The following is a 68,554-nucleotide window of genomic DNA, read 5'->3' as shown; positions in this document are numbered from 1 at the left end:
CAGAAAATGGTGTAGAAAATTCTTAGCTGGCGGTTACTTTCCTCTGAGCACTTTGAAGACACTTACTTCACAGTCTGGGCATCCATTTCTGCTGTCAGTTTACCTGCTGTTTCTTTAGTGCTGATATCGCTTTCCTTTAGGTTATTTTATTAAAATTTTTTTTAATGTTTATTTATTTTTGAAAGACAGAGAGCGCGGGCAGGGGAGGGGCAGAGAGAGAGGGAGACACAGAATCAGAAGCAGGCTCCGGGCTCCGAGCTGTCAGCGCGGAGCCCGACGTGGGGCTCGAACTCAGCAACTGTGAGATCACGACCTGAGCTGAAGTCAGATGCTTAACCAACTGAGCCACCCAGGTGCCCCATCTTTTGGCTGTTTTAAAGATCTCTTGCCGTTGGTGGTCTGTGATTTCACTCTGCTGTACCTAGGTGTGAATTTTCTTTTTGTTTATTCCATTTAGCATACATCGCGCTTCTCTGTAAATGCTTGCCTGTCACCAGTTCTGAGGCGTAATCTCTTCGAATACTGGCTGTCTTTCCTTTGGGACTTTGGCCACACGTCTCTCGGCTCTCAGCACGGTGTATGCTGTGTGTCTCAACCTCTCTTTTCTAGTTTCTGTCCCCTTATCCCTTGCACCGCAGTCTCGATAATTTCTATAGATTTAAATTCCAGTTTGCAAATTCCTTCTTCAGTTGTATCTAATGTGCTGCCTAATGCATTTGCTGTTTTTTTTTGCAACAGCTTTGTTGAAATATGACTCACACACTATAAAGTTCACCCTTTTAAGGTTTTTAATCCAGTGGTTTTTAGTCCACTCACAGTGTTATGCCAGGATAGTCTCTATTTTTAGAATGTTTTCATCGCTTGAAAGAACTCCTTGACCACTAGCAAGAAGTCCTCATTCCTTCTTCCTCCCAGCTGGAGGCGACCACGGATCGACTCTCTCTTTTTTGGATTTCGCTATTTCGGACATCTCATGTAAATGAAGCCATATCATACGTGTTTTTAAACGACTTTGTTTTCATTTAGCCTAAATCTTTCAAAGTTTCTGATGACCTGCTAATTTCAGTGAGTGCTTTTCATTTCTAGAGGTTCCCCTCTCCAACAAAGCACAGTTCTGGCACTGCCTTGTTCTTTCCTACAATCTAACTTCAACCTACCACACAAACTAATCTTGTATTCTGTATCGCACACTTTGAGTTTAGAAGGTTTGTGGAGATTTACATCCGTATCTCCTCATCGCTTCTTCCGTGTCTTTGGAGGCCCATTTTCTTTGGATGTTTGCTGATTTTTTGACTTTGAACTCACATATATTTAATGTTTATTTTTATTTTGGAGAGACAGATAGTGCAAGTGGGAGAGGGGCAGAGAGGGGGGAGGCACAGAACCCAAAGCAGGCTCCAGGCTCCCAGCTGTCAGCGCAGAGCCCGAACTCACAAACCATGAGATCATGACCTGAGCTGGAGTCGGATGGTTAACGGACTGAGCCATCCAGGCGCCCCTGAACTCATATTTGAATTGAAGGTGTGGGAGCCCCAGTCCCCAAGTTGGAGTTGCCTGTCTATCTCCTTCCCCTTCACTCCTCCAGCCCGGGGCGGGGTTAAGGTGTACAGGCTCTAGGGTTCCAACACTCGCTCTGTCACCTGTCACTGTGTGACCTTGGGCGGGGAGCTCAACCTGTCTGTGCTTCCGTTTGCTCATTGTAAGGTGGGGACGCCAACAGCACTCGCAGGGAGGGTGTGAAGCTGTCACGACAGAACACACGGGTTTACACAGAGCACATACTATGTGCTGGGTCCATGTGATCAGCGGCACAGCTCACAAGGGGATATTAGTGATAATCGTTTGTCTGAGGTAAGATCGGGCGGGGGTGGGGGGTGGGGAGGGCGGAGCTCTTCTCACAGTGCTCAGCACTAGGCCAACCGTGGGAACTCCACAAATATTTTCCCGGCCAAACGAAGGCAGACTGAAAGAAACAACCCCCAACATGTGCACAGGAGCTGGGGCTCGCTCGGCGCTCAGCAGCGATGATTCCAGGCACAGGGGGCAGCGGGTGCGAAGACACAGCACTCAAAAGCTTTGTGCGGCGGGAAGGCGAGGGACAAAGCTGAGAAACGGGCCAAGCAGGCGGCGGAGGGCATTGAATGCCGAGAGCAGCATTTGGGACTGGCGCCTCGGATGTGGATGTGGCGGCGGGTGGGGGTGGTCACGGCTGCTCCCGGTCCGGGCGGGGCGGGGGTGCGCACCCTCAAACCATCGAAGCTTGGACGGCTGGCCTGGGGAAGGCCCCTTCGCTGGGAGTCTGCGAACGAGGGCCTGAGCGAATCACCTCCGCTGTTACCCGCCTCCGTCCCTGCGTCTTTGTGCGTTTCGCTCGCTTCCTTTCGCAGTAAACGTTCTTCCGAGAAATTTCGAGGGGATCTCCGCCAAGCGGAGGGGGAAGGGCTCTCGCCCGCGCCGAGGGAGGGGCGCGCGGGACAGCCGCGGAGGGAGCCGGCACCGGAGGGGGCGGACGCGCGGGCCGGGCGCTGGCTGTCGAGGGGCGCGGACGGCCCGGGACGGAGACCCGCCGGGGCCCAGAGCCCCGGGCGCCCAGCCCGCCCTTCTCCCGCCGCCCCCGCCCCCCGCGCGCCCCCGCCCCGGCTCCGCTCCGCCCCTCGCGCGGGGTCCGCGTCTGCGGCTGCGTTCCCCGAAAGACAAGGCTGCGCCCGGGTTCCGGTCCGCAGGGAGACCGAAGGGCACCGCTCCCCGCGCCTCCCGGAGCCCCGGAGCCGCGACCCCCCCCCAGGGATGTGAGTGCGCCCGCGACCCGAAGCCCGCGCTCCACGCCTCGACCTGCGGTGAGCGCCCGGGCGCGCGCTGGAGGCGAGGGGCGGGGGCTCGGCCCGGGGCTCCCGGGCCCCCAGCCCAGGGGTGGGGGTGGGGACGTGGCGCGCGCCCCTCCCCCATGGGCAGGTACGGCCTGCTCGCACCTTGTCTTGCCCTTTTCTCTCCGGACGCACCTGCCGCTCCCCGGGGAGAAGACGCGCTGCCCCCGACCCTCCCCCCGCCCCCCACAGGTGCCCGGCGCGGGTTGGGGGCATTTCGAGCTGTCACCCTGCGCGAGACGGCGGACCTGTTCTCCCCGGAGGGGATGCTGTGATGGTGGACGCTCTGGGGGATGGGCTGGGGGTAGGGCTTCGCGAGCTAGCGGACCTTCCTCCCCTCCCGGGATTTCGAGGCGGAGGTTGCGCTCCGGGGCCGCAAAAGGAGGGTGGGGGGGGGGGGGCTTGGGTCCGGCGGGCGGCGGGGACCCCTGACCGAGGCGTCTCCTTGCCAGGCCTGCGCCCCGGAGGACCTCCGCCCACAACCCCCGCGCCTTCCCGAGGCCGCCTGGAGCATGCCGCCTGCAGCCATGAACGGCCTGGGCCTGGTGCTGCTGGCCGCCCTGCTGTGCTCTGCGCCCGGTGAGTCTGGGGGCGGCCCGCGGGGCTGGGCCGGGTCTCCGTGAGAGCCGGGCTGTGGGGCCGCCATCCTCCGACGGTGCCCGTCACGTCCACACCCGCTCCCGACCCCGGCGACCCCAGCCGGGCCCTCGCGCCCGTCGCTTTGACTCACGGTTCTCCGGCCCCAGCCCCAGCCGCACGGGGCCCTCCTGGCTCCTGCCCGCCCTTGTACCGTGGGCTAGTCCCGCACGGACGCCCCCTCGTGCGCCCCATCGCTTCTCAGAGCCCCCACCTGGCCTCCCAGCAAGTCCTTCCTGGCTTGGAACCGACCGAACTGTGCGGGGAGGTGTGGGAGCGTGCAGGAGCCTGCGGGAAAGCCCCATAAGTGTGAGGTGTGTGTGGCTGGTGTGTGCGTGCATGTGTGCACACGTGTGTGTGTGTGGGGGGGGGCCTCGGAGGGTGCCCAGGGGCTTCCGGAGTTCCGGAGGCTGGGAGCCTCCCCGCAGATTGCCCAGAAGGCACCGCGGTTCTCCCAGGGCCTGACCTCCGGGGGCCAGTCTGGCCTGGTCACCGCTGGCCGGCGAGGGGGGTGTGGTGCTTGGCCTCCTGGAGCTGCGCGGTCCTCCCGGGAGCAGCCTCGGTGGCCAGGGGAGTGGGGCACACACGGGCCAGCTTGGGCCTCAGCTCCTCTGCTCATCCGCGTCCTCGTGCCCTGCGCAGCTCACGGCCTGTGGTGCCAGGACTGCACCCTGACCACCAACTCGAGCCACTGCACCCCGAAGCAGTGCCAGCCGTCAGACACGGTGTGCGCCAGCGTCCGGATCACCGACCCCAGCAGCAGTGAGTCGGGACCTGGGCCCGGCAGGGGGCGGTTGGGGGCGTCCTCTGAGCCCCTCCGGCCGTGGATAAGAGTGTGGGTCTGTGGGTAGGACACTTGCTACACTTGCCTTGCTGTGTGACCGTGAGCAGCATCGCTCCTGCCCAGGCCCCCTCCGTGGCCCTCTCCGTGGCCCTCTGCGTGAAGTTGAGGCGGCGTGGGTGGGTCCCGTGCGGGGCAGGAGGAAGAGGGCGCAGGTGCGGCTCCCGCCCCAGGCTCTCCCCGCTCTGCCCCAGGCAGGAAGGACCATTCCGTGAACAAGATGTGCGCCTCGTCCTGCGACTTCGTTAAGCGGCACTTCTTCTCGGACTATCTGATGGGCTTCATTAACTCTGGGATCTTACAAGTCGATGTGGACTGCTGCGGGACAGATCTGTGCAACGGGGGGCCGAGGGCGGGGGGTGGCCCCTGGGCCCTGGCCGGGGGGCTGCTGCTCAGCCTGGGGCCGGCCCTCCTCTGGGCTGGGCCCTGAGACCCTCGCCCTCCCACAGGGCTTCCAGCTGACCCCCCTCCCTGAGACTCGAGGCCTCTCTCTCTCTCCACCAGCTCCGAGTCCCAGCCGGCAGGACGTCTCCGGCCCCGGGGGTGCAGGCTGGGGGCTGGGACCCCCAGGTCTCCGAGGGAAAGGCAGGCAGAGCCAGGCCCAGCCCCACAGCCTGGCTGTGAGGGCATCTTCCGCCGGAGAAATAAAGTCGCTTCTGGTCCAGACACGTGGGTCTGAGCCTGGGGGTGGGGGTGGGGCTGGCCGAGGGGTGGGGACAAGTCCCGACGGAGGACGCGGGGGCAGAGGGCGTGAGGCACCGGGACTGGGGGCTCGTGCGTGCGTGCGTGTGCTGGGCTGCCTGGGGGGGGCCTCGGGCCTCGGAAGCAGCTGTGGGGAGGCTGGAGCGGACAGAGTCACGGCCGGGACACGAGGGTGAGGCCTTAGAACCATGCGCGTGTGCACGCGGATACCAGACGTGGGAACACGCACACCAACACACACCCGTGTCTGGAGGGCTGTGCTCTGCTCCCGCACCCGCGCGCACGTAGCCACACGCTCCCGAAGCGTCCGCAGGTGCGCACTGAAACGTTTACGTCACGCCAGCTTGGGGTGCCCCAGCCCATGGGCACTCACGTCTGGGTGCACACCACTCGGCCCTCCGTGTCCAGCGGACACACGCCCCTGTGTCTCCTCCTGCTCTTTCGCATGGCCTTGGGGTGATCAGACTGGGGGCGCCGGCTCCCCTCTGAGCTGTTGGGAGCAGTGTCGTGCCCAGAATTGCCTCTTAGCAGACACCCCCTGCCCCCAATCTGAGCGGGGCGCCACCTTGGGCAGAGTCCTGGAGGCCAGCCCGCCCACCAGGGGCCGAGGAAGCCCCGTGTGGGATGCCCCAGACCGACTGGGTGCTGCGGGTGGGAGGCGGCAGGGGAGGACGTGTAGGTGAATCTTCGGGAACCACGCGCTTCCTGCTCCCGCGGTGGGTCTGCGGTTTTGCCCCTGCACCCTGAGTCCAACCCAACCTCCCACACCTGCCGGGCTGCGGGGGTCGTCGTATGGCCCAGGCACACCGCGTGATGCTTGGCGGCCACTCCGGGCTTTCTCAGGGCTCCGACCTCTGCCCAGTTCTTTCTCCTCCCCCGGTTGGCTGACCCAGGCCGTGGTCGCTCCCGGGTCCTGGACTCCCAGGCAAGAACCGTGCTTTCACGGAGGGCTGGCAGCGGAATTCCTCCTGGGGCTCCCCGGCGTGAGCGAGGGAGAGGGATCTGGGAGCCCAGGGTGAGCCAGAGAGGAGAGGGGTCGCTGGAGACCGGGGCCAACTTCCTGCTGGTGCAGACAGCCGGTGACTTGTCTCCTGCTCCGTTTGAAGTTTGCTCTGCAATGTACCTGTCCCCGCCCCTCCCCAAACTCAGTAAAGTGTGCTACCCACCGCGTGGGTCTGGTGCTTTGGGGAGCGTGGGGACTGGGCCCCGTGGGCGGGTGACCCGCAAGACGGCAGCTTGAGGATTCAGATGCCGGACGCTGGTGCCGGCGAGGACACTGAGTAGTGGAGGCCGCGGACACATCGGGAGGACGAGGCCCCCCCCCCTCCTCCCCCGGACACGGGGTTCCTACCAACTTTTCGGGCCATCTTTGCGTGGGGAGTGTGCAAAACACAAGTGGGGAGCCCCTCCCAGCGCTCTCAGCGTGCTGTGTGATTCGAGGTGGACGGTGGGGGGGGGGGCTCCGGGGGCAGCATGGCCTGGAGCCCCTGCTCCGTCGTCTCCCCTCTGCTTCCAAGCTGCCGCCTCGAAGTCTGGGCCCGCGCGTCCGAGGGCCTGCGAGCGGTCTCCACCTTGACGGGCTGTCCTCGTGGGGCTGAGCCCCACCGGTTGCGGGGCGCGCTTGGTCCGGCTGGGCACGTGGACAGCGCTGGTGAACCCGTGCGCCCTTGGGGTGTTTTTCTGAAGAACTGGCCAAGGACACCCTTCCGGATCTACACAGAGCTTTTGCTTTCGGGGTGTGCATAGTACTCCCCCGAACCGCCTCTTACCCGAAGGCGAGGGGTCCGTTCTTTCACCAGCACCCTGTGTGACCAGCGCGACCGCCCTCGTCCTCGTGTCCTCATGCAGTCGAGTGACTCTCTAGGGGCCTCAGGAAGTGGGTGGCTGAGCCAGGAGAGCATCCGCGTGGAAGGAGATGGCCCCCAAAGAAGGGAAGGAAGCCATGTCCCCTCCCCACTCCTCCCACCCCTCACCGTGGGCCCCTCCTCTTCGAGGAGCTTCCGTCAGTCTGGGAGACCGAACGGACCCTTGCCCTGATTTCCACTGGAAAACGCATTTGCGAGGTTGAACGTCTCACTAGTTTGTCACGACTTGTGGCCCTTGTGTTGTGGCCCTTGTGTTTTCTTACAGATTTAGGGACCCTTTCGTGTGTTAGGTGCCGTCCTTCCCACGGTCCTGTGTCCTGGTGTCCTCGCCGTCCTCGCGTGCACGTCCTCATGTTCTGTGTGGTCCAAGCTAATTGTTGTGCTTTCTGGATCTTAGGAGGGCCTCCTGTGCCCTGACCTTGGGAAGACAGTCCTCATATTCTGGTGCTGTTATCGCGATGGCCGCTACCTGCAGACATCCAGGCCCCCCGGGGCTCGTCCACGATGTGGCAGGACTTCTTCGAAATAAATGGCCGTTGTGTCTCATTGCCACCCGTCGAAGAGCCCGTCTTTCCCCCGTTGACGTGAAGTGCCACCTTGGTAACAGCGCGCGGCACCCGCGTCCGTGCGGTCCGACCCGCCTGGCGTCGGGGCCCCGCCGGGCGCTTTGCTTCTGGCGGCTTCACAGCGAGTTCCAGAGCTGCTGAGGCAGCGCCTCTTTTCAGAAGGTCGCTGCTCCTCACCGTTTATTCTTCCAGGTGAATGTTAGGATCCACTTGTCCACTTCCAGAAGGGCCTCGGAGGGGCGACTGGAATTTCGCCTGTTTGGGGGTGACGCGGGGTCGTGGTCCCGGTTTGAGGTCTCACCGCGCAGCCGACTGCCCCATATGCCCCTTGGCGATTTCGTTTTCTTCCTCTGCGACTTGTATCTTCTTTGGCGTATTTACTGCTCGGCAACTTGTAGCTTTGGGGGGCGTTGTAAGTGGGATTTCCCCCTTTGCTGTAAACCAAACTGCTCATTTTTGGTGTGGTGACCTGATGTTTTTCATTTTCTTCGTGCCGTTCTTTCCAGAAGTGCCCACCCCCTACCTGGCCTTCATTGAAGCAGGACGGCTGCGGGGCTCCTGGGAGGCTCAGTCGGTTGAGCAGGCGACTTCGGCTCGGGTCGTGATCTCGTGGTGTGTGGGTTCAAGCCCCGTGTTGGGCTCTGTGCTGACAGCTCGGAGCCTGGAGCCGCTTCGGATTCTGTGTCTTCCCCTCTCTCTGCCCCTCCCCCACTCACGTTGTGTCTCTCCTTCAAAAATAAATAAACTTAAAAGAATTAAAATAAAAAGCAGGATGGCTGGGGGCTTCAGGTGTCAGGAGGGCAGATGCCTGAAGCAGCCCCTGGATCACCGGCCTCCATGTTTCTGGGAGCCACCACCCACGGGGCCACCGGTGTCTCTGAGACAGGACAAGACACAGAGAAGGAGTCTGCAGAGAAGCCCCTTTGAAGTCGGGGAGGGAGAGAGGAATCTTCCTCAGACGAGACAGAGATGCCCCTGGGCTGAGAAGGCAGAGGGGCTGGAAGGAGCCAGGGTAGGGGGGTGGACCCCAGAGACAGTTTCCCGAGGGGCAGGACCTCTGAGTGGTCCCGGCTGGAGCTGGCCCGGGTCGCCTGGAGACAGCCTCAGGCCACCAAGATGTGATGTGGCCTGGGGATGACGGTCAGGGTGCGCCCGCGCCGACAGGAGTGACGGCCGTCCGGGTACAGCCTGGGCGCCCTGGTCGCTGTGCGAAGACCAGATCGGCCAGCCTGCCCCCCACGGGACGCAGCCCCGGGGGGAAAGAGGAGAGGCGGTGTTCCACGTTGGCCAAGACGTCAGGATTTTCCCCCCGGTAAGATGGGTCTAGAGGGAAAAATTGTGGCAGAAGGATTAAAGTTCCGCGCCTCGTTCACCTGGGTTGGGGGCTGAGTGCCCACGCTGCGGTGTGGCAGGGCCGGGGCGCTGCTCCGGGCGGCGAGCTGGCCGGCTTCCCGCTGCCTCTTGGCCCTCCTCCGCGGTCTCTGGCGGTGTCGTCTCCCTGGCAGAACCAGACGCGGCGGGCCACCCTGGGGGCTGGGAGGCTGCAGAATGCAGCTCCCAAATTGCAGAGAAGCGGGGCTCGGGCTCAGGGACTGCCAGCAAGGTGCGGGCGGGGTGGGGTGACCTGGGGGCCGCCGCAAACAGCACGGCCACAAGACTAAGGAGAGGCTGATTTTCCAACACTTGACCTTCGTCAACTCCACTCCTGGCACTTTCAGGTGCACGACCAGGCCGCTGCCGAACGGAGATAATTTCGACTCTGCTTTCTCAGTGTGTTTACTGCTTATTCAATTTTTGTTGCTGTTGCCTTAGCCGGGACCCGCAGAGCGGCTGAGTAATGACACTGCCGTGGGGCGCGTCTGTGTTAATGGCAGGCCTTTCCTGCGGCACCTCGAATCGAAGTTTGCTTTTGGACTTGAAAACCAGTCCTTATTCAGCTGAGGCTCTTTATTTATTCATATCTCAATTAGATTCTTTTCCGTGAGGAATGGCTGATGAGTTTTAAAGAAACAGCCTTTCACCATTTGTTGCTAAAACTCCCTATCTGCTCATTTAATGAGTAGTCGAGACAGCGGGTTCTGTCGCCGGACCTCCGGATGGTTAGGCACCCTGGCTTTTGTGACAAACGAGCTGTGGTGGGTGTCATGGTGCAGGATTCTTCCAGACCGTCGCCTGACACCCCCCCCCCCCCGCCCCCGCCATACTTGGTCAGGAGAGCTGCGTCAGATTCATGGCTGGGATCTGTCTGTAGTCCTTTGGACGTCATCCCTGGAGGTGAGCTCAGGATTTTGGCAGCCTCACAGAGGTCACAGGCACAGCCCACGCTCTGGAGCAGTCTGGCTGGGGAGGGCGTTTGTGGAGTTCACCTTCCCCAGGGCCTCCTGGGGGGGGGTCTGGGGGAGTCTGGTGTGGGCCCAGGGCATCGGCAGGGTCAGTGGGTGCCCTGTGCCCCCCCCCCCGCCCCCCCACGTCCTCACCCGGTGGGTGTGGGACCTGTCCACCTCCTCGTTTGCACTGGTCTCAGCCCGGTCAGACCCCCAGGAAGCAGACCTGGAAGAGGTAGGTAAGACACGGACATTTGGAAACCGTCAGTGCGTTTGCAGGGAAGGCTGGGGCTCAGATGCCTCTTGCCGTTTGATCCGGACCAAGTCCTGCACCCGCTCTGAGCCTCGTTTGTGATGTGGGGACACCCAGCTCATGAGGGAGGGGCGGTGTTTGCAAGCAGAGGAACCCTGTTCCAGCTGGCAGAGTGCTGGTCCGGCAGCAGGGCTGGAAGAGCCGGGGGTGGGGGGTGGGGGGTGGACTTGAGGCTTGCCCTTGACCCCTCCCCTATTCCGCCAAGCCCCCCTCCCCCGGACCTGAGGGCTTCTCTGAAGCGCAACCTCTCCGGGTGGTCTCTCTCCCACCCTTCCCCCTGGCCTGTGCCCCCAGCCCCCTGAGGACGCCGGTGCCTCGTCCGGTCCGTCCGGTCTGTATCTCGTGTCCCTCGGCCCCCACCTCGGGTGCTTCCGTCTCCTGGGGCCCCAGGGCACTGCTGGCTCAGCCCTGCACACGGCCAGTGCTGCTAACCGTTGGTGGAGAGGGCCGAGCTGGCCGAAGCCCCCAGGCACCCCTGCTTCTTCCTGTTCCACTGGAGGGACATTTACGTGGGACGTCGCCGGGTATCTGCCACCTCCACCCAGCATCTGCACACTGGGGACCCACAGGTCCTTGAGTTTGGCATTGCAGAGAAGCAGACCTTTCCCCGAGGCGGGGGAGGAAGTCACGCCTCCCCGTGGCCGTGGGAACCTGTCAGCGGAGGGCTTTGGTCACAGGCGCCCAGGCCCTGCACCGAGATCCCGACTGAAGTGCCCGGTTCCGGCTCCAGGAATCTGCAGCACCCGCGCCCACAGCACACGGCGGGGGGCCGCTGGGACAGGTGGCAGCAGCAGGCCCCCGGTGTCACGTGTTTCCAGATTCGTTTTCCACTTTTGGGAGCTAAGCGCTAGGCTCTAGGCCCCGGGAGCGAGCAGCGGGCAGACGGCCCTGGCCCTGGTCCCGTGCCGGTACCCAGAGGGGCCCGCTCTCCTTCCCCGGGGGCCTCCTTACCCTTCCTTGAGGGGGCTGCTGGGACGGGGCGGTCCCGGGGCAGGGGGCACAGGGACCCTGGGCCTGGGAATTAGGCCAGGGGCTTCTCCGTTTTCTTTTAACTTAAGTTTTTGAGCAGGTGCTGCGTTCTCGCCATAAGCAGGTGGGAGGCGTGGCCCCCGCATCTCCTGCCCTGTCCCCCCTGTGCCTCCAGGTGTCTGTGTGAGGACGGGGCGATGTGGCCATAGTTCCGCCCTCCGCGTCCTTTGTACACACGAGTCGTGGGCGGTTGACTTGTTGTCCCGAGAGGCCTCGCGGGCGCGGCGTGTCCACACCGGCGCAGACGGGCTCCCCCAGCCCTCGCTTTCCAGCTCCCGTTCTGTCTCTGCTTCCTGTCCGCCGGGCCTGCTTCACGTACCCTTGTGTTCAGACACTGTCAGGTGTCCATCCCACCACCCCCCCAGCTGGCCTCGCTGAGCCAGAGGGTCACTCTGGCGGGAATGGCGGTCGCGCTGCCCCAGGGGCGGTGACAGCAGAGGGTTGTCCCCTCAGTGGGGCTCTGCCGTCGGGGGGACGCAGTTGTGTTACACGTTTCAGGAGTCGCTCCCCCGTCTTGCTCCCTGCCAGCGGCTGACGCATTTGTCTGTGCTGGCCGAGGCCGAAGTCTGAGGAACGTTTATGAAAAGTGACCCCGACTGACGAGGGGGCGGGCGTGGGCCTCACCACTTGGGCAAGGGGCCTGGCTCCTCCCGGGGAGACCATGCGCTGCCAGCCTTGAGCTTCTGGAGGGCTCGACAGGTGGGCCTTGCGGCCAGCACGCTTGTCAGGGGCAAGGGAGACAATGATTGACCGAGTTCAAGCCTGAGGAACCCAAATTTCAGGAACCCGGGCCTGGACACCTTTGAACTGCAACCTGTGGGCAGCCAAGAGCTGACCGTGTATCCGAGTCACGGGCTCAGATCCACGTTCCCAGAAGGGCCAGCGGGCCACCGTGTGGAGCTGGGGGAAGGCCTGGAGGTCCGGGGTCTGGGCCGTGTGACAGGGGTTGGTGCCTGTCCAGGGCAGTAGGACTCAGAGATGAGGGATGTGGGGAGAGTGAGGGCTCAGGGAAGGGATGGCCCGTGCCGGGCCCGGGGGAGGGTCGCCAGGTCAGGGCACAGGCGAGGAGGAGGTTGGGACAGGTGGAACCGGTGACAAGCTCACGGCTGTCCAGGCTGACGTCACCCAGGGGGACGTCCTGGAGGTTGGGAGATGCGGGGCGGGGCCCTCGTGTGCGGGACGGGAACGAGGACGAGAGTCTGTGGGCGAGAGTCTGAAGTTCCAGAATTCCTAGGTTAAAGGCAAGTGTCGCCTGTCCCCCACTGTGCCCAAGTCCCCCTGATCCCACGCTGGTCTTGGCGCTGGCCGGGTGAAGGCCGGGGAGAGGTTTGGGGAAACGCACGAGTGTCTGTCCAGCCAGGTGACTCCGTGGCTGTGTGGGAGGGTCCGGAGGCAGAAGTGAGGCTGGGGGCTTGGTCTGCACCGGCCGCTTTGCCCAGGGAGCACCCAGCCGTTTGCCTGGCTTGTGTGGGGAGGGCATCAGCGTTAGGGGGGCTGCTCCCCATCCTCCCAGGTGGGCTGCTTGCTGGGAGGTCACGCACTTGGAGCAAGAACCCCGACCCTTCCCTGGGCAGAGACCCCTACTCACCTCCCAGGCCAGACCCCTTCAGGCCATCGGCAGTGTCGCTGAATGAATGAATAAAACACAAGATGGAAAATGACTTACCTGAGGGACAAGTCATGAGTCGTGGGTCACTGAGAAAAGGCGGCTGACAGGGCAGCTGTGAGGTGTGCAGGTGTCGGGGGACCCTGCTATGGACTGGATCCCTCAGTGTCAACACTGCCCCTCGGCCCCGGTTCTCCCCAACTGCCCTTCTCCCCAGGTCTCCCTGTTCTGAAGGGAATATCCGGGCCCCTGCTCCAGTCCCTCCAGAGCACCGGGCCCTCGTCCCCTAACTTGGGGACCTAGCAACCCATGGCTCCAGGTGGGCAAGGAGACGCACGGATGATCAGAAAGACAGTCACCTTCCCGAAGCAACGAGGTCGGGGCTCTCCATCCAGAAGAGACCTCGGAGGGGAGCGCTGGTCTACCCGAGCAAGCACGGCTGGGAAGGCTTGAAGATTAGCTGATCTGAAAGGAAGTCGTTCTTTGGTGAGCTTCCCCGGTGTCCCATGCGGTGATCACCTGGTTACCGTGCCTTCAAATCCGCTGGGTTTCCTCACGGAGCCCTCCTGCCGAAGCCAAGCTCTCGTCTCTAGTCTGCGGAGGTCGGGCGGAGCCAAGGAGAGCCCCGGGTGACCCGCGGAGGACACGCACACGACAGAGAGATGTCCAGCTGTACTAGTCGCTGGGGAAATGCCAACCACAAACGAGGGTCCTGCCCCCAGGTTAGCAAACGTTCACAAGCCTGATCGGGCCACATGATGGAGGCCACGTGCACGGCCAGATTCTCCTGCACGCCGCGCGTCCGAGATCCTGGGGCACAGCCCGCCCGGGGACACAGCGTGGCGCATTCTCTGGATGGTCTGTTCCCAGAACCAAGCAATCGCTTCACATCGCCCAGTGAAACATCTCACGCGGGCGAGAATGTGTATGGTCGCTCTGTGTGCGAGAGCAGCCGTCTGAAAGCCCAAATGACCATCGCGGGGTTTGGGTTGATGAGCTGTGATACAGTCACGTGATGGAGCGCTCTGTGGCAGTTGTGGGGAGTGAGTTAGCCAAAACACGATTCGGAAGGAGGCTAGCAGCGCGAGTCCAGACACGGTACATAAAGCTGACGCTCGTATGTAAAGTACACCGTTGTTCTGTAGAAGTGTGATGGGGCAAGCATAGCTTCACAGACAATAACGCTGTAGGTCATCTATCTATGTGTCTGTCATCTACCTAACATCCATCCGTCGGTCCTTCCATCCTTTTGTCCATCTGTCCCCATCCATCCATCCATCTGTCCACCCATCCGTCCATCCATCATCCATCCGTCTGTCCATCCATCTGTCCACCCATCCGTCCATCCATCCACCCATCCATCCATCTGTCCATCCATCCACCCATCCATCCACCTGTCCATCCATCCATCCTTCCGTCTATCCGTCCATCCATCCATCCATTCATCTGTCCGTCCGTCCATCCATCCATCCGTCCGTCCGTCCATCCGTCTGTCCATCCATCCATCCTTTCGTCCATCCATCCATCCATCCACCTCTATCAATCATCTATCTGAGGAGAATGAGAACAATCAGGGGAAGATTCCAGAGCATGGTGTCACTCCCCCAGGACAGGGAGGCAGGGGCGTGCAGGGGCGCAGAGGGGACTGAGAAGGGTCTCACAGGAAGCAGCGAGTTAGTGTCAAAGTATTAGTCTTCCTGCTGGTTGGTGAGCTCACAGAAGGTTGTCACATTATTAAAAAGAAAGAAAGAAATGAGGACCGCATAGGGACCAATGAGGAGTGGGTGTCGTAGACCATGAGTGAAAGTCCACTTTATGCCCCTCAAGTATCAGAAATACCCTCACGTGAAACAAACCAGAGCAGACCCCTCACCACACGCGTCTGAGCCGTGAGTCCCCCATTATGAACACGTGACTTGTCTGTTCCCAGACGCCTTTCTATCAGGAGGGCTCCTTCCTGAGGCCCCCCCTTCCTGTGGACGGGAGGCATGTTTGTGCTGAAAATGTCATCCCCAGGGCAGGGAGGCCCCTGTCCTGTCCCAGTGAATGGAATGGCAAGCCTGACTCTCACTTTGGGGGGGGTGTGGTAGGGTTTGAATGTGAGGAGAAAGGAGGTTTCCTGGGGACAGAGAACAGGGTTTTGAGGGGCCCTGGACCCCAGAGACCACGGGCTGAGCTGGAGGCAGAGAAGGATGTTGGGGACAACTGGCCCCCACTGGGCCCTGGGGACTGCGATACACGAGAAGCCACGGAGATGCTGTCAGCACCCTGGTCTGTGACAAAGCCCCACAGATGACAAAAGTCTACCCTCCCCGGGCTGGAGCCAGACACTGAACTCTGGGTGTGGAGGGCCATGCTCCCTCCGAGCCTCTGGGGGAGGGTGCTTCCTGCCTCTTCCGGCTGCTGGGGCTCCTGGTGTCCTTGGCTTGTGGCCTGTCCCTCCAACTCTGGCCTGTCTCCACGTGGTCTCCCCGGGTCTCTGTGAGTCCTTCCCTGTCTCTTACAAGGACACTCCCATTGGATGGAGGGCCCGCCAAGTCCAGGACGGCCTTACTTCAGTCCTCTGTGACACGACCGCACCTGCAAAGACCCGATTTCCTAACAAGGTCACAGGCTGAGGCTTCCGGTGGGCATGTGCTTTTGGGGGCACTTCACCCAGGACGCCGGTTCTGGGCCTGCTCCCCGTCACCCTGGGGCTGACCCCGGTCGGTCCTCGGCAGGATCATTCACCCTCACACTTAGAATCAGGCTCCGGGGATCTTTCTGTAGTTCGTAAGCGTGATGATTGGGCTTTCACGCCATCGTGGGACCCGTGGCTCCCTCAAACCTTGTTACAACCTCAGCATGTGACCCGTTGGCGTGGGAAAACAAAACACAAGAAAGGATCAGGGGCGCCTGGGTGGCTCAGTCGGTCAAGCATCTGACTTTGGCTCAGGTCATGGTCTCTCTGTTTGTGGGTTCGAGCCCCACATCGGACTCTATGCTGACAGCTTGGAGCTTGGAGCCTGCTTCGGATTCTGTGTCTCCCTCTCTCTCTGCCCCTCCCCTGCTCGCACTGTCTCTCTCTCTCTCTCTCAAAAATAAACATGAAAGAAAGGAAGAGAGAAGAAAGAAAGAAAAAAAGAAAGAAAGAAAGAAAGAAACAGGCCCCAGGGGACCAGGCGGCGGGGACATTGGGGACAAGGCGGTGCAGACTGGAGCACGTGGTGGCCTGAAGGGCAGGTGGCTGTGGGGGAGAAGGGGGGCTCCGGGATGGGGGTGGGGGACTCCACCCCGCTCAGCCTTCAGTGGCCGTGAAGGATGGGTCCAAGATAGGCACTAGGTGGTGGAGGGCGGTGCTTGGGGACTGTAGCCCGGGGCACACCTGCGGTGAGCTGCTGCCAGCCTCCTGCGGTCCAGGCGTCTTCACGGCCCCTCTGGGAGGCGGGGAGGCCACAGACTTAGCTCTGGAGTTGCTGGTGATAAGCTGCCCCTCCCCCCGCCCCCCCCCCCCCCCCAGTTCTGTCGCTAGAGAAAGCAAAGGGACTTTCCCTCCGGCAGTAAGGACTTTTTAAAATTTCTAGGCCACCTCCATTACCCCAGTAACCCGAGCCGGAGCCCGGAGTGCCCCCATGCCTCTCTTTCTCAGACCTTCTTTCATCCGTTCCCCCCCGCCCCCATCCCAGTCCCACCTCTGAATGTCTCCAGAAGCTTCCCAGGCCTTTCTTCCTGCTGCTATGACCCCAGACCAGGACTTCACTACTTAAAAACAAAAAAAAGACAAACAATTTATTTAAACTAAAAAATCTGACAAAAACAGCTCAGACATTTCTTCCCTGCCTCTGGCAACCACCAGTCTGTTCTCTGTGTCTATCGACTTCGTTTTTTTTTTTAATGTTTATTTATTTTTGAGAGAGAGACAGAGTGTGAAGAGGGGGAGGGGTAGAGAGAGAGGGAGACAGAGGCTCTGAAGCAGGCTCCAGGCTCTGAGCTGTCAGCACAGAGCCTGAGGCAAGGCTCGAACCTATGAACCTAGAGGCCATGACCTGAGCCGAAATTGGGCGCTCAACTAACTGAGCCACTGCCCCTTAAATTGTTTTTTACAAAAACATATTTTTTAAGTTTATTTGATTATCTTGAGAGACAGAAAGTGCACACCAGTGGGGGAGGGACAGAGAGGGAGAGAGAGGACCCCAAGCTCTGCCAGCACAGAGCCCGACGTGGGGCTCGAACTCACAACCGTGAGATCATGACCTGAGCCGAAATCAAGAGTCGGACACTTAACCGACTGAGCCACCCAGGTGCCCCTCAACTTAGTTTTTTGAAAAATTATTTTTAGGGGCGCCTGGGTGGCTCAGTCAGTTAAGCTTCCAATTTCAGCTCAGGTCATGATTTCACATTTGTGGGTTCGAGCCCCGCGTCGGGCTCTGTGCTGACAGCTCGGAGCCTGGAGCCGGCTTCGGATTCTGTGTCTCCCTCTCTCTCTGCCCCTCCCCTACTCATGCTCTGTCTCTCTTTCCTTCACAAATAAACACTGAAAAAAAAAAACAAAACCAAGCACTGCGATGGAGCGTTGGGAGTTAGTGTGTGTGGCCCCCATTGCCTGCCCCTTGGTCGGGACGTCCAGCCGCTTTCTTCCTTGGCCAGGACGGGCACGAATCATTGGATTTCTCAGTTTGGTAACAGTTGTCCCAAGGCGGCCCAAACTTCCAGTGAGAAGAGGAGGACTTCTAGCCACCGTCACGCGGTGCGGCGTGCCATCACTCTGCTCCAGCCCTGCTTCCGTGAGCAGCCAGCTGGGCGCAGAGGGACCGTGGCGCAGGCACAGGGACGGCGTGGGGCCGGGGCTCAGGCCAGGTCTGTCCCCAGCTCCACCACACTTTCTCCTCAGCCTCGACGGTCGTTGCAGGATTTTACGTGTGTCCGCGTAGGCACTGAATCGTGGGGGGATTTTTCAGAGGCCAGATGCTCTTTGCTGATCTGTCTTCAAAGGCACCGCATTGACACAAGGCTCCAAACAGCCTCCCCACACATTTTCTCCTGAGGTCATTGCTGGCCCCAGCGGGTTTTTTGTCTTAATTAATTTTATCAGAAAATGGACAAGCCCTTTCTCCCTCCCTACAGCAGGGACGGAGAGATTAAAATGACGTCTGCGGCGTGAGACCTGAAACTACAGTGTCACTTCCCGTTCCGTGGGGGCGGAAATGACCTTTACTCACGTCCCAGGGCACGGGGCACCGCGGAGCAGGGGCTGGTCCCTCCTGGCCCCCGGGATGCAGCACCGGTGTGTGTGGATGCCGGCTCCCACTGTCCTCAGGTGACACCGGACAAGGACACCTGGGGGGAGGCGCTCGGCCCAGCTGGATGGTCCCAGAGTCGCGCTTCCTCTTACACAGTGGTTCTCGGGTTCCTGGAGGCCACGTCGACCAGCGATGTCCTTCCACGACTCAGTCTCCTGTAGCTCCTCCCGCCCTGCCCCTGCCTGGCCACTGACCTTTAGAGGCACCGGGTACCTCGGTGGCTAGAAGCCGGGCATACGCTCCTGCGCACAGAAGGAGGCAAGCCCTGTCCCCCATGTTGCTGACGGGGTGACCGTTTGCTAATGGCTTCTACAGCCTCCTGAGCGAATGACCTTCTAGGAACACTTCTGCCCGACTCGGGACCCCAGCTCCAAATCCTAAACTCCCACGAGCTTCGGGCAGGGTGGGGCGGCCGTATCTGGGCCAGTGCACGAGTTTCCACCATCCCATATGGTAGTTTGTCCAGCTTGGGAAGACGGCGTACTTCCAAAACCGTGCTTGTGCGTCAGGGTGACCCCAGCTGGGTGAGCTCTGTCCCCGACCTCAGCCCCTCGGCCGCGTCGGAGGCTCCCATCCCCCGCCCAGCTGTGCCTGCAGCGGGCAGCTGTCCACGTCATCAGGACGCTGAAGCCACACGCCCTCCGAGCTCATTCGCGCCCGTGGCCGTCCGTCTGGAGGCGCAGACCTAGCTCTGACGCTGAGGGGGAGACGGCAGCCCCCTGCCCCCCGCAGCTGCCCGGGCAGACTCGGGGCCACACCGAGCCCCCCGGAGGCCTCAGTGGTGTCGTCTCTCTCAGGTCATCCGGAAAACGCCCGTATCGTGTGCGGACAGCCCGGGCTGGTTGGCAGCCAGCGGGGGCACCGGCTCATTTATGCTGGCGGATCACCCCGGGGGTGCAGGGCCCCGTCCCACGCTGGGGACGTTTCTCCATCACCCGCCTTCAGTGGGCACACCTGTGGGGGAGGGAGCAAGGGTGTTATTGATTCTCGTGCTCCGAGGGCTCCTGTGGAAGTAGGGGGGCCGTGTGCCTCCAGGGACCGTGGCCGTGGGCGCCCCTGCCCCACCTGGGGCCGTGTCCTCCCTGCAGGCGGTGGGCTCCACGTCTCCTCGGCCAGGCAGTGTTGCCAGGTGCGGGCCGAGGGTGCGGGTCCGCACGCGGGGGGCGCTTGGTCTCCACACCCACATGCCAGCTCGTCCTGGGACCCGCGGGTCTCGCCCTGGGGGTCTGACCAAGGTGCCGGCCGGGCCTCGGTCCCCTCTGGGGTGGCAGTGGGAGTTTTGTCCGGTGTCTGTGCCAGGCACTCGGGTCTTCCTCGACGTTCCCACGGGGACTCACATGGCTGGTGCCCTGGATGGGTCTCACTGTCCCATCACTGGAGACTCAACTGCCTGGAGACCCTGTGGTACTAAGGGCTACGGCCAGAGTCTGGAAAGACCCAAACATCCAAACGTTCCCCGAGTGTATGGACCTCCCTCCTTTTTCACCGAAAAAACCCCCAGTTCTGAGAGTCAACCTCAGGAGGCTCATCGTCTCCGGGGTCCCCACAGAGCTCACCGCAGGCCTGGTGCACGGACGCTGATCTCCTAGCAGCAAAATGGCCTTGCCTGGGACCCGCCTTGGTGGGGATCCAGCCAGGATCCGGCCGGGCAGTCCCGGCTAGGGCCCTCGGAGGCCTCTGCCATCAGGCAGCCGTGTCGGGGCCCAGACCGTCACCTGCCGGGCCGCTTCCTCTCTGGTCACAGGCTTCTTCCCGCTGCCCATGACACGGGGCAGCGTTTCTGGTCTCAGAATGATCTGATGCCTTCCACGGTCAGGGTGGTGGTGTGCAGAATTCAAATGCCCCCAAGATTCTTTTTTTTTAAGATTTTATTTTTAGGGGCGCCTGAGTGGCTCAGTCAGTTAAGCAGTTAAGTGATTAGGCGTCTGGCTCTTGGTTTGAGCTCAAATCACGATCTCACAGCTTGTGAGTTGGAGCCCCGTGTCGGGCTCTGCACTGACAGTGTGGAACCCGCTTGGGATTTTCTCTCTCTCTCTACTCCTCTCCCCCCCTCTGTCTTTTAACGTAAATAAATAGGGGCGCCTGGGTGGCTCAGTCGTTAAGCGTCCGACTTTAGCTCACAGTCTGTGAGTTCCAGCCCCGCGTCGGGCTCTGTGCTGACAGCTGGGAGCCTGGAGCCTGCTTTGGATTCTGGGTCTCCCTCTCTCTCTCTGCCCCTCCCCTGCTTACACGCTCTCTCTCTCTGTCTCAAAAATAAATAAAAACATTTTTAAAAATTAAAAAAAATAAACATTAAAAAAATTTTATTTTTAAGGAATCTCCACACCCAACACGGGGCTCGAACTCACAACCCCGAGATCAAGAGTCCCTCGCTCCACTGACTGAGCCGGCCAGGCACCCCAAACCCCTTCGGACTCTGGTCCTGGTTACTCGGTCGGCACCCTTGCCCGGCGCTGCTGAGCGGGGATGTGCAGGTGAGGGGACGGCCGAGTCTCCGGCACTGTGATTCCTAGGTGTGGGGGAGCCCGCAGAGGAGGGGGACTCAGGGGAAGGAATGGGGCGGCCTCTAGGGGCAGAGAGGGGTCCCAGCTGACCTCAGCAAGGACAAAGGGCGCTTGGTCCTACAAGAGGAGCTCTGCCAGCTGTCGGATGAGCCCCTGGGCCCCGGAGGGGGGCGCAGCCTGGCTGCACGTTGGCTGCAGGGAGCCCAAGAGTCCTCCCAGACTTCCTGTGGGCAAACTGTGAGACAGCACCAGGGGCTGAGCAGGTGGCGGCGGGTGACACGGTGGCCGCCTCGTGGGTCTAGGGTCCCCCAGGGTGCTGGTCCCACCCCGGTTTTGATTTCTGCCAGCGGCTCCTGCCTCTCGTGTCCTAGCTGCCAGACCCTCTGGTATCGGGGGTCTGTCCTCTGCGCAAGGGGACTGCTGGGCCACCCCGGGAATGCTCACTCTCCCTTCTGCCTAGGCCCCCCCCACCCCCGCACCCCCCCGCGGTCTCAGATCTCCTCCTGGCGACTCTGAACAGAAGTCACAGGGTTCCTGGAGGAGGACTGTGATTTCCCCCAAACGGGACAGCTCTGGAGTGTTCCAGGGAGTGGCAAAGCTGTGAAAGTGGGGCACAGAGATCACTGGGGCCTCTGGGCCTCGGGGGGGGACAGTCAGTGTAAAAAGGCTTCAACAAGTAGAAGGTGGTTAACCACTCAGGCGTCCGAGTGGGCACTGCAGGGCAAGGGGATAGTGGGGGGGAGGGGGGCCTGGGGACACTGGGGGAGGGGGAGTTCCAGGGAGGAGACACTGGGGACCCAGGGAGAGTGGGAGGGGGGTTCCGGGGAGGGGATGCTGGGGGGCCTGGGGAGAGTGAGGGGAGGGGGGCTCGGGGAGAGTGGGGGAAGGGGAGTTCCAGGGAGGGGGCGCTGGGGGGCCTGGGGGGAGGGGGGGAAGGGGGGCCCCGAGCAGTGGGCGCTGGGGGGCCGCGGGGAGAGTCGGGTCGGGGAGGGGGGGCCCCCCCCACCAGGCGGCGGAGTTGCACTGGGGCAGCTGGAGGGCCTCGTCCTCAGGATTTCTCTTCTCACTCCCACTCGTGGTGATGGGATGTGAACTGCTCCAGAGTGGGGAAAAGGGGACAGATGGGGGACCCTAAGAGGGATGATGGGTGAGCAGCTCCCAGTGCCCGCCTGGCCATGTCCCCGTTCTCCGTCCCATTCCTAACAGCGGACACTTCCAGCAGTGTTTACTCCCCGCCCCCAGGAGGCCTTCTCCTCCTCTTGGAGCGGACCTCCCCCCTCCCCCCCCCAGCCTGAGGCCCCAAGCGGGGGTCGTACAGATACCCAGCTTGGGAGACCCCTGGGCACAGCACCTGCCACATCCAGCCAGGAGGCCACGGGCACTTGGAACTTTCCTGCTGCTTTGGAAGGAGTATGTCATTTTGGGGGGGGGCGGTTACTTCTCTGGGGAGAAGCCCCCCCCCCCCCATCACCCCCGCTGCAGCCAGTCAGTTGTTAAATGTGTTCGCTCACAGCAGCTTGTAGCCGTTTGGGGGCTGACCCGGGACTGGTGGCCAGGTGACCGCATCCAAGTCTCCCCTCCCCTCAGCAGTGTGTGGAATGAGGGGTGAGCCCGCCCTCCTGGTGCTGATTTGAGGACCCCCAGTGCCCAGTCCTCAGACTTCTGCCGTCTCTTCCCCCAGGGTGTCCCAGCTGTCTGACAGAATGCCGCTGGGCTCCCCCCTCCCCCAGCTCCCTGGAGCTGCCTTCCTCCCCCTGCAGAGCCTCTGAGCAGATGGTGCTGAAGGCTGGGCGACCTTCCGAGGGAGCTCAGCGTCTGTCTCATTGGTCACAGGAGAAAGAAGGCTTGTCTCAGGGGGGAAAGCTCTTCCTCATTTTCCAGCTGCTCCTGGAGGCCCAGCTTCTTCCCGGGCACAGCAGCCGGAGGACAGAGCTCTCCACCTGCTTGCCCAGCGCCCCCCCACCCGCCCCCCTCCCCTCCTCCCCCCCCCCCCCCCCCCCCCGCCCCACGCCTGGCTGGTTCTGAGGCTCAAGCTCTGGCCTCTGGCCTCCAGACGAGGATGGGGAGACAGACATCCTGGCAGAGGGGAGCCCGGGGGAAGCATCCAGACACCGCCCAGCCTGCCCTCCTGACACCTCATGGGTGGGGGAGGGTGCAGAGAGAACCCCCAGGGGTGCCCGGGGCCTTCGCCTACACGAGGATGTGTTTCCACTGAGAAACATTTTGCTTGGAAATCCAGTAGTTACACGGAGATACTGACATTTCCCAGTGGCCGTGATAAACCCAGACTTGTGTGTGATGAGCCTAGACGGGCCGACATGAGAACATGTGTTTATCTGTCCAGGAGGAAGCGCGAGCTTGGATTGCAAGTCTGCAAGGAAATGTGCGGATCCCTCCCCCTTTCTTCTTTTTCCTCGCTTTCTCCGAGGCATCCCCCGGGGAAGGAAGGAAAGCTGTAACCAGCTGCTAGCCCTCCTTCCCAGGCATGTGTGAGTGTGTGCGAATGTGAGTGCGTGTTTGTGAGCGTGTATGCACGGTCACGTGTTGTGTTTCTTTTTTTTTTTTTAATGTTTATTCATTTTTGAGAGACAGAGAGATCGCTAGCAGGGGAGGGGCAGAGAGAGAGGGAGACACAGAATCGGAAGCAGGCTCCAGGCTCCGAACTGTCAGCACGGAGCCCGACGCAGGGCTCGAACTCACGAACCACGAGATCATGACCTGACCCGAAGTCGGAGGCCTAACCCACTGAGCCACCCAGGGATGCCTCACATGTTGTGTTTCTTGATATGGGTCATGGTCAGAGAAGCGAAATGTCCACTGGCTTAAAGGACCGAACTCAACCCACTTTCCTGAAGTTACTTCTGGATCAATCCAGATCACCGAGACGGGCGCACCATGCCCCCACCTTTGCCAGCTGCCAGCCCGCGGCATGAACGTGCACCGAAGATGTAAAACTGTCACCGTCGTGCGCTCGGCGTGATGTCGATAGGCCCGTCCCGGTTGGGGTCGTGAGGGAGACCCTGCTTCTTGTCACGGTCCCCTCTGCCAGGATGCCGCATTAGAACTTGGACACCTAGGGACCTTGCTCTGCTTTGGCTTATGGGCGGGAGAAAGGGGCACTGGCCTGTTTTTCCGCACCGGATCCCAGCCTCCCTCCCCCCACCCCGCACTGCCACCCCTGCCCAGTGCCTTTCAGCCTCGCGTTGGCTCCTTCGTGGTTCATCCAGGTCATACCTTTGTCTTCTTTCCCTCCCCCGTTTGCCTCCAGTTCCCCAAGTCTTTGATTATCAGCTTGCACAGTCCCTCACTCGGGCTGTAAAGGCGGTGAGCGCGTCAGCTGCTCTGGCCCTCTCGTTTCGGGACCCCACACCGGGCACCCCCTGAATGTCTGCCCCCCTCTGCCCTCGCTCCAGAGTCTGGCGTCCACTGTGTGGGCTGAGCCTCTCTCTCAGACTCCTCTTAGCTCTCTGGAGACGAAACGAGGAATAAAGGTAAGTACACATGGACCTCAGGGTTGATTCAGCACCCGGGCAGGTGTGAGCGCTGAGATGCTGTGGGGACATCACGGATGCTCCCGGGCCACGGGTGCGTCTCAGATTAACCAGATTTTGGGGCTCTGGGCCGTCAGATGTCTGCTCTTGACACAACTTGCTATCTCACGAAATGACAGCATCGACCTCCCCTCCTCCCACCCCCTTACTCCGCAAAATTAATGTATCTCACAACAAGAATGGGCAGGTATTTGCTCTGGAACCTTAAACAGTACATCCGGGAACTTTGATTTCATTCCAAAGGTCCAGAGTTCCCCTAGACGTCTTCCCACCACGGCCACACTCTCCATTCACCGCCCACCTGAAGCTAAACGTTAATACAAGCAAGTAAACAATTATTTGTACTAGTAAATTGAATATTCTTCTGATAAGTTTATGGATGAGAAACGAAATCACCATGTAAATGTAAAACTATCTCTAACTGAATACTAATGAAAAACTTACATATAAAGATTGTTAGGGTACACAGAAGTGGTGATTTTTACCCTTGCCTACTTATGCCAGAGAATAAGAGAAGCTAAAAGTGCCCGGCTTTGAACTTGAAAAATGAGCAATGGATTAGATCCCCCAAAAGAGATACTAAAGTAAAAGTGGAAATGAAGGAGGAAGGACAGTAATGGCGGGGTGATGGAGCCCGCCAGAACCCATTATGGGTTCCAACAGGAGGAGCTCCTGACGCGACCCAACAAGGGAGGGAAGTAGGTGAGGTGAACACCGTCAATACAGATAAAAGTAGAACGTATCTGTAGATAAAGCACACGTAGTGTAGCAAGTAATTCAAAACATTAGACGACGTGAGACATTCATAGAGAAAAATAACTTGAAAAGTGGACTTGTAATTAGATAGCATGTATTGTACTGTAATTATGAGATAATTGAGGCAAAATCTTTTTGTTCTTTTTTTTTTATTTTAGAGGGAGAGAGAGAGAGACCATCATGGGGGGAGAGAGAGAGAGAGAATCTTACACACTCTCCATGCTCAGCGTGGAACCCAGCTCAGGGCCTCGATCCCAAGACTCTGGGATCTTGACCTGAGCCGCAATTAAGAGTCAGACGCTCACCCGACTGAGCCACCCAGGCGCCCCCGAAGCAAACCACTTGAGATCACCCCAGAGAAGAGGAAGAGAGAATACTCAGCCACCCATCCAAATCCAAGAGGCCAGCACAGGGCAAAGACCTGAAGAGTCATGACAAGAAACGTTCCGGGTCCATTTACTCAAAAACAGAGAAATAAGACTCCAAGTCGAATTTTAACAAACCAAATCCGAAAAGACATATAAAAATGTGTATGTATAAAAACATAATTCAAGATGACCAAGGTAGGTTTAATCCAGGAGTGCAAGGGAGGTGTGAAATTAGAAAATCTGTGAAAGAGTATCATCTCAGGAACAGAAAAAATGAGAAAAGTCACCTGGTCATTTCAATTAAAAAGCTTTTGAAGAAAATTTAACACAAATTCACGAAAAACTCCTTGTAAGTAGGAGTAGAGGAGTATTAACTCAGTAAAGGCTATCTATAAAAAACCTACCGCCAATTATAAACAGGGAAACATTAATAGCATTCCCTGTAACATCAGAAATGATCCAGAGATATTTACTTTCACCATTTTTACTCGATGATAGAATAAGTGACCTAAAAAATAAGAAAATGAAAATAAGGCATAAAGATTGGAAAAGAAGACATTAAAAGGTCATTATTTAGGGGTGCCTGCGTGGCTCAGTTGGTTAAGTGTCTGACTTGGGCTCAGGTCATGATCTCACAGGTTGTGAGTTCAAGCCCCACATTGGGCTCTGTGCTGACAGCTCAGAGCCTGGAGCCTGCTTCACATTCTGTGTTTCCCTCTCTCTCTGCCCCTCCCCCCCCCCCCCCCCCCGTCTCTCTCTTGGTCTCTTTCTTTTAAAAATAAACATTAAAAAATTAAAAAAATAAAATTTCATTATTTATAGATTATAGAAGAGGTTGGCAAACTACAGCTGCCAGGCAAAAATCTGACCCACAGCGGGTCAAGTCTGGCTTCACCTGTTTGTCTCTGACTGTACCATCCCTGGTGACCCAAAGCAGGCAGGTACTGAGGGGTCATCAACACCGGGGTTAAGAGAACCACTGGTAAATTTCCTATTGTTGTGGCTTTGAGTCTGGGGACAATCTGTGCCATGTGGCAGGCTAACACGAGGGACAGAACCCCTAGTCTTAATGACTTTAAGAACCCGAGGGCAGAGTTCAGGACCAGCATAGCAGCTGGAAAACGAGGGAACAAACCAAAAAAGATAGAGCAGGGCCGCCCCGAATCCCATGTATAAGGTCTCCTCAAATCTCTGGCTGACCTCTTAACCCTGCGTGTGTACGGAAGTTTCCAAACAGTCCAACTAAGCTTGCTAGATCGAGCTGCAGGTTTCCTTGCCGCCCACTGAAGAGGACACCGTTTGCAGGTGGAGTTCAGCCAGGCTGGTGGCCTGGTGCCCTTCAGAGGAACCCAGCAAATTCAGAGTTTCTACGCCCATCATTCTCAGTGTCCAGGAAGCAGCCTAAAACTACGTGAGGAAACTTACCTGAAGAGACAGGAGACTATGATGCACACTCTAGAGAAAAGATGATGACCAGAGATCTACACTGAGACGATCCAGAATCCAGATTCTGTAATCACAACGTAAAGGCTTTAAAGCAGCCATATCGCTATGTTCAAGGACGTCAAGGAAAATATGCTTGCGATGAATGAAACGAATAAAAAGATAGGAAATCTCGACAGAGAAATGGCGACTCTGAGAGGATTCAAATGAAAATTCTAGAACTAAAACAATCAAACATTTGAAAATTCACCATTTGGGCTGAAGAGAAGATTGGAAGTGACACAAGAGTTAGTAACCTGAAGATAAATTGGTAGACATTAACCAATTTGAAGAATACACAGAAAAATATAGTAAAAAATGCACATGGCCTCAAGGAACTGGGGAACAATATTGAAGGGTCTATCATAAATATTATAGGAGTTCCAGAAGAAGGAGAAAGAGACTGAAGAGGAGTAGGAGGGGAGGGAGGAGGGGGAGGGTGAGGGGAAGGGGGAGGAGGAGAGGAGGAGCAGGAGGAGGTGGAGGAGAAGAGAGAATTGTTTGAATAAATAACGGCCAAAACCTTTCATAGTTGATGAAAGGTACAAAATTGCAAATTCAAGAAGGTCAGCAGCCCCCAAGGTGTAAACATGAGGAAAACTACAGTTGGACGCAAGGCGGTCAAACTGCTGACAACCAAAGATAAGAACATTGTGAAAGCAGCCAGAGGGAAACCCCCATTACTAAGCAGAGGAACAACTAAAAAAACAGCTGACTTCTCATCAGAAAAAGTAGAGGCCAGAAGACAGTGGAACAACATCTTGAAAGTCCTGGAAGAAAAAATTATTTGCCAAAAATTCTATATCCGGTGAAAATATTCTTCAAGAAAGAAGGCAAAATAGGGGCGCCCGGGTGGCTCAGTCGGTTAAGCGTCCGACTTCGGCTCAGGCTCAGGTCATGATCCCGTGGTCCGTGAGTTCAAGCCCGGCATCTGGCTCTGCTGACAGCTTGGAACCTGCTTCAGATTCTGTGTCTCCCTCTGTCTTGCCCCTCCCCCGCTCATGCTCTGTCTCTCTCTCTCTCTGAAAAATAAGCAAACATTAAAAAAAAAAAGAAGAGGGGCACCTGGGTGGCTCAGTCGGTTGAGGGTCCGACTTCAGCTCAGGTCACGATCTCACGGTCCGTGAGTTCGAGCCCCGCGTTGGGCTCTGTGCTGACAGCTCAGAGCCTGGAGCCTGCTTCTGGTTCTGTGTCTCCCTCTCTCTCTGCCCCTCCCCCGTTCATGCTCTGTCTCCCTCTGTCTCAAAAATAAATAAACATTAAAAAAAATTAAAAAAAAAAAGGTAAAATACTTTTATTTGAGAGAATGAAGCTATGGGAATTCACAGCCAGCACAGCTGTGCTAGGAGAAATGACGAGGGTAAGCTACGAGCCTCCCAGCCGAATATCCGTGTTTATTCTTCCTCCACGCACGTGCAGGGACAGACCCCACTTCGCTGTTTCCCATCCACCGTGGGTGCCCTGAGAAGCTGACCGAACCTTAGAGCTGCTGGGGTGTGGGGTGTAAGGTCAGAGAGTGCGCGGGGTTTGTTTACCGAGACCAGAGGGGACCGCTCAGGCATGGCGGTCTCAGTCCATAAAGCACTCGACCCATCGGCTCCCTCGGGCTCTCGCTCTGAGAAAGGAACCAGACAGCCATGCCCTGGGCACCCAGCTGCTCAGCTGGGACTTGAACAGGACCTTCCGGGACTTGGCTTTTGTTCAAGGCCAGATTTGATCCGTTCTCAAAAGTCTCCTTTATCTCCCGGCTCAGGACCATCTTCTCTGACGCAGATACGAGAAAGCTACAAATCAGCAACAGACCAGAGGAACACTGCTCCGTGTGAGAGCGACAGTCTGAGAGCACATTCAAATCGACACAGTCTTTACAAAGCGAGCATCTTAGTATTTTTGTAAATACCTAGGACACACGAATGAGGGACATGCGCCTTCTCAAAACGTCTGGGCCACCGTGAAGCGGGGTCTGTCCCTGCACGTGCGTGGAGGAAGAATAAACAGGGATATTCAGCTGGGAGGCTCGTAGCTTACACTCTCATCCTTTGGCAATAACTTCAGATTTATAACAGAGTTGCAAACAAGTACAAGAATTATTCTATATAACCCTTTACCCAGATTTCTCAGAAGGTAACATCGTATACAACTATTGTACGATGATCAAAATCACAAAGTTAGCACTGATCCCGCATGATCACCTAATCCCCGGGTCCCATTCTGATCTTACCCGTCATGTCCCCACGCCCTTCCGTCTGGGACGGGCCCCCAGTCTTGACTTCTTTCAGGACCTCACACTGTTTGAACAGGAACAATGTAGAAAGTCTTTTCATTCCGGCTAGTTGTTTACTGATGATTACATTTAGTTCAAGGCTTTTGACAAAAATATCACGGGAACGTGGCTGTGTTCTTCTCGGTGCATCACATCAGGAGGCCGGGAAGCTGATGTGTCCCGTCACTGGCAGTGTGCACTCTGATCACTGGGTTAAGGTGGCACCTGCCAGTTTCTTCCACTGCAAAGTTACCCCTTGTCCTGTAGTGTTTAAGACGCGTCTTGTGAGAAAGTTTTCAAAACTACGTAATGTTTTCTTTCCCATCACTCTTTTGCCCAGGTGGTCAGTCTTTTTTGTTTTTAAATTTTTTTCATATTTATTTATGTTTGAGAGAAAGAGAGGGACAGAGCGTGAGCAGGGGAGGGGCAGAGAGAGACGGAGGCACAGAATCCGCAGCAGGCTCCAGGCTCCACGCTGTCAGCACAGAGCCCGACGCGGGGCTTGAACCCACAAACTGCGAGATCACGACCTGAGCCGAAATCAGAAGCTTAACCGACTGAGCGCCGCCCCCCCCCACCCCGAGCACCCCCTGCTTAATCTCTTTTGATGATGCTTGCCTAAAACAATTGTTATTGTGATTTTTTGCCAAATGGTCATTAAGTATTTCCATCATTCTCTGTACACGGATTGGAATTTGACTGCATTTTGCCGTATTTCTCCTCTCCCTGTCCTGGGATTCGCTTTTTATTTATTTATCTATTTTTTTTTAAATTCAGATTCCTTTGAAAAAGAAATGATACTTGATAGTATTTGAAAACCGACATCTGGGCCAGTCCATGCTTGTCGCTATTGGGGTGTGTCACAGGATATACCTTCGCACACACACCCCCTTCCATCACATTCCATCACATTCCGTCTTTCCTTCCCCTTCCACGCGTTTTGTCTCTGTTCTCCCGCAGTGAGAATCCTGTCATGTGACATCAGTGTATTTAAGTGGCTTGATTAGGAAAGGTCTGCGTGTGTATTTCTTGGAGTCTCCATGTTTGGGATTCACTGGGCATCTTGAATCCATAGTTTGCTGTCTTTTCCCAAATTCAGAAAATTACCAGTCACTGTTTTTTGAATATTTTTCCTGTCCCCCATTTTTGTCATCTTGTTCTAGGGTGTCATTTGCACACGTGTTAGACTTTCTGGTGTTGTCCCCGAGGCTCTGTTCGTTTCTTCGGCGCCTTTTCTTCGTGTCGTGTTCAGACTGGATAATCGCTGCGATTTATCCCCAGGTTGTCTGAGTCTTTCTTTTCTCATCCTCATCATGCTGCCGAGCCCAGCAGGTGAGGGTTTTAATCTGGCGATTGTGTTTTTCGGTGCTACAAGTCCCGTTTTGTCATTCTTCGTGTGTTTCCCCTCTAGCTGACACTTCTCTCTCCATTCATCTGAAGTGTGTTTGCCCTCAGTTCTCGGGGCATTTTTACACTAACTGCTTTGAAGGCTTTGTGTGATGATTCCTAGTTGGGTTTTGCCCGATCTTCCGTATAAAGAGTAACTTTGAACGTGAGGCTAGGAGATGCCGAATCTTACTTCCATCTGATGGGAAGTGTTGATATTCTTGTTTTGGCAGAAGCAGTCCACCCGGTTCGGTTTATGCTACGAGCGCAGACCCGGGTTCGTGCGTTCTGGCTTCTGTGCTGGCCCAGGTTTCAAAGGCTGCTGTGTCTGGACAGCCAGTGGCCTGTCTGGTGCCCATGGTCCTCATGGTCTCCGCTGCTCAGGGCCCAGCCTGTGTGCACAGCTCAGGAGCAAGCCTTGGTTTCCATAAGCATCTTTACGGAATTTCTCTCCATGCAGGGGACCCTGCCCAGCCCACCCTCCCCCAACCTGACCCAGCCCCGGCAAGGCCGCCCTGGACGCCCTGCACACGACCTCGTGCGGCACCCCCTCCCTGGTACCGTCTCATTGGAATTTCGGTCGCAGGTGAAGGCAGACATCTTTTCTTAAGTTTAAGTGGTATTTCATATCATTTTTGTTACATTTTTTTCATATTTTTCTCATATTTGCTATCAGGCTTTTCTCCTTTCCTCAATATAGCCCCGGGGGTGAACATTTTTTTTTTTAATGTTTTTTTATTTTTGAGAGAGTGAGAGACAGAGCGTGAGTGGGGGACGGGAAGAGAGGGAGGGAGACACAGAATCCGAAGCAGGCTCCAGGCTCTGAACTATCAGCACGGAGCCCAACGTGGGGCTTAAACCCATGAGCTGCAAGATCATGACCTGAGCCGAAGTCAGATGCTTAACCGACTAAGCCACCAAGGCGCCCCAATCTATCTTTATTTTTAATGTTTATTTATTTATTTTGAGAGAGAGAGAGAGACAGAGGGACAGAGAGAGCACGAGCAGGGGGAGGGGCAGAGAGAGAGGGAGAGAGAATCCCAAGCAGGCCCCAAGCAGTCAGCTCGGAGCCCGACTTGGGGCTCGATCCCACAAACCGTGAGGTCATGACCAGAGCCAAGATTGAGAATTGGCCACTTAACCGACTGAGCCCCCCAGGGTCATCTCACATATCTTTTTATTTCTTATATTTGGATCTTGATTAATACTAAAGAAGACTTTCTCTGCACCCAGGTTTGAAAGATATTCACATCCCAGAGTCTTGAGGTTTTTGTTTGTTTTTAGTGTGGTTTAACGTCTGGTAGCACTAATTCCCCCACAACTCTGCTTTTTCCCAGAGTATTTTTAGCTGATCTTAAGAATGTTGTTGTTTATGTGCGTTTCAACTCATCTCATTCAAGAAGAAAACCAGAAATTTTTATGGAAATCACATTAAATTAAAAAATCTATAGGTTACAGAGAGCTGACATTTTCATGCTATTCTGAGTCCTCATATCCAGGAGCAAGGAGCCTCTTCACAGTTGTTCGGGGTCACTGGGCTGCCTCTCGGAAGGGTGTGAAACTTAGATTTCTTGTAGATTTTGTACATTTAGCGTCAGGTTTATTTTCAAGTATAAGCTTTCTTGCCCCCACCGTAGAGGAGGTTTTCTCTCCTGCTACGCCCTCAAGTTGGGTCTTGCTTGTATATAAAAAGGCTCTTGGTTTTCATTCTAATGTTTTAGCAGGCAGTGGACCTCATTTTAATTTTATATTCTGCTGCCTTATTGAACGATTTATTTATTTATTTATTTATTTTACATTTATTTACTTTTGAGAGACAGAGTGAGGCAAAGTGAGAGTGGGGGAGGGGCAGAGAGAGAGGGAGGCACAGGATCGGAAGCAGGCTCCAGGCTCTAAGCCGTCAGCACAGAGCCTGATGCGGGGCTCGAACCCACAGACTGTGAGATCATGACCTGAGCTGAAGTCGGACGCTGAACCGACCGAGCCACCCAGGCGCCCCTTGAACGATTTTATTGACACACACACACACACACACACACACACACACACGGCACGTCCTGGCATGATACGTTTGCAAAGATCTCACCGCTGCACCCACACAAAAATGCCATTTCCTCTTCTGTGCCAGCAGCTGTCAGTGCTGTGCTTGTGTGTGAAGGAAACTTTGAAATGTCAGTAAACTGTGCTTTCACCAGGAAACACTCCGTGTCCCCTAAATGTTCAGCCTTATTCCACGGAGGTGTGCAATGAACCTCTCCCGTTCAGCCAACTTCGCTGAAGTGTGATTTATGTATGGTAGAGTCACCCTTTCCAAGGGGACAGTTGGGTGAGTTCCCACGAGGTTCTGTGCCACGTGACCGCCGTCACGCTCAAGATCAGGGCGCTTGCCCCGCCAGTCGGTGGCGCCCCCCCCAGTACAGAGCCCCCCCCCACCTCCCCGTGCCCAGCGGCCCCTCTCCCCATGTCCTCCTTCTTTCTCCCTTCCAAGCCTGCTCGTCACCACGTTGTCACTCTGTGGCTTTCGTGGGTCTTCTCTGTCATTTTGGTGTCCCATGTGGCAAAGTCACACTTGTGTGTGACTTGTCGCTCTTTCCCCGGGCACTGGATCACACACACGGCTTGTGGGTCTCAGCCCTGTCCCTCCCGCGAGCTTTCGGTCCACCCGCGTTCCTCAAAGTGCCGATTCCATTTTAAAACAAAAAGTCTGGGGGCGCCCGGGGGGCTCAGTTGGTTGGGCATCTGACTTCGGCTCGGGTCATGATCTCACAGTGTGTGGGTTCGAGCCCCGCGTCAGGCTCCGTGCTGACAGCTCGGCGCCTGGAACCTGCTTCGGATTCTGTGTCTCCCTCTCCCTCTGCCCCTCCCCCCCTTAAAAGTAAATAAACATTAACGAAAATATTAAAACAAAAAGTCTGTACTGATTTTATTACTGCTGAGTTCAGGGAATGAAAGAACCACTATAATTTCTTCCTTCAGCAGATGAGCTAATGGAAGTACGATAATTTCATTGCCAAATATTTGGGATGTTCAAGTTCATCTTGTTGTGGCCATTTAATTTACAGGGAGACGTGGTCAGAGAACATGGCCCAGGGGATAATTTATTGTTAAATGGCAAAATCTGGGCATTGAAGACAAAGTGAGGGCCCCGGTGGCTGTGCCCCGGGGTCACTGGTGTACCAGGGACCAGAGCCCGCGGGAGACGCTGGGAGTGTGGTTTCTCTTGCGCGTGAAGTTAGCATGTGACCGAATGCACAGATCCGTCCAGCAGGCATGGCGGCCTTGCAGTACAGATGTTTGGGTCTACTTTCCAGGGCCAAGGGGGTGACAGCGACACTGGGACCCCCCCATGGTCGGCTCTTCCGTTCAAGGTCTGCAGCCCACGCACCGCCCTCGCCTGCTCTCCAAGTGCCTCCTGAGAGCCCTTCCTCACGCAGGGCGTCTGGGCAGACACCTGAGCTCCATCGGGGCGGTCAAGTCCCACCATGGGACAGGGATTCCCCTGGTCAAGCCCAGCACACAGAGCCAATGACCCGCATCAAAGAGAGAGACCAAGAACATTGAATCACCATATCGGTTTTATAGCTAAAGAGCTAAGGTAGTGCCAGATAGGAGAATCAGAAACTCAAGTGTTTATGAAGGAGGCGGGTAGAAGAAAGGGAAGGCAGGGCGTGACGCAGACTGGAGATGAGCCCCCAGTGGGCACAGATACGCCACCAGGAGGCTGGGGAGGCTTGTATCAGGACCTGAGTTTTCCAGCACTGAGTATAAAAGAGAACCCAATCCCCAAAGAATCAACAATAAAACTCCTGGGACTAATAAGTGAGTATAGCAACGCCCACGGACAGTGCGGCCTTCCTACTGCACAACAGGGGTCCCGTGTGGCTTGGCGTCCAGGAGGGCTGGGGACAGTCACACGGCACTGGGGACTTGGGAAGCTGAGTGGCTGGGTCCAACACAGAGGCCCCGCTGCGGGCCCTGGCCCCATCTCACTGGCCTCGCTGAGGCTCTGCCGGCACTCGTGGGGTTTCCTGACTGGTCACTCTCTCTTCATGGGCGCATTTTCCCATTTATTCAGCAAAGCTTCTCATTTCCAGTTGAGGGGCTGCAATCCTTGGTCCTCTGTCCAGAGGAGGGACCAGGGCCCCCAGTTCCGAAGGGTCTTATCTTTGTGGCGAGGGAAGCAGAGGGGCTGGAAGGGTGGGCGTGTGGACAGGGCACAGTGGCTCCTGCCCCGGTTCACACACACGTATTTCCTAGGTAAACGCCACTCGAAGGAAGACCTTGACCCCTGCGCCAGCAGTCGAGTCCCCTCTGCCCTGGCTTTCCGGCCCCAGGCTCAGGGAACCAGAGACTCCTGGTGCCCCAACAAGCCCTGCGTGGGGTGGCGACAGGCCTGCCCGGACGGCCTCGGGGACCGGCGAGGTTAAATTCGGCACGAAAACTCACAAGCATAGCGCAGGGAAGGTCCTGCCCCGGGCCCTGTCCCTGTCCCAGATCTCACCTGAGATCTCGTCTTACCTCCAGTGGCCTCCTAGCACAGCAGTGAGCCACAACCCAGGGTTGTCCCCACCCTGCAAAGGCCGTGGGCACAAGTCCACTTGAGTCCATGGGAAAAATGACAAGTAGTTGGGGACTGGGGGCAGGTGCGCCACGGAAGGCAGGCTGGTGTGCAGACCCCGCTGGGGGGGTGTGAGGACGGGGGGGCTGGTTGGAGGAGCACTAGGGGGTGGGGGGGCGCCCAGGATGTTGCCACCTGTTGATGCTAGCCCCACCCACAGACTCTCCTGCTCCCCATCCCACCTGGGGCCCCCACTCCCTGCCCCGTCCTCCAGGACGTGTCCCCGGGTGTCCCGTGGGTGCCCCAGCTTGGCCTGGACAGCCCTGAGCTTGTCACCATTTCCACTTGTCCCAACCTCCTCCTCACCTGTGCCCTTGCCTGGGCAACCCTCCCCCCGCAGGCCAGGCAGGGGCTGTCCCTTCCGCCAGCCCTCACTCTCTCCAACCCAGCTGCCCTCCAAACGCGGGTTTTGTCCACCCCACTCCCCAGCCGTCCCCTCCTGGCGTCTCTGCATCCGAGTTCCTTACATGAGCACCACCCACACGCCCCAGACCCTGACCGACCCTCCGGTCTCTCCCCCACGTCCACGCAGCGGCCTGCCGGCCCTCCGGAGCCCATGACTCCGATAAGCAACCCAGTGGGTTGCAACCCAGTGCTGGGCCCGGGACCCGGGGGCCGTCCCCATGCTCGGTCGGCCCAGCTGGATGGTTTTGTCCAGACGGTGCACAGCCACGGGGGTCTGTAGAGAGGTGGGCTGGAGGGACGTGGTCCGGGCACGGCAGGTGGAGGTGGCTGAAGGCACAGGAGCGCCGAGCGGTCAGGCAGTGAGTTCACTGTCTCCAGAAGCAGTGGTGGTGGTGGTCTCAATGCCCCCGCGTGGGCACCCATAGCACTTACGGATGGAGGGGGCGGGGCCGGGGGGGGTCTGGCCACGTCAGAGCCAAAATCAGGGTCGCAGCTGCCCTCTGGCCTTGACCAGGCCCTTCTTGCCCCTGCAGGGCCCTGGACAGTGTGTTCGGGGCTTGAAACGTTACACAGGGAGCGGCTACCCCGAGCTGGGACACGCCCACCATCCCCCAGGCAAGGCAGGACTGCTAACTCCTGGCTGTCCGAGCACAGGGCTCCCCCAGGGATGGGAGAGGTGGCCAGGTCCAGGTTGGAGGCAGCGGTACCCTTCCCGCTACCTCAGAGGGGGAGGGTCCCCCCGCCAGTGTCTTGAAAGGGACGGAGGCAGGGCAGAGGCGGGGGTCGGGAGGGTGCAGTGGGTCTGCGGGGCCAAGAGGAAGGTGCTCACAGCAGGGCCCAGAGGAGGCCGAGGGCTGCCCCAAGCAGGAACCCCCCTCGAAGGGCCGAGCGGGTGGAGGAGGCCCCGTTGCAGAGATATCCAGAACAGCACTGCCTGACGATCTTGCCAAACGCCATAGATCCCAACATCCACTCGTACTTCATGTTGGTGTTGGGACATCTGGGAGCACAGCGCTTGCTGAGTTGGACCATCACCCTTGATCCTGTGCGAGAGGAGACAGCAGGTGGCCACCAGCCTAGGGGAGGTGGGGAGGCGGGGGAGGGGCGCTTTCCACGTGAGCCACAAAAGCCCAGACTCAACCTGAGAATCAGAGAATCGTGACCCCGCAGGGCCTACCGGACCTCCCAGGCCCCAGGCCTGCAGGACAGTGGCCCCCACGGTCATCCTCGAGGTCACAACAAAATTGGGGTTCAGGACTGCTGGCCCCGGTGGGGGCTTTTCCCCACCGCGCCCCATGGCCCGGACCGCCCTGGCCAGCCCAGGAGCCTGCGAGTCCTGGGGATGTGGGTTGAAGCAGGGACGACAGACTGGACTCGGCTGTCCCCCTGCTGCGCTCAGGCCGGGCGTGGCCCCGTCTCCCACTGTTCCTGTCAAGATGTGGCACAAGCCTCTGAAGGCAACGTGGGGAGAAAGGAGAACACGCAGAGCAGCCCAAACTGTGGAAGAGAAGGCCGCCCACCTTTCTCGGGTGGCGTTACGTTATGGCGTGCAGATTGTCGTGTTGAATTCTATCAGCTTGTGTGACGTGAGAACCGGTTACGTTATGTCAGGGCCGGCCCGGGGCTACGCAAAGGCTCCGGGCTGGCTCTTGCTGTGGGGTCCCTGGTGGCGGGCAAGAGGCCGGCCTCCTCCTCTCCTGGAGCCCCCCCGGCGCCCCCTCCCCAGCGCTCGGCGTGGAGACCCCAAGGCAGCCCGGGCCGATGGCTCCCTCCAGCAGGGAGGGCCACCCTTACACGTCACCGCCACACACAGGGCCTTCAGGCCACAAACCGACACAGAATCCTGGGTGCCCGGGTGCGAACAAAAGAGCAAACCGGGGGAAGAGGCGTGAACCACCTGGCGTTAGAGCACCACAGCCGTCAACGTGCTTATCCCCCCCCCCCCCCGTCCTCCGGAGAAGCAAGGCCTGGAGGGGGAGGGGCGCTGGCAGGTCCCCAGGGGCCTGGAACCATCCGGCCAGAATCAGCAAGCCCGGTGGCGCTGTGGGGAGAGCGTTGGGGTCTCTCCACATCCCGCTCTCCGGATATTTTTGGAACTTGATAAAAGAGTGTTTCTAGTGGTCTGCTCTCTGACGTCTCATGTGGTTCCTGTTCCACATTACAATCTCCTCCAAGGCTTGTTCTGAAAAGTCCTATCACTTGAGGCCCACAGCAGCCGCTGGGGAGGGGGTGGAGGCCTGGTGGGCAGCCTGGCCAGCGCCCCTCCGGGCTCGCCCTCCCCTGCCCAGCCATCCCTCTGCCCTGAGGACAGTTCCTGGGGGGTGGGGGGTGGGGGCACGGAAGACCTGGTACTTCGGAAAGAGGAGAAAAATTCAGGATCTGCGCCCACTCCCCCTGGAGTCCGGCGGCAGGAGAGGGCAGGGGGTGGTGGGGCCGGCCGGTGTCGGGACGCCCCGCCCCTTCCCTGCGAGCCCGGGGACGTACTCTTGGTCAGGACCACCGCGCTGGACACGCAGACCCGGTCGGCGGGGTAGCACTGGGTGGGCGCGCACAGCTCCTCCCTGGTGACTTTGAAACACTGGTAGCAGCTCAGGTTCAGGCCTGCAGGGCGGCGGGGGGGCGGGGTCGCGGTGGGGAGGCCAGTCCACCCGCGCGAGCCCCGCCCCCTTCCCCCCCCCCCCCCCCGCGGTCCCCCCTACCTGGCTGTTTCTTGCCGCTGGCAAACTCCACACACACCACCAGAGCCCACAGGACTGGCCCCAGTCCCCCCATCGCGCCAGAGGCCGAGCCTGAGGGTGGGGAGGAGCAGGGGAGGGACGTCCCAACCCCCCAGCCCCACACTGGACTCCCCTCCCCCCCTCCCCCCCTCCCTGGACCCTCCCCAGGCTCTGGGGTCTGATTCTCCGGGTGGCTTCTCTCAGCACCCACTTCCTGCACTGCTCACACCTGCTGCAGAGCTAGCCTTTGAGGAGGGTCAGCCCTGGGAGGGCCCCAGGGCACTTGCCAGCCCCTCTTCTGCAGCTCCTGCCCTGGGGAGGGCTTCCCCCGGTCCCTGAGGACGGCAGCCACCAGCCACCTCAGCTGCTGGGCAGAAGGAGGGCCCCTTTGTCCCCTGAGGGTCCATCCCCTGGGTGGGCCAGCCCCCGCGTCTGCTGTCCTTCCTTCTCGCTGTAACAGACCCGTGGGGAGCAGGGCCCTGTTCTCACCACGGGGCCACGGACAGATTGGGGCCCTGCCTCCAGGGCCCTTCCCTCAGGCCTCAAAGGTGGAAGCTGGGGGCAAGGGAGGGAAGCGGGGGAGGAGGGACCATTGGCCGGAGAACAGAGGAAGTGAGGGCCCTCCCGCAGGGGAGAGCCTGAGAGCCAGGCGAGGAGCCAGAACCCAAGAATCCGGGGAGGAGAAGAGGGAGGGGGAGGAGGGAGAGGTGATCGGGTACAAATCTTTAATCTTTTCAGTCTCTGTGGAATGCGGTGAGGGGCGGTCCAGGTCCCGAGGCAGGAGGGGCGGGGCGGTGAGTCCCAAGAGCACCCTCTAGCCTGAGGCCTTGAAGGCCAGCAAGGCTGCCTTGCCTACCAGCCCCTCAGCTCCTCCCACCTCCTGGGCCTGGGGACCGTGCTGCCCCCAGGACCCTGGAAAGCCCTGGGGCCCCGCAGAGGGTCTGGAGCCTGTGACAGGCTGAGCGGGGCGTCGCTGCACCCACCGCAAGGCTGGGCGACCGGGCTTTGGAGACTGATGTCCTCAGCTCAGGCCAGGCTGTCTCCCATCAGAATCCCCCCGTGCTTGGGAAGATCTGGACACGGTGTGGAGGGTGGCCCTTCCCAGCACAGAGCCCGGGACCCTGCCCACCCAGCTCATCCCTCCCGACATTCCTGTGTCCCTTTCCCGTTATCCTTGTTTGCAAGAGCCCAGGACTGAACCGTGTTCTCTGTGGGCCCTGCGCTCCCCGGAGCCTGCTCTTGCTGGGGCCGGCGGTAAAGACACAAGATTCACGGGCACTTGGTAAAGCCCGGTTGGACTTATTCAGAGGGCTGTCTGCCCAGGCACGAGGACCAGGGCGCTGGGGTCACGCGTGGGAGGGGAGACTGTCTCCATCAGAAAGCAGCAGGGGCTGCGGGTGAGCGGATGGACAGGAGGAGACGTCGCGGGCACGGCCAGGGCCCATCCGGGGCCCATCCGGGGCAGAGGCGTTCAGGCTGAACCCACCTGCCAGGATTCTTGCTGAGGGCAGGCCAGGTGGTCAGACCTCGCTGGTGTGTGTGTGTGTGTGTGTGTGTGTGCACGCACGTGCACGTGTGCACAGGATGAGGAAACTGATCAGATGTGGAAGGTGGTCAGCTGTGGGGAGCGATTGGATGTGGAGGGTGGGGGCTGCTTTTGCTAAAACTGGAGGTCACAGGAGGACGCAGATAGGCCCAGGAGAAGGTTCTGGAGCCTGACTAGAGGTTGGTCAAACAGAATCTTCATCACCAGACAGCCTGGAGCTTCAGGAATGTTGCCCTCTCCTCTGAGTCCCCTGCCCCCTGTCTCCTGAGGCTGCCGCCCAGAGGGGCAGTGCCTCATGCCCAGGGGGCCTCAGCTGGATGTCAGGTGGCCTCACCACGTCCTGTCAGCAAAGTCTCCCCTGGTGTTTCCTTTCTCTTTTCCTTCCTGCCTTGATTTCCTGAATCGTATCCTTTTGAGCATCGTGCCGAGCGGGGCAGGGTGTGGGCCCTGGGTCTGGATCCGCCTGGATGGTGTGAGCCCAGCCTCCCTGCCCTTGGGAATCTAGCAGGAGGTGAGAGGGGTGGCGGCTATGTGGAAGGTGGTGGAGAAGGGCCTTCCCTTCCCAGAACTGGGCTCCTGGGGCCTCTGTACCCTCCTCAGACCATGCTGCCCCCCTGCCCCCAGGTGGCCCAGTGATGGCTGCAGGCAGAGTGTGCTGGTTAGGAATGAGGGTGTGCAGCCCGTTGGGGTCAGTTCCCCTCCAGTCCACGCAGTGGTCCATCCAGGACCGTCCCCTCCCTGCCTTGCCTGGGGCACATCCTAGGGCACCACCTGGCCAGGTGCAGCCCTGGTGAGGGGGGTCGGTCGGGCAGCCTCAGGTCCTTTATCTGGTGATGCTCCTGTCATTTCCGCCTGTCCGGTCTCTCCTGGCGGGGCCCGGCTTGGGGATGGGCCTAGAAAGGACAGAAGAAGTGTGTGGGGGGAAACCATTCATTATGTTTTTTCATTTGTCTGTCCAAGCTGGGACGGAATTGAATGTGAATTTGGGACTGTGAAATCCACAAAACCCAGATGGGAAGAAAGGAGCCTGGGCAGGGGGGTGAGGGGGGCGGGGTCCAGGAGGAATGAGGCCAGTACCCCTGGAGCGGGGCTGACTGTATGCCGTCCTGGTCACAGCGGAGAGGGACGTGCTCGGGCCACACAGCCATCAGCGCCCATATTATCCCAGTTACTGGTTGCCCTTGCTTCCCCGCAGGGAACGCTGGTCACTTTCCACCGAGAGCCCTGTTGGTAGGGGAGGGGCAGGGGGAGGGCCCCGTTGCCCAGATCTCTGGGCTTTCAGAAATCAAGAGCCTGAGTGAGGCCTATGTCTCTTGGTCCCCAGGAGGGACAGAGGGGCCTGTGTTGTGTTGAGGCTCAGGTTCAACGAGGGAAAAGATAATTCTGGTTCTAGAACCGTTTAGTCCCAGTGCTCTCTCCCCCCCAACCCCTCCGCAGAGTGTCACAGGTATTGGCGTATTGTCCTGCACAACTGTCAGCCTCTGCCCCCAAGGCCTGACAAAGATCGCTGCAGTTAGGGCCACCCTTGGGGGCCTGCAGGGCTGTCCCAGACTGACATGTACAAGCCCCTGTAGGGACAGGGGTTTGGATAAAACTCCGTTCTCCCAAGAAGCATTTTGTGACCACGTGGCTGCCCGGCGGAGAGGGCCCTCTGAACCCTCCCTTGTCAGCGGCACGGAGAAAAATCCTGCTCCGCCCGAGCACGGACGTGCCCGGCCTGCCGGCTCCAACTTCTTCAGACGACGGCCATTCGAACACCATCCCAGGCTGGCCCTGTACGCTGGCTGTGCCCCCAGAGTGGAGGCAGCAGGGCACGGCTGTGGGCCCGGCAGACCCACCGAGGCCAGATGCTGCCCGGAAAGGCTCCGAGCTGAGGGGCAGAGCTGGGCGCACCTGGGATCACACTGGGCATCTTGGCCCGTCCAGAGGGTCCTGGGATCCCGGCTGCATTGACGCTCTCTCCAGCTTCAGCTCAGTATGTTCCGGTGATCTGGCCATGCTCTCTGGGCCCCCCATGACTGCACTTGGTTCCCGCTCAGGTTCCAGGAATAGCCCTGGGTGGTAGCCCAGGCTGTGCATCCGTAGGCTTAGTCCTACAGCGGGCTAGGGACACTCGCCCCTCACCTCTCAGGACTCCATTTTGTCCCAGACCACGGTGACTGAGCGCTGATGGACAGTTAGGGGCAGGCTGAGGCAGCTGAGCGGAAGGGACAAGATAACCTCCGCTGGACCACACATCCGGAGCAGCGGTCCGGGGCTCAGTGCTCCAGGTCCCTGGAAGGACGCTTGTCACCTGACGCTTCCTGCGGACGTGCTCACTGCTTGGTGGTTATTCAAGTCGCAGTCTGCACGTGGGACCCCGCTTCTACCCTTTCTGGATACCAGACAAAATCTAAGGTGGCTACAAGCACTCACAAAAACCCATGTTATTTATTTTTCATTTTTTTTTTAATGTTTATTTTTGCCAGTGAGAGAGACAGAATGTGAGCGGGGGAGGGGCAGAGAGAGAGGGAGACACAGAATCGGAAGCAGGCTCCAGGCTCCAGGCTCCAAGCTGTCAGCACAGGGCCCGACGCGGGGCTCGAACTCATGGACCGCGAGATCGTGAGCTGAGCCGACACCACGAGTTGGACGCTCAACGGACGGGCCACCCAGGCATCCCCAAAAACGTTTTTGAAAGAGAAGAACAAATCGGGAGGTACAACATTACCTGGTTTTAAGCCTGACTGTAAGACCACGGTAATTCAGACAATAATATTGTTTTGGGCATCAGGATGGACACGTGGGTCAGTGGAACAGAACAGCAGGTTCAGAAACAAACCCCACCTATCCACTCAATTGGTTTTTATAAAGCCCTCAAGCTAATTCAGCGGGGAAAGGTTTGTCTTTTCAGTAAGGGGTGTTGGAATAAGCTTCCCTAGGAGAGTAAATCTCAGCACATATCTCTAAGCACACATGTGGCTCCTCAGGCACTGGATGTGATCATCCAGCATTCATCTGTGGAATGGGTCTAATATGCGAGCATAAGAGCCAACACTCACAGTCTTCTAGAAACAAGTACAGGAGATAATCTGTGTGACTTGGGCTAGATAAACGTCTCTTAGGACACAAACAGCATGATCTCTAACGGGAAAAAAAAAGTATAAATTAGACTTCATTAGAATTAAAAGCTTCTGCTCTTAAGATAGTTTAAGGGAATAAAACTGAAACCCAAAGCCAGGAGAAAATATTTGTGTATTTTAAAATGGTACGTACGATTTTATAAAAACAACTGTATGATAAATGGACAAGAGATCTGGATAGACACTTCACCATTGAAGAAATCCAGACGGCAAAAAGCTCACGAAAAGATGTTCAGCATCTTTAGCCATCAGGAAAATGAAAATGAAAACCACAACGGGATACCCCTAGATGCCTGCAAAACCAGCTACGGTCGAAGACAGATGATGCCTAGTGCTGGAACTCTCCGGAGGTGCCAGGGGCAGACAGAGAGAGCTGCAGCCCTTTGGGAAAATGTTTGGCAGTTTCTTACAAAGTTAGACATACTCTTCTTCGCCTGCGACCCAGCCGTCACCCTCCTGGGCTTTTACCCCAAAGGAATGAAAACAGACCTGGATAGAAGTTTTATTCACACGTGTGTATATCCGCGAGAGAGAATACTACCTAACCATGTGGTAAATACAAGACAACAGCCCCCAGAGTCACTGAGGCTGAGCCCCGAGGCACCTGGGACCTAATTACAGTCCCATCTCTCCTGGGAATGGAACCTCAAACCAGTCAATCTGGAATTACCTGGTCAGTGCTAGTGAGGGGATCTGCCTGACAGATCTCTGCTGTCCCTTAAAGGAAGACGACTTTGTCACAACCGACCCGCATTTTGCCATATAACTTGCCCAGCCTGCTCTCTTCTGCCTATAAAAGCCTTATTTCATGACGCTCCTCAGGGCTCCTTTCTATCAGCTAGATCGGAGGCTGTGCGATTCATGAATTGGTGAATAAAGCCAATAAAATCTTTAAGATTTACCCAGTTGAATTTTGTTTTTAAACAAATGTAAAGGGATAAACAACAGATACACGAGTGATTCTCAAAAACACACGAAGTTAAAAAGGGAAGACAAAAAACCATGCGTGTCATGTGACTCCACTAATATGAAATTCTAGAAGGCACAAATGAGAGGGTAGCAGAAATCAAATCAGTGATCGTCAGGGGTGAAGGCTTAGAGGAGGGAGCTGACTGCAGGGAGGTGCCAGGGACCCCTTTGGGCATGAGGACAGGTTCCACAGGTTGCTTGTGGTGGGCGGTTACATTTTATTCAAATGGTACTTCAAAAAGCTGATTGAAGATAAGCTTCCCACAAAGAAAAACTTCAGATTTAGATGCTCTCACTGGTTAATTCTTCCAAGCAATCAAAGGAAAGATAATATCAATCTTCCAGAATCTCTTTCAGAGGAAACCAAGAAATGAACACTCCCTAATTAATTTTCAGAGGCTGCATAGGTTAGATTTTTAAAAAATGGACAAAGTATTATAAGAAATGGAAACTCCAGGGCAATCTCCCATAAAATTTAATGAAAATGTATCTTAAGAATAATATCAGAAAATCACCAGTGCCCCCCCCCCAAAAAAAGAAAACATACTTTCTTCTAATATATGCAGAAAATAATTTGATTAAATTCAACACAATTTACGATAACTCTCTGAGCGAGCTAGGAATGAAGGGGCCTTTCCGATCTGATAAGGGGCACTTGTGATGGTGGGGAACCACTGCTTCTCCCCTGTTGTCACCACTGCTATTTAAGATGGGGTCAAGCTGCCATCACTTGGACGCCCTATGATTTTGAATTTAGACAGTCCAGTATGAGGTACAGAGCGACTATTGGAACGAACACATGAATTCAGAAAGGTCACTGGCTGGAGGATCAATATATAAAACCCAACCGTTTTTTTATATACTAACAATAAATTGAGAATCTTAAATTAAAAAAACCCACGTTGAATTCTGGGATGCCCGAGGACAATTTCAGCTGCCCCTATCCGAGCCTGCGTCCTCTTCCTAGTGAGGAAAGGAACGCAGGTCCACGGAAAGGCAACAGAACCCCACCTTTCTCATGACCTCAGCGCACCCCGGAGATGAGGGCCATGCCACAAATGTCCTTGGGGAGGAACAGCCGCAGAGTTCTGGGAGGGCTGTCTGGTCCTGGGCACCTGCTGTGCAGACCGAGGTTGGGGGGGGGAGGGGGAAAGGGGGAGGAAAGGGAAGAAAGGGAGAGTCTGAGGGCGACGGCCACAGGCAAAAGCCAGCCCCAGAAGGAGAGGGGTGGCGCCTCCGTGGCTACTTCGGAGGACTTGGACCTGGTAGCCCGAGGACTGCCCCCCTCCCCCCCCCCCCCCCCCCCCACGCCGTGGACAGGGACGCAGGGGCAGCCAAACGCATCCCTTCCTGGGGCGCGGACCCTTGCAGGCTTGGTGGCAAATGTGGAGAAAGATAAGAAGGGAAAAGCACTCGCCGCCGCCGGAAGAAGCACAATCTCGGAGGCGCGGACCCTCCCACCCTCCCACCGACAGACCCCACGGACGGACCGACCGCAGTCACAGGCGCTGCACTTCCCCGCGCCGCCGGGAGAGGGCGGCCTTGTTCGCAGACAACCCCAAAGGAGCGCGAAACCCGCGGCTGAACACGTCCCTGAAAACCAGCTGTGACGCGGCCCGGAGGTGTAATAGCTGAAGTAAGACGCCTGGAGACAGGAAGCGACACGTTGCGACAGACAGTCGGAACCGCGAGACACGGGTGGACAACAGAAAGGGAGCTGCGAAGTGAGGACGATGAAGCCGAGCGGGAAGGAAGCACCAGGGCAGCTTAGACACCTGCGTGGGCGCTCCGCGGGGGGCCGGCGCAGGTGCGAGCCAAGGGCGGGGGCGGCGGGGGACGGGGGGGGGGGGGCAGGCAGGGGAGGTGGGGGGCGGGAGCCACGCGAAGACCGGCCGGTGGGAGCGGTGGGCTGGAAGATACAGAACTACTCTTCAGTGTCTGGGCCCCCAGGTGTCCGTAGGGGAGAGAGAGCCTGACATCGGACTTCTCAGCCGCAAGAAGACACAGCGCAGCAGAAACGATAAAAAGAACAGAGTCAAGAAAACACGTTTGAAGCAAATAGTTGCTGTGCCGTCAGAAGTCCTTCAAGCCCGAACTTTGGTTTCATTGAAAAGGAAAAGGAGTGACAGGACACAAATCAAATCCCCAACTCAACCCGGAGAAGGGACACAAGGCAGCCGAAGAAAGAACAGGGAAGGGAAGTGTAAGGGTCACAGTGGAAGGGAACGGTGTAGACAGCACACCGGCCTTCGTTCATAAAATTGTTTTTTTTAACATTTATTTATTTTTGAGACAGAGAGAGACAGAGCATGAATGGGGGAGGGGCAGAGAGAGAGGGAGACACAGAATCGGAAGCAGGCTCCAGACGCGGGGCTCGAACTTGCGGACCGCGAGATCGTGACCTGAGCCGAAGTCGGACGCTTAACCGACTGAGCCACCCAGGCGCCCCCGGCCTTCCTTAATAAATTAAAACTTCGGTTCTCTGGAAAATTAAAATAACTAGACAAGCAACTAACCTAATCGATAAAAGACAAACAGTACAAATACACAAACTAATAAATACCAAGAACGAAGCATTGGTAACTGACCTAATAAACATTGTGGAAAGACAGAAAATCACAGACCCAATATCTCTTAGATACGCCAATGCAAAAATCTTCAATAAATATTAACGAGCTGTATCCACCAGCACATTAAGAAAGTAATACAGTATGACAGAGTAGGTTATATCCCAGGAGTCAGTGACAGTTAAATGTCAGGGAATTGGTTAATATAGTTCCTCATATCCGGGCGCCTGGGTGTCTCCGCTGAGCGGCCGACTTTGGCTCAGGTCATGATCTCTGTGGTTTGCGGGTTCGAGCCCCACATCAGGCTGTGTGCTTACAGCTCAGAGCCCACTTTGGATCCTCTCTCTCTCTCTCTGCACCTCTCCTGCTCATTCTGTCTCTCCCACAAATAAAATAAATATTTAAAAACTACAATTCCTCATATTAATAGATATGAAAATAAATATTATAGGAGTAAGTCTACAGGCTTTGAAAACACCTCTGATAAGTGAAATATCCTTTCTTGATTAAAAATACTCGAGGTGCCTAGATACTCAGTTAAGTGTCCAACTTTCACTCAGGTCATGATCTCAGTTTGTGAATTCAAGCCCTGCATCAGGCTCTCTGCTGTCAGGGCAGAGCTGGAACCCACTTGAGATCCTCCCTCTCCCTCTCTCTCTCTGCCCCTCCCCCACTTGTGCGCGCATGCCCTCTCTCTCTGTCAAAAATAAATAAACATTAAAAACATATATATTCAGGGGGCACCTGGGTGGCTCAGTCGGTTGAGCGACCGACTCTTGATTTCAGCTCAGGTCATGATCCCAGGGTCGTGGAATCGAGCCCCACGACGGGCTCTGTGCGGAGTGTGGAGCCCGGCTGAGATGGTCTCTCTCTCTCTCTCTCTCTCTCTCTCTCTCTCTCTGCCCCTCTCTCCCACTGGCACATACTCTCTGTCTGTAAGATAAAAAAATAAATTAAATATTCAAGAAGAATATAATCTCCTCAAGTTATCATCTTACATTATAAGAAAAATACCGGAAACGCTCCCATCATAATCTGGAATTCTATTAAAGTACTCACCCAGGCAATTGGAAAATTGGACAATGACAGGCACTCGAATGGAAGGAAGTAGGGTCAGCTCCACTTGCAGAGGAGATAACAGTGTACCTGGAAATCCTAGAGAATGAGTAATAAAAAGGGCAGACGTGGAAAACGATCCCAATGAACCGGGATGCAGTGAGCCTACAACCCCGCAGCCCTCAGAGCGGCTTGCCTTCCACGTGCGAGAGGGTGACGTGGGCCTTGTGGTCACAAGCCTTCCCCCGGGCCAGGGGGAAGCCAGACTGCAAATGTCGTATCTAAAATACGCTGGCGAGCCGTGACAGGAGCGGCAGCCGAGGGACCGAGGGACCGGGAACCAGAGGTGGGAACCCCGCCAGGTGGGCTGGCGCTGTGCTGTTTGGCAACCCCGGGCGCCACCAAGGGATGGGTGTGGCCCAGAAACTCGGCTTGGCAGGGGAAACCAGCGACCATCTCCCAGCCAGCTAGAAACTTGGAGAGCTGCAAACACATTCTTCTGTGCGGCCCGCGTGCAGAGGTGTGGACGCAGGACACGGCGCCCTTGCAGGCACCGCCAACAGCCGCCTGGTTCTGGGAAGCACCCCTACCCCCACCCCAGGAAGGAGCCTGCTTGTGTGATCCTGTTCTGAAGAGACCGGCCAGATTTGGAAGCTGCGCGCGCGAGTCTCACCAGCAGAGCAGAAGACACAGTGAGCGGGCAGAGCCGGGTCTCTTGCTCTCACCCTGCCAGAAGGATCTCAGCCAGAGGCTGGGGTGGGGGGCCTGCCTGGGAAAAGGGAGAAACAGGAGGTTATGGGCTCCAAGTGCAGCCCAGCCGCGACCGAGCTCCACTTGTGATGGAGTTTATGCGATTAGTACTTGGCGCTCACGGATCCGGGAAGGAGGGAGTGCGCATATATGTGGCCTCCAGCGTTCTAATCTATACAATGCCCAGCGTGCAATAAAAAGTTCTTGGATCTCCGAGAGGCAGGGGATGTTACCAATTAGAATAGCGGGAAAGCCATCCACACCCCGACAGATGGTCCACATGATGGAGTTAGCGGAAAAGGACTTTAACAAGGACAAGTGTGTTCAATAAAATCGAGGAAAAGTTGAACAGAAGAGATTTACAGACTGGGAGTTTTGACGGAGAGCAAGACTCTATAAAACAAATCAAGTGGATATTCTGTATTAGGATTCTCCGGATAGGGGCACCTGGGTGTCTCAGTGAGTTAAGTGTCTGACTCTTGATTTCAGCTCACGTCAAGATCTCACGGTTTGTGAAGTCACGTCCCGCGCGGGGCTCTGCACTGACAGTGTGAGCCTGCTTGGGATTCTCTCTCTCTCCCTCTTTCTCTGCCCCTCCCACTCTCTCTCTCTCTTTCTGTCTCTTTCTCAAAATAAATAAACTTTAAAAAAGAAGGATTCCCCAAAGAAACAGAACCAATAGAATGTTTATATATACAAAACAAGACTTATTTGAAGGAAGTGGCTTACGTAGTCACGGAGGCTGGCATGTCCAGAGTCTTCAGGGTGGTCTGGCAGACTGGGGACCAGGAAGAGCCAATGTTGCAAGTTGAGTCTGAAGGCTGTTTGCTGCAGGATTGCCTCTCGCTTGGGGGAAGTTAGTCTTTTATGCGATTCAGATCTTCAACTGATTGGGAGAGGCCCACCCATGTTTCGGAGAGCAATCTGCTTTATGGGAATGTCACCAACTGAAAGGTCAATCTTATCTATGAACACCCTCCCAGAAACATCCAGAAACATATCAGGGTGCCGGAAGCCAAGCTATCCAAGGAGCCTGATGGCAGGGCCCGGGCGGTGGATGGATCGGGGCTGCATGGCGGCCCGCCAGAAGGGAAGCTTCTTGTACTCCTGCTTTTATGTAATTTGGCCTTAGCGTTGGTCGGGGCAGCCCCCCTACCAATGAAAGTGCCTGGGGATTTGTCGGTTGGCATTGCCCACGACCGGCCCCCCGGGAGAAGAACCACTGGGGAAAGAAATAAGATTCCGCAGGGCAATCATGCGGCCCTGCATCCAGCCCTTGCCACCCCCTATAAAGACTCCTCTACCCAAAGGAAGGATGGGCCCATATATTTCCCAGCCGAGGAGGGGGGCGAATGGCCTCGAAATCCCCACTCCGGCAACAAAGGAATGTACCTATGGATACAAGTTACTCCAACCCCTAGGCCCGCTTGGCCCCCAGGAGGCATTCCAGATGATAACCGGACCTGGTGGGTTAAGGTACAGAATGGTTCCTTAGTTCCCAGGTAAACACTGTCTCTCTGGGAGCGCATAAGGCGCATAAGGCGTGGGCTTCCAGGGCCCTCCTGGCTCCCTCCTGGCACCCAGACCAAAGCGAACGCTTTTGTTCCTTGTGCCGCAAATGTTTCAAAGGAACCATTAAGAAGTCACGTCCCTGTAAAAGTTCCACTTGAGGTGTTGAGAGCTAGATGACCTTGAAAGGGCAAGAGGGAACATTACAAGAAAATAACTATGTTGTTCCTTAATGGGTGATTACACAAAGGAAGGTTTTTAGAATTAGGTAATGCCGAGAAACATAGATAATGCACGCCACAAGAAAATTGCTAACAAATATAAGGCCACGCTTGCCACAATAAAATGGCCAGTCGAACCCACTTCCGTTGTCCGTGTCCCTTTGTTATTTTCGCCGACGCCGTTCATCCTTCGGGAATCCCCGGACCTGCTGGGGCGGGACCTCGGCATCAGGGTACTGTGGCCCAGCAAAAGTGACACATAAAACTAACCAGTATATTCTGGAGTTGAAAAATAAAGCATCTGATGTTAAGAACTCATTTGGGTGAATTCAAGAGCAGAAGACGGTAGGAAAGTAGGGAGGGGCAGGACAACACTCATAGCCCAAGTGATGCTTGGAGAGAACAAAGCAGTAGAAAGAACAGGTCAGAGCTGCGGGTCCATGAGGCACAGCCAAATGGTCCACCTTCACAAGACTGGAGTAGCGGGAGAAAGGGTGATGGACAGCGGGTAAAGAGACACATGAAAAGACAAGTTTTCACAACTGATGAAAGATAACGCACGGATTCATCAATCCCAGAAAACCCCAAGCAGAGTAAATGGGAACAATATCACTGCAGCTCGTCTGATACGCTCGTCAAGCCGACGGCACTGCTGTTGTTCACAAGGAAAGAGAAACACTATCGACAATTAGGATCTAAAGCTGACTCCTTAAAACGAGTATGAAAACCGGAAGAAAATGGAACTGCATCTTTAAAGTGATGAATGACAAAATCTGGTGACCCTGACTTCTTTTTTCTTTCTTTAATGTTTATTTATTTTGAAAGAGAGAGAGAGAGAGGCACAGAGAGAGGGAGACACCGAATTCGAAGCAGGCCCCAGGCTCTGAGCTGTCAGCACAGAGCCTGATGTAGGGCTCGAACTCGTGAGACCTGTGAGATCATGACCTGAACCGAAGTCGGGAGCTTAACCGACTGAGTCACCCACACGCCCCTGGTGCCCCTGACCTCTGGACAAGTAAAGATAGTATTGAGATACAGAAAACAAAAGGGTTTTATACACAAGGTGACATATTCATTGCCAGTGGACTCAGACTACAAAGAATAAGGAAGGAAGTTCTTCAAGATAAATAAAATACCCACACGTGGGAAGGCGAAGCTTTAGGAAGGTCAGAGAAGCAGAACTGATGGCTGTTTGGATAAATAGAAAAGAGTATTTCTGATGTGAAACAGCAACAACAGCAACAATGGCCGAGTTTATTTTATTTTATTTTTTAAATGTTTATTTATTATTGAGAGACAGAGAGACGCAGAGCATGAGCAGGGGAGGGGCAGAGACAGGGTGAGACACGGAATGTGAAACAGGCTCCAGGCTCCGAGCCGTCAGCACAGAGCCCGACGTGGGGCTTGAACCCACGGACCGTGAGATCATGACCTGAGCCGAAGTCGGTTGCCCAACCGACTGGGCCACCCGGGCGCCCCAACAATGGCCGAGTTTATAACACGTCTGCTGGATAAGATGGTGGAAGCACATGGAATGGTGTAGACAAAGCGGTCTGGTGCACATCCTGAACTCCTCGGGTGGGGTGGCCACGCTGAGTCAAGGTCAGTCACGGCAGGGCAAGGATGTGTACTGTCACCTCCAAGGTAACCCCTGAAGAATCATAAGAGATTTGTCTCTAGAAGAGAAAATGAAACATGGAAAATATTTCTTAAGCCCAAAAGAACGCAGGAAACAGAAAAGAAACACTTGGGAAAACAAAAGGAGTATAGTTCTCACACCAAGTGCGAGCGCACTGACCACCCTCATGTACAGGCGAAAACGTTCAGACAGACCAGATAGAAAAGAATAAACTGGTTACAACTCTCATTTTATTTTACTTGGTATTTAATTAATTAATTAATTTATTTATTTATTTATTTAAAAAGATTTTATTTTTAAGTATCTCTGTGCCTAATATGGGGCTTGAACCACAACCCTGAGATCAAGAGTCACATGCTCCACAGGCTGAACCAGCCAGGTGCTCCAACAACTCTCATTTTAAAAATATGGAGGGGCGCCTGGGTGGCTCAGTCGGATAAGCAGCCGACTTCGGCTCAGGTCATGATCTCGCGGTCCGTGAGTTCGAGCCCCGCGTTGGGCTCTGTGCTGACAACTCAGAGCCTGGAGCCTGTTTCAGATTCTGTGTCTCCCTCTCTCTGACCCTCCCCCGTTCATGCTCTGTCTCTCTCTGTCTCAAAAATAAATAAATGTTAAAAAAATTAAAAATAAATAAAAAATAAAAATAAAAATATGGATATGGTCGGGGGGGGGGGGGGCAGATGGCACCTGGGTGGCTCAGTGGGTTCAGCACCCGACTTTGGCTCAGGTCATGATCTTGTGGTTCGAGCCCCGCATCAGGCTCTGTGCTGAAAGGCTTGGAGCCTGGAGCCTGCTTCGGATTCTGTGCCTCCCTCTCTCTCTGCTCCTCCCCTGCTCACGCTCTCTCTTTCTCAAAAATAAATAAACATTAAAAAAAAAAAACTAAAAAATAAGGATAGAGAACAGCAGAAAGACAAAGAACCCACACGGATGCACCACGATGAGAGTCACCCAGGAGATTTGCTGCAGTGCCAGTGCCACAGAAAGTACACCGGCAGCCGAGCATTAGGACTGACACAAAAGAGAGACTTCATAGTGATAAAGCGTCAACACAGCACAGAGACACATCAGTCCCACGTGTGCACACGTCTAACACCAGCTTCAGGATGTTTAAGGGAAAGACAGCAGGTTGAACGTTGAGGCAAGTCCGCAATCACTTTTAGATATTTTATATAAAATTTTAAATAAGTAATAGAACAAGTGGACAAAACCCAATTAGAATACACGAATCTGTAAGAAAAAATGTGGAAAATTAACAGACCTATGTAGAACATGATACCAAGCATCAGCATCCACATTTCTTTGGATTTTTACTTAAAAACTGACCAAAAATGTCATGTGCTCAACCATGCCATTAATCTAGAAAAATAAGTGAAAATTATTAAAAGTATATAAAAATAAATAAAACGTATTGGAAAGGAAGAAAGGCAAACCAGAATGGCTAATGTTGCAGGCACTGAAGATTCCCGGTGTTGTTGAGAACGAGGGACAACTGGGGCTCACGCTTCGCTGGTACAACGATGGCACTTTGAGACACGTTTGGCGTCACCCATTAAAGTTAGAGACACACATACCCTGGAACCCATAGTTCCACTCCCAGGTGTGTGCCGAAGAGAAGTAAGTCCAGTGAGATAAATGCCCAGGACGTTTGGAGCTGTATTTTCCAAGAGACTCAGACCTATAACAACCTGAATGTCCACTGACAACAGAACAGGTGAATAAGTGTCATCATAGTCACAAAATAGAACACTACATGGTCTTGAAAAGCATTATTTACTGCTACACTCATCAGCACAATAACCTCACAAAAATAATGCTGAATTTAAAAAGCCAGGACAGGCAAAATTCGTGTGCTTGCAGTTGCAGATCCCTTGGTAGGTGGGTGGGTTTCTTCAAGGCCAGCACAGTGGGGCAGACTGGGAAGGGCTCACCTGATTACATCAGGCCCACCAAGGCTGTCTCCTTTGGGATTATCATAGAGTCGACCCATCTGGACCTTTCATGCATCCGTCCAATCCCTTCACTTTTCCTGTATTCTGTGGAAACAAGTTCCCGGTTTCACACTCACACGGAGGGGCTTGCACGGAGTCACAGGTGTGAGCACAGAGGCCATCTTATAATTCTGCCCACCGGATTTCATCTCTAATGACTCGGGGAAGGATGGAATTTGTAATGGGACAACCAGATAGGTGTTTGGTGTAAGAAATAAGCCCACAGACCCAATCAAAGGAGGGACGCAGAGATTTGGAGCACAGTGAAGGGAAGCTTTAATGACCGTTCTTGCAAGAGCCGTGTCTGAGGGACAGGCACACTCAGGGCAGTTACAGCAGACAATTTATCTCCTAGAGGGCAAGCCCCTCCCCTGGTTCCTCATTGGCTGAGCACTACAGAGGTAAGTCGCTTCCCTGATTCCTCATTGGCTGGGTACTGCAGAGGTTACAGCCTGTCCGGAAACCCGCCTATGCCCATGGAAGTAAGCAGTAGTCTGACTGGAACAAATGTACCTTGCCTGAGACGACCAGAGACTTTCAGTCCCTCCTCCCGTTATTCTACGGGAAAAGTTCATGGCCAAGTCCGGGAAGCTAAACCGTGAAACTAAGCCCGCTAAACCGAGAGGGGAGGAAGAACCAGGAAGTGAAGTGTCTAAAGGTTTGGGACTCCATTGTGTGGGGGGGCGGGGGGAGGTTGTACATATTTCCAGCCGGTTGTAAACCTACTGTTAACTGGACAGCCCAGCTTTTATTATCTCTGGAAACGAATCATCTCCCTTACGCCTCACATTTGGGAAATGGCAGAATTAGATCTATCGCGTCCTAGGAGTAAACTCCAAGCGGGTCCTGGATGTAAATGTGAAATCGTGTGTGGACGCAGGCCTGGGATGAAGGAAGGAACTTCTCACGAGTCAAAATCCACCCACAGAGCACATCGATGAAACCGGTGGCCTTAAAAGAAAAATAAAATCTTTTGAAAGCCAAAATTGTCCGTAAACAAAATCGGAAGCCACCGACAGACACGCTGAGAGACCGAATCTGCCACATGCCGACCGCGGAAGGACAAACACTCAGAAGCGTCCGGGGAGCCTTTAAAATGGATGAGCCGAGTGTGGAGTGGGGGCTCCCGGGCCTGCTCCCCCACAGACACACGCAAGAAACTGGCAAAACACCGTCAGAGCCAACTTTCTTGGAGTCTGAAAGACAGCCAAAGGTTTCGGGCAAGCAAGCACAAGCTTAATTAAGAAAGAGGCGTCTGGTGGGGGAGCGCTGCCCGCCCCCGGCCCCCCAGGAGTCTGAGGAGTCTGTCTTGAGGAGGCACCTCACTTCCTGTGCTTGCCGTGGGCTCCTGGTGCCAGGAGGCCCGGAGCCCAGATTGTTCTCAAAGAACTGTGGTTGTCTGTTTTCATCTACCGACTGGCTCCCCCCAAAAGCACGAAAGGGTTGCCTTTATTTTGGCTAACTCAGGACCCTTTGGGCAAAGCAAGGAAGGGCCTGGGTCTCCAGGGGGTCCTGCGGGCTCGTACTCAGGGCGTGAGCACCCCTCCTGTCACCGGGGGCAAAGGGCCCACCGCTTGGGGTGCAGCAGCCCAAGTCTCCTGGTTTCAGCGAAGTTTATTACTTGCAGAAAGCAAGGAGACGGGGAGATAGTTCTCCACGCAGGGTCTCCTTCTGCGGCTGGTGCAGGAAGCTTTCGTTCCATGGCTGGGGGCAGGGGCAGGGGGCTCCGTACAAGTAACTTACACCCAGGCCGTTCCCCGGGGCCTTGAATTCACCTGCCGCGCCCAGCGCCTCAGTGCGCTTGCGCATACATCGTAGGTTCAAAACCATGGTGGAAAACCTCACCCACAGGAGATGTTGATACTATAGCGAGCAGAGGGCACCCTTCCTCCCCCGTCCCAGGACTCTCTCTGTGGCACAACAGGGTAGCTTCCTTCCTCAAAGCCGGTGAGACCGTATGCCTGCCTTCAGGGTGGGGCTTCAGTCTGTGCAATGTAATCACAGACATCGGTCACCCCCACCGCCTTTAGGTCTTGGGTCCTGCCTGCTGTCAAAGGGAAGGGGCCCCAAGAGGGTGCGAGCAGCAGGGGGCAGGACCCTGGCGCCTCAGAGTCCCACTGTCGGCCCCGGGGCACTGTTACTTACTGGGTAGGAATGGAGGGCAGCCTGAGTCCAGGCCAGGCTGACAACACTGGGCCAAGCTCAGACCTCTGCTTCCAGAACCCCAGAGGGCGAGGCCCTGGGTCAGCTACTTGCAGTGTGGCCCCCCCTGGAACCCAGGCCGGCTGGGGAAGGCTGGCACCCCTATCTGCCATGTCACTGTCTTTGCGGGGCCCAGCTCTGCTCTACTCCCCCAGAGACCCTTCGAGGAGGGGTCAGTTTATCTTCTGCTTGGGGAGGGGATGAAAGGCTGCCAGGCTGAGTCCCTCCCCCGCGGTGAGAGTTCAGCAAAGCCACCGACTCAGCCAAACTCCCGGCAGGAAACAGATGCTGCATCCAGATCAGAAGAATAGGAAGAGACTGGCCTAAGGTGCTGGGGCGGGGCAGGACCTAGAGAAGCCACGTGGTGTCCCCTCCAGGGCTGGCTGCAGGGATGTCCACTGTCTACTGCCCAGGCTGGAAAGCTGGCAGAGGGAGGGGATGGGGGAGCTGCTCAGGAGAGGTGACAGGAGCGTCCCAGGAAAGCCTGCAGGAGGGAGCCCGTGGGGTCAACACCCAACGTCAATCTTCTCTTGGTCTCTGTTGGGCTCCCGATGGTCACCCCCAACCTTATAGCCCCTCGTGGCTGTGGAGGATGAGTGGGCTGAGGTCAGGTGGTATCGGCTGTCACCCACATCCTGCCCTCCTCCCCACCCCCCTGCCTGCCGCCACCCCCCAGCCCATCTCCTCTCTGTGCCTTCCCCGCCCCCCACACCCCGAATCTATTTCTTATGCCTTTTCCTTAGAGGCTCCGATGTTTCCACTGCACCTTCTCACACCGAGGGCAGATAAAGGGACTCCAGAAAAACCGAACCAGGTGATACTCTGGGACCCCAAGTGAGGAGAGAGCGTCCTCTGCATGTCACAGAGTGCCTCCCTGGGGACGTTAGGCACGCTCTTTCCACGTGAGACATCTCCACAGGCTGGAGCACAGCACAGTGGCCCCCGCACGGCTGGCCTGCTGGCATGGCCCCTCAGGCCACCCGTCCTGGGTGGGCTGCGGGGGGACTGGCTGGGGCAGTCAGGTCTCAGCAGGCCTGGGCGCTGGCCACAGCTGCCCTGTCATTCCTGGGTCTTGTTTTGTCCCCATCTGCAGCTCTGTTCTCCCCGCTTATCAGGAGATGGCCTCGGTCCCACCTGGACCCACTGGCCAGCAGGCTGGGGGACCTCGAAAATCAACCATAAGAGAGCAGAGCGGGTCTAGTGCAGGCAGATGCAAGGTCGGGGTGTGGGGGAGGAGGTGCAGTGCCCCCCCCCGGCCTGGACCACGGGCACCCCTGGAGGAGCACAGTGGGAGGAAGCCAGAGGACAGGCAGGATCCCCTCCACCTCCCAGGCCAGCAGGTGCAGACCCAGCAGCCAGGGAGGGGCAGCCCAGGGGGCAGGGGCCAGGCACACCCATTCACTCCCCCCTCTGTGCGCAAAGAGACCCCCTCTGTGGGCAGATGCAGGAACTCCGGGGTCAGAAGACAAAGCTGAATTTGGCTACCCAGAAACAGGGTGGGGAGGGGCATCCCCAGGCACCTGGGCGCTGAGATTGGGGAGCCTGGGCTCCTGGCCAGAGCGGTGCCTGGCCCGACAGCCCTCACAGGGCTCCTGGCTGCAGCCTGGACAGATGCCAGGGCCCAGGAGAGTCTGGGGCAGGGCCACCCAGCAAGGTTCCTTTCCCCAGCCCCACCCCTCCCCACCCTACCTACCTTCCCCCAGCCTGCAGGAAATAGAAACTCAAAGCCCCAGGCTCCTCCTCCCATCCCCTCTGCACCTCACCCAGCCCCACCCTGCCTCCCTCTGCTCCCACACTCAGCCTGCCCCCCACCAGCCTCCCACCTCCCCAGGCAGGGGCAGCAGGAACCAGGGGGGCCACGATTCTCTGACCCCAGCCCTACAGGGACTTGGCCCTTCGACCTAGAGCAGAAGGAATGCTGGGCCTGAGGGCTGTTCACTCAGGAGGGCAAGTGGCTCCAATGCCCAGCCTCAGTCCCCACTTCTGGAAACGGTATGACCATGGTGATCTGTGAGTGCAGGTGCAGGCAGGGTGATTCAGATTAATATCACCTGGAGAACAGTAGATGCCAGAGAGGGAAGCTTAAGTTACTTTTACCAGGAACACAGATAGGGCGCACAGATAGCCCACCACTGCCTCTGCCTGGTGCTCTGATAAGAGAAAAACCTCTCTAAAGGCCTGAGATATAAGGGATGCCACTTTACACAAAAACAGACACATAGACGGGTGGAACAGAATAGAGAACCCAGAAATGGACCCACAAACGTATGGCCAACTAATCTTTGACAAAGCAGGAAAGATTACGTCCAATGGAATAAAGACAGTCTCTTCAGCAAGTGGTGCTTGAAAACTGGACAGTGACGCGCAGAAGAATGAACCTGGACCACTTCCTTACAGCAGACACAAAAATAAACTCAACATGGATGAAAGACCTCAATGTAAGACAGGAAGCCATCAAAATCCTTGAGGAGAAAGCAGGCAAAAACCTCTTTGATCTTGGCCGCAGCAACTTCTTACTCAACACACCTCCGGAGGCAAGGGAAACAAAAGCAGAAATGAACTACTGGGACCTCTTCAACATAAAAACCTTCTGCACAGCGAAGGAAACAATCAGCAAAACTAAAAGTCAGCTGACAGAATGGGAGAAGATATTTGCAAACAACATATCAGATAAAGGGTTAGTCGCCAAAATCTATAAAGAACTTCTCAAACTCAACACCCGAAAAACAAATGATCCAGTGAAGAAATGGGCAGAAGACATGAATAGACACTTCTCCAAACGAGACGTCCAGATGGCCAACCGACACATGAAAAAATGCTCCACGTCACTCATCATCAGGGAAATACAAAGCAAAACCACACTGAGATACCACCTCACACCTGTCAGAATGGCTAACGTTAACAACTCAGGCAACAACAGATGTTGGCGAGGATGCGGAGAAAGAGGAACCCTTGTGCGCTGCTGGTGGGAATGCAAACTGGTGCAGCCGCTCTGGAAACCAGTGTTAAAAATAGAACCATCCTAGAACTCAGCAATTGCACTATTAGGTATTTATCTAAGGGATACAGGTATGCTGTTTCGAAGGGGGCAAATGCACCCCAATGTTTACAGCAGTGCTATAACCAAAATACCTAATAGCGAATACCAAAAGTATGGAAAGAGCCCAAATGTTCATTGACTGACGAATGGATAAAGAAGATGTGGTTTATATGTACAATGGAATACTACTTGGCCATGAACAAGAATGAAATCCTGCCATTTGCGACAATGTGGATGGAACTGGAAGGCATTATGTTGAGTGAGATAAGTCAGGCAGAGAAAGACAGATATATGTTTTCACTCCTATGTGGATCCTGAGAAACTTAACAGAAGACCATGGGGGAGGGGAAGGGCAAAAAGTCTCAAACAGAGAGGGAGGGAGGCAAACCATAAGAAACTCTTGAGAGCAAACTGACGGTTGAAGCGGGGGGCGGGTGGGCAGGGAAAGTGGGTGATGGGCATCGAGGAGGGCGCTTGTTGGGATGAGCACTGGGCGTCGTATGGAAGCAATGGATCACGGGCCTCTACTCCCGAAGCCGAGAGCCCACTGCGCGTTAGCCAACTTGGCAATGAACTCTATCTCAAGAAAATAATAGGGGGACGCCACTTTAGATTTCTTTCTAAATCAGTGTGACCGTGCGTGAACTTTGTTTAAACCAAAAGCCAGGTTTATGGCACCTGTGCTGTGAATGAGTAGTCTACGGGAAAACCGTCTTGTCCCTAACGTGTGCGCCAATCCCACACTCTGTGCTCCTTGACACGGAACTTGTGCTTCCTGCCCAGATGCTAATGTATCATCTTGAGCTTTTCCAAGACGTAAAAACGAGCGTAACCCTGTAACAACCATTCATTCTCCGGGGCGCTTTCTTCCCTGTGAACAGCATGCTCCTGGACCAGCTCTCCTAACTTGGGCTGGAACAACACTGTCAGAGATTCCAAAAGGTTGGTTCAGTTTGTGTCCAGAGGCTCCCAGTGTTTTCCAGGTCAAGTATGATTTCCTGGCCTTGGCTTTGGAAGCCTGGAGTCCTCACTGCCTGCCAGAACCAATACCCTCCCAAGGTGGCCCACCCACCTCAGCCACCGCCTGGCCTCCCGTCCCCCCTCCCCGACCTGGCAGTGTCCCCCCCCCCCCCCCCCAGGAAGGGGCTCAATCACCAAGGCTAGTGAAAGGCCCCAAGCTGAGCTAGAAATGGGGGCAGGGCTCAGAAAAGTAACCCTCACAGTCTCCTCCCGAGGCTGGCCCAGCTGGTGGAGCCTGCGCCTCTAGACATCAAGGTCATGAGTTTGAGCCCCACGTTGGGCATAGAGGTTACGTGAAAATAAAAATGTTAAAAAGGCAAAGTGAACCTCAGAGGGAACGGAGCCGCAGGGTGTCACCTCCTAAGACACAGACACATTGCGTGCACCCAGGTCCCGCCCTACTGAGCAGGGCGCACACACATCCCACCGGTGGGGGAAGGACCTCTGGCTTAATTTAGTAGCTACAGGCTATAGAACATTCCATTGTTTGCGCAAAAACAATCAGAATTTCCTCAGCTAGGGCCTTGTCTTTCTTCACCGAGTTTATCGAGTTTATCGGTTGTTCACAAGGAAATCCTGTGGGTATTGACCTCAGAGCCCTAGAGATAGACCTCTGTTCCGGCTGGCGGCCCCCTCAGACACTGGCCTGCACTCCTCCCCCCCCCCCCCCCCCCCGCTGCTGTTTCTGGAACTTTCTATGCACGCTGCGCACTAACCGCTCGCTCCCTTTTCCGTCTTCGCTCAAAAATCCCTTTCTCCACCTTGAAGTTGCAACCTTTGAAGTTGCAAAATTACATGTAAAATTGCACACAAACCCCTCCCTCCCCCCCACGCTCCAGAGCACTTCCGGGGCTGGGCACAGGGAGTTACCTGTGAGCCACTCCCGACTTGCTGCCTTCCAGGTCTCTTTACGGCACAGAAGTGTCCTTTTCCCCTGATGTGCCCCCAGTTGCTGGCACACTGCTCGTTAAGAACAGGTGCTAAGTGGACACGGGCGTGTGACTGGGGCCTGCTGGGGATTACCTGCCTGAGCTAAGGTCCCTGGATCTTGGTTACTGGGGCTGTGGGGAGGGGGGCCTTCCCGCTTCCTCCTTCACACCCTTCCTTCCTTTTCTTCCTTTACACCGGGCTTGAAACAGCCGACTCCTCTCTCTCCTGGTGCATTTTAATTGTCCCAGTCTCAGCAGAGCCCACCCGAGGACCGGGGCTCCCCAGAAGGCCGGGTCGGTGCCGCCTTCTCTCCAGCCCCCTGTTCCGCCGTCCCCGACCCCAGCCCCCAGCAGCTGGCCTGCGCCGGGTTTGGGGAGACCCCGTGGTGGGCGGATGGGGGTGTGGGGGTGAGCAGCCCCCGGGGGGGGGGGGTGAGGGCCCCTGCTTCTGCTCCCCCACCAATGTGAGCGCGTGGCTGCAGGCTGGCAGGGGCAGGGGCTCCCCCTCTCAGCTCTCCCGTTGCCCGGGGCTGTCGGGCCTAAGGAACAGGAGGTGGGAGGGACCCCAGGGCATCCAGTTCGCCATTCTTGCTCCGTCAGTGAAGCTGTAAGCTCTTATCCCTCGGTCACCGGGACAGTCCACCGGCCCCTACAGCCCCATTCTCTGCCTCGACGGCCCCAGATGGCGGGCGGTGGGGGGGTGGTGGTTGCTCAGCAGGTGGAAACTCCCCTCAGACTCAGCCCGAGTGACGGGCATCCGATGGGGGGGGGGGGGCGCCGCATGGGTGGGGGAGGGGCGCCGCAACAAATGACCGACACCGCAGGTGGCTTCCAACACTGGAAATGTCCTCTGTCGCAGTGCTGGACGCTGGGAATCCGGAACCCACGTGTAGGCTGGGCTGGGCCCCCTCTGAAGACAGCAGGGCAGACCCACGCCTCACCTCCCCTGCCGCCCTCCGCGGTCCTTGGCTGCTGGCTGCATCTCTCCAGTCTCTGTCCCTGTGGTCACTTGGCTCTCCTCTCCCTGCACGCCTGTCTCCTTACGAGAACACTAGTCACATAGGACTTAGGGCCCACCCTGCGGCGGGTGGGGCTCGTCTTCACCAATTCTGTCTGCGACGACCCTACGGCAAAGCAAGGTCAAATTCACGGGCAGGTAGGACTTGGACAGATTGTTTGAGGAACACAGTCCAACCCAGAAGAGGGGAGTTGGAGACTGGCCACCTGCAGCGGGACAGAGTGAATAGACTGAACATTGTGGGCGGCGGAGCCTGTGGGAAAGGCGGCCCCGGAATGAGCTCCCCACCCCCCCCACCCCGTGTTGGATCACGTGCAGACACTGGTTTGAACTCGCGGTTCCGATGGGCCCAGGGCACGGACGTGCCACAAGTGTCCAGGTGAAAGACAGCGGTGGCCTGTGTTTCCTGGGTCTGTGCACTCACAGCGGCACCCAGCAGGGACAAGTGTGTCTACAGTTTGATCCCGGAACCGCTCTCTGCCAAGAAGAAGCAGGGCTCCTGGGAGAAGAGCTGCTCCAGGGCTGGTTCCAGAACAGAGCAAGAGGAGCTGGGAACGTTTCAGATGCCAGAAAGCCTGGATGCCCCCCCCCCCCCCATCCCCGCCCTGCAGGACGGGGCCACGGCAGGACAGAGAGACCAGCTCTAAGGCTCAGAGCACCACGTCTGGGGTAATCTGAGCATCACACTGCACAGAGACAGAGTCGGATCTCAGCCTACTGCACGGGGTGGACACCCCCAAGTCCACGCTCGCCCGGTAAGCGGAGTGACCAGAGCCCCAGAGACCAGGAGGAGGGAGCTCGTCAGCGGCTCCTTCAGCTCCTGGGCAGACAGCAGTTCTGAGCGCCAGCCCTCCCTCCGCGCTGTGTCTGCTCGAGGCCCTGGCTGGGAAATGGTGGAAAAGCGTCCACCGCGAGGCTTGGGGGGCTCCTCGAGGTGGTGGGGCACATGCTGGGTGCTGAGAACTTACCTCCCACCTCACTCCTCGTCCACACCGCCTCCTGGATGCGGCGAGGCGTGGCCATCTGAACCTTTCGGGTGCGCTGCCTTTCCCGTGCATCCTTCCAAACCCAGCCCTCTTCTCTCCTCCCACGTCTCCACACCCTGGACATGGCCAAGGTGTCCCCTGGCACGGCCAATTGCTCCTGGCTGGGACATGCTAACGTCAGGATTCCTGTCCCTTAAGGGTTGCAAAGAGAAAAGGTGAGGCCACGGTCCAGCAAGGGCTTTCTGGGGCCAAGTGGGGGCCTGTGAAGTCGCCTGAGTCACTTGCTCAGGGGCATGTTTTCCGGCCAGATTATGATGGACTGGACTAGTTATTAATGACAGAGTGGGGCTCTAGTCATATCCAGCCGGCTTATTTTCAGCTGCCATCTGACCAAGACTCCACCCTCAACCAAATTCTGGCAGGATCTTTTGAGCCCTCTTCTTGACAAGGCCTGCACCTTGCCCCCATCCTCTCTTTGGCCTGAACTGCCCCCATTTAGCAAAGAATCCTGCTAAGTGGGTTTATTTATGTATTAAAAAAATTTTTTTGTGGGGGCGCCTGGGTGGCTTGGTCGGTTAAGCGTCCGACTTTGGCTCAGGTTATGATCTCACGGTCCGTGAGTTCAAGCCCCGCGTCGGGCTCTGTGCTGACGGCTCAGAGCCTGGAGCCTGTTTCAAATTCTGTGTCTCCCTCTCTCTCTGCTCCTCCCCGTTCATGCTCTGTCTCTCTCTGTCTCAAAAATAAATAAAAAACGTCAAAAAAAATTAAAAAAAATTTTTTTTTGATGTTTATTTATTTTTGAGAGAGAGAGAGAGACAGAGCATGAACAGGGGAGGAGCAGAGAGAGAGGGAGACACAGAATCCGAAGCAGGCTCCAGGCTCTGAGCCGTCAGCACAGAGCCCGACGCGGGGCTCCAACTCACGAACCACGAGATTATGAGCTGAGCCGCTCATAAAAGTCAGACGCTCAGTGGACTGAGCCCCGTGGGTGCCCCGCTAAGTGAGTTTGGTGAGGTTCCTGCCGCACTCGATTGTGGATGAGATTCCTTATCTCCACCCATGACCGTGACTCACCGTAAGCCCTTCTGCAGCAGGAGCCAGAGCCTCCTGGCCTGGACTCCTGTCCGAGATGCCCCAGGCCCTCCCCTCTCTCTCCGCTCAGGGAGCTGGGCTCACTCCCTCCCCCCTCCGGCAGTCATCCCAGCTCCTACTGCCGCACGTTGAGTGTCTCGAATAAAATCTTGCTACCACTGGAGAAAGTGTCAGCGTGATTCTTCTTTAAGAGCCCGGCGCCGTCCCTCCGAAGGATCAGATGCATCATCAGATGCCCCCTGCCCGCCCCAGGTGCACAACTTTGAAGCCTTGTGTCCGCCCCCTGGGCCGGTGCTCTGGGTGCCAGTCGAGAAGCGTGGCGGGGACAGCTGTTTGCGTGCGTGGTCTTCCGTGAACATTCATTTCTGGCTGTTGGGTTGCCAACCGGCCCAGGTACACAGAGGGCAGGGAGAGTGGAAGACAGAAGCAGGCCGGGTTGGTAGGTAGCAGGTTTATAAGCAGAGGGAACTTACACACCAGGCTTGTCTTGGGGGCCACAAGACCCCTAGATCTCGGGCGGGGCCCGGCTGCCGCACCTTCCAAGTTTATGTAGAGGCCATAACTGGTCCAGACCGTCTCAATGCCAGGTTCCTCTGTCAAGGCCGCGTCCTTGGAACAGCAGCTGTTGCGGGAGTGGCTGGCAGAGCACCCGTTCCAAGGACAGGGCCAGCCCTCACGTCCTCTCGATGACTTCCTCCAATGCTGGCATTCGACGTGTGTCCAAATGTCTTCTTCTTATGAGGCATCAGTCACATCAGATTAGGGCTCACCCGCAGGACCTCATGTACCCTTAACGACTTAATGACTTCTTGAAGGGCCCCGTCTCCAGACAGTCACACGATGAGGTGCAACGGTCCCCTTGTCTGCGGTCTCACTTTGCCCAGTCTCCACCACCCGCGGTCTCCGTCACCCGTGTGGCCCGCGGGCGGATGGTCCTCCCCCTCGCCTCGCTCCCTCGGGCCACGTGGCCACTCCGTCATCTCACCTGCTCACGAGAAGAAGGGCCGGGGCAGGCAGGATGCTTTAGAGAGAGCGCAGGTTCTCGCGACTTCCACGACGGTATACTTCTTGTCGCTGCCTTTTCTTCTCACTTAGGGGCCCAATCTCTTCCTGTGCCCGGTTGTAAATCAAACTTTCTCATAGGTATGTACACACAGGAAGAAACGTCGTGCATACAAGGGTTGGTACTATCCGTGTTGAGGCATCCCTGGGGGTCTTGGAGCTGGCCCCTGTGGACAAGGGGCTCCTGTACTGAAGGCTAAGGTATGGAGTGGAGCGAGCAGGGTGGGAGGGACACCACCACAGGGCCTGTCACAGCCCCCCCCCCCCCCCCACCGGTTCAGAACATGGGAGCTTGACCCTGGAGTCTAACTTGATGAAGTTCAGTCCCTTGCTTTTCAGGATGCTCTTTCTTGGCAGAGGCCCTGCTGGAACTTTCCTTTATTGAACGCCCCTCCCCGCCCCCGGTTTCTGCACACTTCTACACTTGCCACGACGGGGCTAGCTGTCCACTTCCTCCCTGTTGGCAAGTTTTTTCTAAGATAATTGGACCTTCGGTGACCTCCTGAAGAAACGGAAGATCTCCCCAAATTAGTTTCTGCAGGACCTGTCTGTCCCCGTGCCTCCTTTCACCACCACCAGCCTGCCGCCAGTGTCCGAGAGTCCTGCTTCGCGTCCTCCGGCCTCCTCTCCGCCTCCCTTCCACTCCACACTCAGCCTCTACGGTCGCTCCAACTTGAGGCCACCTGCCACCCCCAGGGGCCCTCAGGGACGCAGGGATCCCGACAACAACCACTAAGGCTGAGAGGCTAATTGGAAACAGTGTTATCCGCCCAGAGGAGCTTTGGAGACACCGGAGGGCTGCTTGGTGACCCCTCAGCACCTCGACCAAAGTGTAGTCCGCAGCCCCCATGAGAGACCACACATCGGGGCAGGAGAGAATCTCGAGGGGTGTTCCACAATCACCGATGGGTGACCTCACACGGGCTCCTCTACAGAAACGCAGTTCAGAGAAAACTAGAAAGTGGGGCGAAGGTAAGAACCAACTCTTTTATATAAACCAGAGAGTTTTCTGTCACTCTGTTTATGCCTCACCTGCTAACATTTTGGAATAAAGCTATACCGCACCTATCTGTGTCTTCCGGGATGTTTCTGTGTCCACTGTGCCATGTATATATGATCTTCTCCTGCCTCTGGATAAGACTATCGAAATAATTTATAAACTCTTGTAGAGAGGATTGTTCTAATTTGCTTAGAGGTCAGTGAGTGCTCACATAGACAAAACATCCCTAAAACTCTTATGAATTTTAGAAACCAACCAAATGCTGTTCAAGTTTATGTGATTTGGGTAAATCTTGGGTAAATAAGATTGGATATCGTTGGTTTAGGAAACACAGCTATGTCTCCTGAGTTCGCATCACTAAGTAGAACATAAGCATACGTTTTGATTTTATTCTATCTGAGTTTGCCAGTCAAATAAGCTAATGTTACATCTACTGGATGTTTAAGATCATGTGAATTTAGGGGTGCCTGGGTGGCTCAGTTGGCTGCGCGTCCAACTTCGGCTCGGGTCAGGATCTCGGGGTTCGTGAGTTCGAGCCCCACATCGGGCTTACTGCTGTCAGCTTGTCAGCACAGAGCCTGCTTCGGACCCTCTGTCCCCACTCTCTCTGGCCCTCCCCTGCTCTTCCAAAGATAAATTAATAAATATTTTTTTTAAAGATTATATAAATGAGAAGTTCAACCTAAGAATCAATGTACAAGGTGAAGAGGCCATAAAAATGAGCTGCTCGACACCCATTACTACATGGAAGTCAGGTGCAGCAAGAAAACGAAAAACAATGTATTGAAACGTTCAAAATTTTTTCTTTTTGCTTCTGTGATTTTGGGGGGTACTTTTTTGGGGACGATGCATGCAAGACAGGACAGGCTTGTGGGATGGGGGGGTGGGGAGGACTGGGGGAGGAAGGGAGACACACGACCTCTGAAGGTGGAGCCAGAAACGGGGCAGGGGGGAGGGAGGGGCGCCCAGCTTCCTTCTGGAATTTCCCCAAAGTCACTGCTTGTCAGCTAGGTGACACCCCCTCTTGATCTGGGACTCAGGGTCCTGCCTGGGGTCTGACAGCTAGAACTCCCGGAAGAGGTGGAGACAGGAGAGCCCGGCCCCGGCTTCCTCTGGGTGGGGCGCCAACAGATTGGAGAACAAGTTCTTTGGCCACCAGGGAAGAGGCTCCAGATGCCTGCTCACCCGAAAGGAGCCTGACGTTAGTAGGTGAGTGAAGCGGGAAGGAGCCCCGTCTGTATCCCCGTCTGAATCCCTGCGGAGGCACAGGAGGGGTCATCCAGGGAGGGCCAGGGTCTTGGGAGGTAGGAGCCTGAGCCTGGGGTGCCCCCAGGGTCCCACCCACACGTGTTGTTTCCAGGAGCCATGAGAGGCCTCCAGCTGGTTTTGCTGGTTTTCCTGCTGTGCTGGGAGCGTGGTGAGCATCAGGGCACCGGCGGGGTCTGCACCGGGAGGTGGGGGGTGGCGGGGGGGACCATGGGTAGCACCCCCCTCCTCTGCCGCCACCACGAGAGGCTGTGTGGTTTTGTGCATGTGAGGGGTCTGTCCTCCAGGACACGGTCCCGGCCCCCCCACAATGGTTCTGGCCTCAGGGGCTCTAAACCCAGCCTTCCCGCCCTCCCCACCGGCCTAGTCCTCAGCCTGCAGTGCTACAGCTGTTTGGAACTGGAGAACACGAGCCAGTGCCAGCCCATCCAATGTCCCATGTCCGGCGTCTGCTTCAACAGTGACATGACCGTGACCTTGGGCAGTGGTGAGTCTCCAGCACCCAGAGGATGCGGGCGGGCGGTTCAGGGAGCTCTGCCCTGAGGCCTCCCAGTCTCTCGGATGGGTGCAGGTATGGCAGGGGACCTCCTCCAGCCTCCCTCAGTGTCCCCATCTGCCAGCTGAGGGGTGGCCTCCCCCAGGCTTTCCGGGGGAGCGTGTGGGGGCCTGGTGGGACCGGATGGGACTCCGGCGGCAGAGGAGGGCCTCGTGCCCCCAGGGGATGAGTGACCCAGGCCACCTGAGGGGGCTCCCCTGCCACGCTCCTCCCTCCTTGCCCCCAGGAAAGAAGGTAAACTCCCAGCACAAGGGCTGCGCCCCCTCCTGCGAGGTGGCCACGAAGATTATGAGGCAGCTCTCACAGATGACCAACCCTGAGAGCCTGAGCCAGGGGGTCCTGACTAAGTTCGAAGTGCAGGAGGTGACATGCTGTGAAAAGGACCTCTGTAACGGGGTGGCCCGGATGGCGCGCAGCTCCTGGGCCCTGGCGGGAGGGCTCCTGCTCAGCCTAGGACCCGCCTTCCTCCGGACCCTGCTGTGAGCACCCTGCAGGCCGGCCGGCAGGCCTGCCGGCATGCCGGAGCTTCCTGCAACCTGCGCGTTAAGCAAGCTCGCGGCCTCACACACGCACGCGTACATATGCACCCACACACACACATTTGCACCCGCACGCTCGCCCGCACACAGGCTTTCCTGCCCGCCCGCCTGGCCCGCCCTGGCCTCAGGCGCCCAGGGCCCTGCCGCACCAAGTCTGTCCCGTTTTGCAAACACCATCGACTGACCACCGACCCAAGATGCAGAGGCCGCTAAGCCCCGGCTGGACGGGGGCCCCCAGGAAAGCGGAGCCCACAGCGCAGCCCGGGGCCCGCTAATGGTGTGCCAGCCAGGACCGAAAGAGAATAAACGCTTTCAACACCCCAGCGTTCTTTGCTTGCTTCGCCCCGCGGGGCAGGGTGGGTGGCTCCTGTGGCCTGCCTGGGAGGGACACTCGGCTTC

General features: G+C 56.6%; 3 protein-coding genes and 1 non-coding gene across 4 annotated transcripts; 3 read left to right on the top strand and 1 right to left on the bottom strand.

The window, feature by feature from the left end:
• The first annotated feature begins 2,729 nt into the window (after positions 1 to 2,729).
• Positions 2,730 to 5,007, top strand: LOC132677437 (lymphocyte antigen 6H). Its single transcript, XM_060629267.3, has 4 exons — positions 2,730 to 2,837; positions 3,317 to 3,443; positions 4,143 to 4,262; positions 4,536 to 5,007. Exons 2-4 carry the CDS (start codon positions 3,377 to 3,379, stop codon positions 4,769 to 4,771), a joined length of 423 nt encoding a protein of 140 aa, XP_060485250.1. The 5' UTR covers positions 2,730 to 2,837; positions 3,317 to 3,376; the 3' UTR covers positions 4,772 to 5,007.
• A 10,496-nt stretch (positions 5,008 to 15,503) lies between these two features.
• LOC132677438 (small nucleolar RNA U13) lies at positions 15,504 to 15,606 on the top strand. Its single transcript, XR_009609296.1, has one exon. It is a non-coding gene; the product is annotated as a small nucleolar RNA U13 (small nucleolar RNA).
• Positions 15,607 to 33,361: 17,755 nt separating this feature from the next.
• Positions 33,362 to 38,152, bottom strand: LY6L (lymphocyte antigen 6 family member L). The gene is made up of 3 exons (XM_078441616.2): positions 38,058 to 38,152; positions 37,843 to 37,959; positions 33,362 to 36,401 (listed from the first exon to the last, which is right to left on the bottom strand). Exons 1-3 carry the CDS (start codon positions 38,128 to 38,130, stop codon positions 36,184 to 36,186), a joined length of 408 nt encoding a protein of 135 aa, XP_078297742.1. The 5' UTR covers positions 38,131 to 38,152; the 3' UTR covers positions 33,362 to 36,183.
• A 28,722-nt stretch (positions 38,153 to 66,874) lies between these two features.
• LOC132664599 (lymphocyte antigen 6H-like) lies at positions 66,875 to 68,478 on the top strand. The gene is made up of 4 exons (XM_060611457.3): positions 66,875 to 67,003; positions 67,155 to 67,211; positions 67,428 to 67,547; positions 67,843 to 68,478. Exons 2-4 carry the CDS (start codon positions 67,160 to 67,162, stop codon positions 68,097 to 68,099), a joined length of 429 nt encoding a protein of 142 aa, XP_060467440.2. The 5' UTR covers positions 66,875 to 67,003; positions 67,155 to 67,159; the 3' UTR covers positions 68,100 to 68,478.
• Positions 68,479 to 68,554: the final 76 nt, after the last annotated feature.

Source organism: Panthera onca, chromosome F2 (genome assembly GCF_046562875.1).
Source record: "Panthera onca isolate mPanOnc1 chromosome F2, mPanOnc1 haplotype 2, whole genome shotgun sequence".
Taxonomy (NCBI): domain Eukaryota; kingdom Metazoa; phylum Chordata; class Mammalia; order Carnivora; family Felidae; genus Panthera; species Panthera onca.
This window is presented reverse-complemented; position numbering and strand designations above follow the sequence as displayed.

Excerpts from the sequence above, each read along its gene's own strand:
- LOC132677437 (XM_060629267.3), top strand. The coding sequence starts at position 3,377 with ATGCCGCCTGCAGCCATGAACGGCCTGGGCCTGGTGCTGCTGGCCGCC. Across the intron at positions 3,444-4,142 it reads CCTGCTGTGCTCTGCGCCCG|CTCACGGCCTGTGGTGCCAG; the intron begins GTGAGTCTGGGG and ends TGCCCTGCGCAG. Across the intron at positions 4,263-4,535 it reads GATCACCGACCCCAGCAGCA|GCAGGAAGGACCATTCCGTG; the intron begins GTGAGTCGGGAC and ends GCTCTGCCCCAG.
- LY6L (XM_078441616.2), bottom strand. The coding sequence starts at position 38,130 with ATGGGGGGACTGGGGCCAGTCCTGTGGGCTCTGGTGGTGTGTGTGGAG. Across the intron at positions 37,960-38,057 it reads CAGCGGCAAGAAACAGCCAG|GCCTGAACCTGAGCTGCTAC; the intron begins GTAGGGGGGACC and ends GCCGCCCTGCAG. Across the intron at positions 36,402-37,842 it reads CGCGGTGGTCCTGACCAAGA|GATCAAGGGTGATGGTCCAA; the intron begins GTACGTCCCCGG and ends CCTCTCGCACAG.
- LOC132664599 (XM_060611457.3), top strand. The coding sequence starts at position 67,160 with ATGAGAGGCCTCCAGCTGGTTTTGCTGGTTTTCCTGCTGTGCTGGGAG. Across the intron at positions 67,212-67,427 it reads CCTGCTGTGCTGGGAGCGTG|TCCTCAGCCTGCAGTGCTAC; the intron begins GTGAGCATCAGG and ends CCACCGGCCTAG. Across the intron at positions 67,548-67,842 it reads GACCGTGACCTTGGGCAGTG|GAAAGAAGGTAAACTCCCAG; the intron begins GTGAGTCTCCAG and ends CCTTGCCCCCAG.